The 72,089-nt window shown below is 37.2% G+C and overlaps 1 protein-coding gene across 2 annotated transcripts; it reads left to right on the top strand.

The window, feature by feature from the left end:
* Positions 1–38,163: 38,163 nt before the first annotated feature.
* Positions 38,164–52,145, top strand: LOC107761523 (uncharacterized). 2 transcript variants are annotated; one of them, XM_075231024.1, is made up of 18 exons: positions 38,164–38,488; positions 39,484–39,553; positions 39,665–40,240; positions 40,329–40,514; positions 40,968–41,081; positions 42,294–42,352; positions 46,271–46,337; positions 46,415–46,466; positions 46,565–46,657; positions 46,777–46,860; positions 46,967–47,391; positions 48,220–48,281; positions 48,466–48,535; positions 48,756–48,836; positions 48,909–49,010; positions 49,425–49,549; positions 51,192–51,274; positions 51,809–52,145. In XM_075231024.1, exons 1-17 carry the CDS (start codon positions 38,442–38,444, stop codon positions 51,262–51,264), a joined length of 2,286 nt encoding a protein of 761 aa, XP_075087125.1. In that variant the 5' UTR covers positions 38,164–38,441; the 3' UTR covers positions 51,265–51,274; positions 51,809–52,145. The 2 variants fall into 2 exon arrangements, with proteins under 2 accessions (XP_075087125.1, XP_016435231.1); XM_016579745.2 differs by having other exon boundaries at positions 51,187–51,274.
* The last annotated feature ends 19,944 nt before the right edge of the window (positions 52,146–72,089 follow it).

The following is a 72,089-nucleotide window of genomic DNA, read 5'->3' as shown; positions in this document are numbered from 1 at the left end:
TGCTACCATTAAATCTAGGGGTAATTTTAGCACTTGAAATAATGATGAGGATATTTTTGGACCAAAATATGGACAGACGATAATTTTAAACTATTTACCAAATAATAGGGTAATTTTAACCTTTTTCCATTAAGGCAATCAAGTTCCGTAGTCTTTGTGTTTGCTCCAACGTGGTACTAGGAAGTAGGGGTGTCAATGGATATTTAAAAACATACTAAACCGACAGAACTGTACCGAACTGAGCCGATTTTTAGGTTTCTTTTAATAAAACCATAAGTTTTTATATAACTCTATAATCGTACCGATAATTAGGGTGGGTTTTTTATTTTATGAAAATAAACTGAAAAATACCGAACCGTACTAAATAAATTTACATGGAAAAAATATATTTATGTATTAATATTAAAAATAATAAAGCATTAATTTTTTTCTTGGGCCTTGAAATTATAAAAACGGTTACAAGCCAACAATTAATTAAATTCAAAATTTTAATTTCCAAACCTATTATACTACTCCTATTGAAACTAAATTATTTTCAGCATATTCACTAGCAAGACACAAGGTAATCTAGCGATTATGAGTAGCAAACTACAATGTATTGAATTTTTCGTATGATTTAAATTTATATTTTTAAATATTTAATCTTCTATAGACTTTATTCTTGAGTCTCAGTTTGCTTAATATCTTTCTAAGCGTGTGATTTATATTTTCTTTGTGTTTGCATAGTCTCTTTTACACTGCTATAGAATAGTTGATGGATCTATACTCTGGTCATCTTTCATGGTTTCTTAGTTCATCGCCTTTTAAATAGTAAAATTGTCTAGAAAGTTTTGATAAGTCCTATCAAAGTAGGTATGTTATTGCATTATGCTTCTACTATTGACTTTTAAATTACATTTAAAATAATACCAAAAATTAACCGAATTGTACTGATACCGAAGAGAAACCGACATGATTGGTATAATTTTTAAAAGTCTAATTTTGGTTATACATCATAAAATATCCGAAAAATTGATATGGTACAAATTTTATAAAAAAATCGATCGAACCAAACCATTGACGTCCCTACTAGGAAGAATGAAAATAACTATATTTATAAGCAAACAAGTGACATAAAACGGCCAAATATATAAGCGGCCCCTTAAACTTGTTTTTTTATTTAGACACCTGAACCAAGGATAATACATATTGAACATTTCAACTCCAATCAAATTGTTCCTAGACACAAAACTAACAATCTCTCCCCGAAACACAGTGAGTGATTCACACACACTATGACATGGAAAGAAAGCAAATTACAAGATGACATTTGGCATTTAATACAAAAGAAGTTCTCCATATCATGCAATTGTTTCTTACCCTCCGCTTTGTATGCTTCGCTTCACTCAACACAGGACCCACCACCACAGTCCACCATTTTATTCATTTTCCAACCATTATTAACCTCTATAATCACAACAACCCTTCGCCATTTTCTTCATTTACCACCATAAGTCCACTACCCTATTTCATAAAAAGGTGTTATTTTGACATATTGCTGATTCACCACTAAAATCATTGTAGAAAAACTCATCAAATCGGGACAAAATTGTTCTTCAAGGGAAAATGCTGAATACCAAGAAAAAGATTAATTGTTCGATAATTCCATAGGCACATAGCTTGACCGAACCTGGTTGCAGAGCTAATTAAAAAACTGGTGCAATAACTTATGGTTGAACCTAAAACATTATTTTTCATAGGTATTGATTTTGTTGTATGTGTTTTGTATGTGATGAAAAAGAACAATGGAAAGAGAAGGAAAGGTGAAGAGGGCAAATGAGATCATGGCTGAAGACCGATGCTCTTTTCCTTTATTTTTTTTTCTCTATGTGGGTAATACTATTATTGTATGAACATGTTTACCCGAAAAACGGATAGAGTTAAATTTGTACGTAGTTATAAGGATATGTGATATAGCTTAATACAAATCGTAAGGATAGATAGAAATATCAAATATGGATTGCAAAGAATGCAAAATAAACAAGGTTGAAAAGAAGATGATTTTTAGGACTAAGCAATATGAATCAATTTATGAAGCTTAAAAGAATAACTCTTGAATATAGGAGAATATGGTGCTTGAATTATAATATAAGCAAAAAACTGTCCTTTACAGAAATGTAGCCATGCTCTTTATAGTGGAGAATCCTACTTTTAGATATAATTAAAAATACATAGTGGGAGACCAATGACAAATCAACTTTTCCATAATTCTTGCCAGGATTCTCTCCTCTAGTGGAATTGCAACGGCTCTTGTCTGTGAGCTCGATATTGACTCGATCTCTCGATCCTGATTCGAGCTCGATTCTGACTCGGACCCCTATATTGATTCGGGGTCAGTGTTTGGTCGGTCTCTGAATCATAAGCTAGATAACTTTATTTTGCATCATAGCTCGACTTGGGCTCGATCTTGATAATAATATTGAGCTCGACGTTCGTCCTTCGGGCTCGAAGCTTGGTGACTTGACTTCGGACCTCAACCTGATACTACGAAGACGCTTCTCCGATCCAATGTATTACCATTTAAACCAGTTCGTATGAAGGACTAACCGGTTTTTACTGCATATAGATAGTCCTCTCATTTCTCGAGAAGGATGTAGCGAGGAACGACATGATTTCACAACGGCTCGAACAAATATAAGTTGATGTTCACATTAGCTTCCCAAGGCATTTAATGCATGTCAGAAGGTGGTCGGCCACCGCTGATATTGAACCGCCATTGCTTCAATCTATAAATAGCCCTTCCTTTCACCACTTATCACTTTTACGTCTTCAATCTTCCAAATTTTCTAAGCTCCTTTTCTTCTCTTTTGAGTTCATTCGTAGATTTGTAATTCTTTCCTTAAAAACCACCAAATCTTTATCACCTTCTTTAAATCCAAAAATGGTGAAGACATCAAAAACAGTCCCCCAAAAAGAAAAAGCTTCTTCTTTCCAATTTGCCGCCGATAAAACACCGGTGGATCCACGGCCTGAGGAGTGCATTCCGGCGGCATGTGTTCTTACTTCCAATTTCAAACTCGATAAAGGTTTGCCGGTTCCCGGCTGATGTGAGCCCGTATCGAGATATATTTGTTCGATAACCGGGGGGTATATCGAGCAGATAAAAAAAGATTGTAACTGGCGGAACAAAGAAGTGGTAGTACCGTCTCCCAAAGAGGATATTACTACTCACGTGAAAGGGTTTTTTAAGTGTGTATACTTACCCTTTCACGTTAGGTCCCCTCGACCCTGTTATCATAGATTTTTGTCGTAAATACCTAATAACCCTAGGACAGATTCATCCTTCTTTTTGGCGGATTATTATTTTGATCCGATACTTCGTGAACAAAATCGAGGGGATGTCTTTCACCCTCGATCATCTCATCCGATTATACCGTCCTCTCCTTTTTCGAGGAGGGTTAATAAATCTTCAACGTCGAGCTACCAAAGCTATGTTCTCGAGAATAGACGAGGATAGGGATCGAGGCTGGATGGGCAAGTTTGTCTGAGTAAGGACTTCGGACCTGATTCTGACTGAAAAGATGCCTTTTCCCGAGTAGTGAAACATGAAGCGTAAGTGTAATTCTACTGCTATCTCCTACTACTTTTCCTTTTCATTTATTTTCTCACCGATATCCCCCTTTTTGTGATGCAGCGGTTCCCTGGATGCCCGGTGCAGTTCCCGATCTCAAGAACTAGGTACGGGATCTGGCTTCGACCTCCACATATGCCGAGTGCTCATGGCGTGACTTGTCAAAGGGCCGATGGGAGGCCAAGAATTATGCTAAGCCCCTTTCTCGTATTTTTTGGTAGTTCGAACGAGATGTTTTCCATATACTTTTAATAAATTTTCCCGTATGTAGGTGTGGGAAAATATGCAGTTTTGAGGCCCTCGTCAGTCAAGGAAGAGGCTTCAACCTCTGTTCCAAAGCCGGTGAAAGAAAATAAGAGGAAAGGGGCCTCCATTCCCGAAGATCAAAAATCGAAGAAGAGGACGGCTCATAAGCCAAAGAAGAATACCATTCCTTTGACTGTAGAATCAGTTATGTGTCTAAGGGATGAAGACGAAGAAGAAGAAGAAGAAAATGACGAGTCCGTGCTGGCAGCCCGAAAGAAAAGCATTGGTGCCCCAGAGGCGGCTGAATCGATGGTGATTCACAAGGCTCTGCCTCAGACCAAGGATATATCGGAGGAAGGTTCAGGCAAAGTCCCCGAGTCATTAAAAATCGAGGATGCTTCCTACCGAAGTCAACAAACGGTGGTTACATCGAAAGGGGCCGGTCCTGAAGCTCTCCAAACTGAGGAGAACGCCCCAAGCGAGTCACCTGGGGCAATAGTAATCAGAGATTCGCCCACTCTCCCTTCCTTTTCCGAAAGGGCTATTCGAAAAGCCCAAGCTTTGGGGGGCCTCGAGATGAGCCGCTCTCACGAAAGGGAGGACCCTTTTCGTGATCTGTTTACGAGGGTCGATGACGTTGCTGGCCCTAGTGATGTGTCGGGCTTTCTCTGTGAAGTGCAGCTAGCTCTGGATCGGGTAAGCTCTCAACTCTCTTTATTTTTTATGTTTTACTACTCTTTCCTAACTTTTTTTCTTCTTTCTTCGCAGGCCGTGGTGGTTCATCGAGAAGCATGTTCTCGGTCTCGAGCTTAGCTGCATCAGTTCGAGACCGATCTTAAACGGGTCACGGAGGAGAGGAACTCCCTTAAAATCCTCTTAGGGTAAAGGGGAGAGGAAATCAAAGATCTTCAAGCTGAGTTGGCCAAGGCTCACCAAGATCAGATTGATCTGTCTGAGCAGGTAATGATACTTTTAAAAGCCTATGGGCTTGATACCAGAACGATGGCTAATTTTTTGGTCTCACAGCTGTAGTAAAAAATTGAGATGATCGGGAAACTCCGTGAGGAGGTCGATGTGATACAAGTGGAGTACTTGAAGTGGAAATATGGTATGGACTGCTTTGCTGCAGAGAAAGATGCTGCTCGAGCCCAATTATCATCGGTTGAAAACTAGCTTCAAAGTATGAAGGAGAAAAGCTCAGTTCAAGTAAGAAGAATAGAGGAGCTCGAGGCTCGGTTGGCCTCTGAACTTGCTAAGGCTGAATCTGACGCCGAAAAGTCAAAGGCCGGTGCGGATGCATTCGTGGTCATTTATCGGGCCGATGTTAAAGCTACCCAGATACAAGCAAAAGAGGCAGCTGAGATACTCAAGCGCATTGGGTTGCTGTGCTTGCTAAATGCCGATCTCGGAGGGAGACCCTCGAGGAGATCTATGCTCGAGGTTTCGACCTCACTGAAGAGATAAAAAGGGCTAAAGAGATCAAAGCCGATGCTGAAGCCTTGGTTTCCAATTATGATGATGATGATGACGATGATGGGAGTAAGAGCAGGTCCGAGAACGGGGAGGAGCTCGATGGAGAAGAGACTGCCCCCGGGGATAACCAAGAAACTTAGTCCCTTAGTTTCTATTTCGGATGTTGCAAATAATCATATAAATAATCTTGTAAATATATACAAATATCGTTTCTTTTCCCGTCTTGCCTCTGTTTTATTTTTTGTCTTGTGAAGATTTCGTTTTACTAATGCCTTATGAATGTTTTCATAAGGCTTTAGGCAATTTGATCAAATTCGGACTTTGTAGCCTTTATATCTGAGTAAGCATTTTCGAACTCGAAGTAATGTAGCCCAAAGGCTTAGTGATTTCGAACTTGAAATAATGTAGCTCGTAGGCTTAATAGTCAAGTGAGTGATTTCGAACTCGAAGTAATGTAGCCGTAGGCTTAATAGTAGAGTGAGATTTCGAACTCGAAGTAATGTAGCCTGTAGGATTAGTAGTCGAGTGAGTGATTTCGAACTCGAAGCAATGTAGCCCATAGACTTAATGATTGAGTGAGTGATTTCTCGAACTTAAGATAAGGTTAGCACGTAGGCTTAGTATTCGAGTGAGTGCCTCGCTCGAACTCGAAGTAACGTAGACCGTAGGCTTAATAGTCGAGTGGGTGATTTCGAACTCGAAGTAAAGTAGCCTGTAAGCTTAATAGTCTAGTGACGGATTTCGAACTCGAAGTAATATAGCCTTTAGGCTTAGTAGTCGAGTGAGTGATTTCGAACTCGAAGTAATGTAGCCCGTAGGCTTAATAGTCGAGTGAGTGATTTCGAACTCGAAATAATGTAGCTCGTAGGCTTAGTAGTCGAGTGAGTGATTTTGAACTTGACGTAATGTAGCCCATAGGCTTAATGATTGAGTGAGTGATTTCTCAAACTCAAGATAAGAGTAGCCCGTAGGCTTAATGATTGAGTAAGTGATTTCTCGAACTCAAGGTAAGAGTTGCCCGTAGGCTTAGTATTCGAGTGAGTGCCTTGCTTGAACTCGAAGTAATGTAGCCTGTAGGCCTAATAGTCGAATGAGTGATTTCAAACTCGAAGTAATGTAGCCCATAAGCTTAATAGTCGCGTGAGTGATTTCGAACTCGAAGTAATGTAGCCTGTAGGCTTAGTAGTCGAGTGAGTGATTTCGAACTCGAAGTAATATAACCCGTAGGCTTAATAGTCGAGTGAGTGATTTTGAACTAGAAGTAATGTAGCTCGTAGGCTTAGTAGTCGAGTGAGTGATTTCGATCTCGAAGTAATGTAGCTCGTAGGCTTAATGATTGAGTGAGTGATTTCACGATCTCAAGATAAGAGTAACCCATAGGCTTAGTATTTGAGTGAGTGCCTCGCTCGAACTCGAAGTAACGTAGCCCGTAGGCATAATGATTGAGTGAGTGATTTCTCGAACTCAAGATAAGAGTAGGTTGTAGGCTTAGTATTCTAGTGAGTGCCTTACTCGAACTCGAAGTAATGTATCCCATAGGCTTAATAGTTGAGTGAGTGATTTCGAACTCTAAGTAATGTAGCCCGTAGGCTTAATAGTCGAGTGAGTGATTTCGAACTCGAAGTAATGTAGCCCGTAGGCTTAATGGTTGAGTGAGTGATTTCTCGAACTCAAAATAAGAGTAGCCCATAGGCTTAGTAGTCGAGTGACTGAATCGAACTCGAAATGATGTAGCCCGTAGGCTTGATGGTCGAGTGAGTGCTTGCTTGAACTCGAAATAGGGTAGCCCTAGGGCTTTCGTAAATAGTCCCCGAGTGAGAATAGTTGTTTGAACTCGAGTTGGTATAGCCCTTGGGCTTCGTTGATTTTCGGTTGGCAGTCCCCGATTTAAGGGGTAATGGTCGGCCCTTAAGCCTGTTTGCATAATAAATCTCAAAATAGAGGAATTTTTCTTGGATATAAAATATCGGTAAAGAAGAAAGTTTTCTTTGTAAGTCATTATACATATGTTCGTGTTTTGTGTCAGGGCTTGGGCCAACTACATGAGCATGGTTCGTTTTGACCATTTGGCTCTTACAATTTTTCTAATTAGAACCCTGTTGTTATAAAGTAACTTTCTTGCATCGAACATGATATATTTGAGGGGTAATGCCCCTCCAGTATTCGAGGTCGAATGTGAAGAGGCCTCGGATACTGTTGAATTGTTCTAAGTTAGCACGATCAATGGTTGCCTCATTAAAAACCTTGCCGAAAAACCCATTTTGGATAAAACCGGTCTAAGGGAAAAAGATTGCAACGCGCGCTTTCAGACCTAGGGCTTCGTATTAAAGGATCCATCCTAGCTCCTGATCGGACTCCTGCAGGGATTAGTTTCGAAATATAAACGAATATGGGAGGGTCATACCTTAGAAGTAGTATCGTTTTAGGTGCGACACATTCCAATTGCTTGATAGTTGTTTGTCGTTTATAATACCGAGCTTCTATGATCCTTTTCCTACGTTTTTGAGAACCTGATACGGTCCTTCCTAGTTCGGTCCTAGTTTTCCTTCGTTTGGATTTCAGGTACTAAAGGTGACTTTCCTTAGAACTAAGTCCCCGAGTTTAAAATGGCGAAGCTTGGTTCTTCGATTATAGTATCTTTCGATTCGTTGCTTTTGGGCGGCCAATTGGACGAGAACAGCTTCTCGTTTTTCATCCGATAATTCGAGGCTAGTGTTCATAGCCTCGTTATTCGACTCTTCTGTTGTATATCGGAACCTGGCACTGGGTTCCCCGACTTCGACTGGAATCAAAGCTTTGGAGCCATATACTAAGGAGAACGGGGTTGTCCCCGTACTAGATTTTGATATTGTTCGATATGCCCAAAGAACTTCGGGTAGGATTTCTCTCCATTTTTCCTTAGCATCGTTCAGCCTCTTCTTTAGGTTTTGAATGATAGTTTTGTTCGTTGATTCGGCCTGTCCGTTCCCACTGGGGTGATACGGTATTGATACTATCCTTTTTATTTTGTAGTCTTCGAGGAATTTTGTCACTTTGCTGCCGACAAACTGTTTCCCATTGTCAAACACTATTTCGGCGGGTATCCCGAATCGACATACGATATGATCCCAGGTAAAGTCTATAACCTCTTTCTCTCTTATTTTCACGAACGCCTGTGCTTCAACCCATTTAGATAAATAGTCAGTCATAAATAAAATGAACTTAGCTTTACCTGGGGTCGATGGCAGAGGGCCGACGATATCCATTCCCCATTTCATGAATGGCCATGGGGATAGGACTGAGTGAAGTTCCTCTCCGGGCTGATGGATCATTGGTGCAAAACTTTGACATTTTTCATATTTTCGAACAAACTCCTTTGTGTCTTAGTCCATATTGATCCAGTAGTACCCTGCCCTGATTATTTTTCGGACTAATGAATCGGTACCGGAGTGATTTCCACAAGTGACCTTGTGCACCTCACGTAGGACGTAGTCAGTGTCTCCTGGACCTAAGCATACTGCCAATGGTCCATCGAATGTCCTTTGGTATAACGTTCCATCTGCAGTTAATGTGAATCGAGCAGCTTTGGTTCGTAGGGCCCTCGAAGTTTTAGTGTCCGATGGGAGCTTTCCATTCTTTAAGTATTCAATATACTTATTCCTCCAATCCTAGGTTAAGCTTGTAGAATTTATCTCGGCATGACCTTCTTCGATCACGGATCTCGAGAGTTGAACGACAGTCCCCGAGCTTATCTCGCCTTCCTCGACCGATGATCCCAAATTTGCAAGTGCATAAGCCTAACTGTTTTGCTCTCGTGGAACATGCTGTAAAGTCCATTCTTCGAAATGGTGCAAAGTGACCTGCAGTTTGTCCAAATACCTTTGCATTCTATCTTCTCGAACTTCGAAAGTTTTATTTACTTGATTTACCACCAGCAAAGAGTCACACTTGGCTTCAATGACTTCTGCTTCCAAGCCTTTAGCTACCTCGAGACCTGCAATCATGGACTCACAATCGGCCTCGTTGTTAGTCAACCTAGTAGTTTTGATAGATTGTCTGATAGTGTTACCCGTGGGTGGCTTTAAAACGATGCCTAGCCCGGACCCTTTCACGTTTGAAGCACCATCCGTAAAAAGGGTCCATACCCTCGATGATGTACCCGATTTCCATAAGAGTTCTTTTTCAACTTCGGGTACGAGGGTCGGCGTGAAATCGGCCACGAAGTTCGCTAAAATTTGAGACTTGATGGCCGTACGGGGTTGATATTTGATATCGTACCCACTGAGTTCGAAGGCCCATTTGGCCAATTGGCCTGATAATTCGGGCTTATGCAAAATATTACGGAGTGGGTAAGTGGTCAATACACATATGGGGTGACAATGAAAGTACAGTCTTAACTTTCTAGAGGCGCTTATCAGTGCAAGTGCCAATTTTTCTAAGTGTGGATATCTAGTTTCTGCTTCTCCTAAGGTTCGACTTATATAATAAACAGGAAATTGCATACCTTGCTCCTCTCGAACTAGGACACCACTTACCGCGATTTCCGATACCGCCAAGTACAAGCAAAGTTTTTCGTCTGTTTTTGGAGTATGAAGCAGTGGTGGGATCGATAGATATCATTTTAATTCCTCTAATGCATGTTGGCATTCCGGGGTCCAAGCAAAATCGTTCTTCTTTCTGAGTAGAGAGAAAAATTTGTGACTTCGATCTGACGACCTTGAAATGAATCGGCCTAAGGCAGCAATCCGTCCCGTTAGCCTCTGCACGGCTTTTACGCTGTCCACAATGGCGATGTCTTCTATGGCCTTGATTTTATCGGGGTTAATCTCGATTCCCCTATTTGATACCATGAAGCCGAGTAACTTGCCCGAACCAACCTCGAAAGCACATTTCTCGGGGTAGAGCTTCATGTTGTATTTCCTTAAAATCTCGAATGTTTCCTGCAAATGAGTCAAATGGTCCTCTGCAGGCAGGGACTTAACTAGCATGTCATCAATATAAACTTCCATTGATTTACCTATTTGTTCCTCGAACATTTTATTTACTAGGTGTTGGTAAGTGGCTCCTGCATTTTTTAGCCCGAAGGGCATCACATTATAACAATATGTTCCATACTTGGTGACAAATGAAGTCTTTTCCTGGTCTTCCGGGTTCATTTAGATTTGATTATACCCGGAATAGGCATCGAGAAAAGTAAGGAACTCATGGTCGGTCGTGGCATCGATCATGCGATCGATGTTAGGCAGTGGAAAAGAGTCTTTGGGGCATGCCTTGTTTAAATCCATATAATCTACACACATTCTAAGTTTGTTCCCTTTTTTAGGGACTACAACTATATTGGCTAGCCATTCGGGATATTTTACCTCCCTAATGGACCCTATTTTGAGAAGTTTAGTTACCCCATCCTTTATGAATGCGTGTTTTACCTCGGGCTGAGGTCTTCTCTTTTGCTTCACCGGTTTGAACTTAATGTTCAGGCTTAGCCGATGCGTCTTTATATCCGGTGGGATCCCTATTATATCTAAATGGGACCAAGCAAAACAGTCTATGTTATCGATAAGAAATTGAATAAGCCTTTTCCTGAGTTCGGGAGTTAATCGCGTTCCCAGGTATACCTTTCATTCGGGCAAATGCTCGATTAGTACGACTTACTCCAATTCTTCAATCGGTGATTGGGTAGCGTCGGAATCATCGGGAACCACGAAGGATCGAGGGATCCTTTGATCATCATCTACCTCGATCTTCTGATTTTCTGGTTGGGTTGAAGTTGACGTCTGTGATTGCTATTTGGCATCTTGTTCCCCTTTTGAGTCTGATCCCTTTGTTGACGAGGGTGAGGATATCGGAATTGCTTCTTCGACGGCAAATATTTCTCTCGCGGACGGTTGTTCTCCGTACACTATTTTGACTCCCCCTGATGTTGGGAATTTAAGAACCTGGTGTTAGGTCGAAGGTACAACCCTCATGTTGTGGATCCATGGCCTTCCAAAAAGGGCGTTGTACCTCATGTTGCCTTCGATTACGTGGAACTTTGTTTCCTGGATGGTACCGGCCACGTTTATTGGCAGAACTATCTCGCCTTTGGTAGTTTCACATGCCATATTGAATCTGTTTAGAACCAGGGTTACGGGTACGACCTGGTCCTGTAGACCGAGCTGTTCTACAACCTTCGATCTAATGATATTGGCCGAGCTACTTGGATTAATTAACACACGCTTAACTTTAGTTTTATTCATAAGTACGAATATTACCAGTGCATCGTTATGAGGTTGTATGACTCCTTCTGCATCTTCATCATTGAAGGACAAAGCTCTTATGGGTGCGTAATCCTGAGTTCGAGATCGCTTTTCCCTCACAATCGATGTCTTAGTGCGTTTAAGCACCGGCCCTTGAGGGGTATCGACGCCGCCGATGATCATGTGGATGATGTGTTGTGGTTCTTCTGGTTTGTTTTGTTTGCCTAAATCCCTATTTTTGAAATGGTTCTTCTCCATGTCGCTTAAACATTCTCGAAGGTGCCCTTTATTGAATAACCGGGCTACCTCTTCTCTTAGTTTCCTGCAATCTTCTGTTCTGTGGCCATGGGTGCCATGATATTCGCACATTTGATTGGGATTCCTTTGGGCAGGATCGGTCTGCATGGGTCCAGGCCATTTAGTGTCTTTGATGCGTCCGATAGCCGACACGATGGCGGATGCATCAATACTGAAGTTATACTCTGATAACCGTGGTGCTTCCTTAGATCTGGTAGGCCTGTCGAACCCACTTCTTTTCATCAGCCCCCAAGACCCTTGACCTCGATCATTTCTTTTGTTACTTTGTCCGTAGTTACGTCTCGATTCATTGATTCTGTGGTTTCCACTATACGGTCGGTATCGGTCCCTGATCGGACCTTGTTCTCGATTGATATTCCTTCGAGCAGCGGGTTCAGACCCCAACTGATCATTTTCTACTCTAATTTTTGATTGGTACTGATTGTGCACGTCGGCCCAAGTGATAGCTGGGTACTCGATCAGGTTATGCTTCAACCGCCATGAAGTCGTCGAACTTCATTCGTTCAAACCTTGAGTGAAATCCTGAATAGCCCAATCGTCTATGACTGGTGCAGATCCATTCGTTCCATTTAAAAACGAGATACAAACTCCCTTAGCATCTCGTTATCCTTTTGTCTTACCTTGAATAGGTCCGACTACCTGGTCTCGACTTTTATGGCCCCGGTGTGTACTTTTACGAAGGAATCTGCAAGCATAGCAAAAGAATCGATAGAATTAGATGGTAAATTATGATACCATATCATTGCTCCCTTTGATAGGGTTTCACCTAATTTCTTCAATAATACAGATTCGATTTCATCATCCTCTAGGTCGTTCCCTTTGATGTCACATGTGTATTAGGTGACGTGTTCATTGGGGTCGGTAGTTCCGTTATATTTAGGAATCTCGGGCATGCGGAATTTCTTTGGGATCGGTTTAGGAGCCGCACTTGGGGGGAAAGGCTTTTGTACGAATTTTTTGGAATCTAAGCCCTTCAATATTGGTGATGCCCCCGGGATCTGATCAACCCTAGAGTTGTATGTTTCCATTTTTTTGTCATTTGCTTCGATCCTCCTTTCTCCCGATTCTATTCGTTTGGTCAGTTCTTCGAACATCTTAGAAATTTTGGGATTAGTCCCCGACTCCTGCTCATTTGATTTCACTATAACTGGTTCCGTTGTATGGGCAATTTTTCGGGGTTGACTGGGCTCCGGTCTACTTGGTATCTGGGTTTGACTCTGCAACAGAGCTATTGCTGCCTGTTGAGCTTGCAACATTTCGAAACTCATACACAAGTTGGCACTGTTTTCCTCGACATTATGGGTATCTCGAGCTGCAGACCAAGAGCTACCATGAATGCTATTTTCAGGTTCAAAATGTAGGTTCGCTTTAATGGCCACATGCGAATTGATGTCTATAGGCATTTCGATTCGAGTTCCAACGGTGTTGACAAGTGGTCTTTCGGTACTGGGTGTCAAGTTGTTGTTCTCATCTTGAAGACCAGCTTCGTTATCGATAGGTAAGGCCATTTGATCAATAGTTGGTCATTGTTAATCCGAAATTCAAGATACTTTTGGAAACAAGCGCAAAACGATATGTTTCTACAGATTCGTATCAAATAACCACTGTTATCCTTAGCCCCACAGTGGGCGCCAAACTGTTTATCCGAAAAATAGATAGAGTTGAATTTGTACGTAGTTATAAGGATATGTGATATAGCTTAGTACAAATCGTAAGGATAGATAGAAATATCAAATATGGATTGCAAAGAATTCAAAATAAACAAGGTTGGAAAGAAGATAATTTTTAGGACTAAGCAAGATGAATCAATTTATTAATTTTAAAAGAATAACTCTTGAATATAGGAGAATATGGTGCTTGAATTACAATATAAGCAAAAAACTGTCCTTTACAGAAATGTAGCCATGCTCTTTATAGTGGAGGATCCTACTTTTAGATATAATTAAAAATACATAGTGGGAGACCCATGACAAATCAGTTTTTCCATAATTCCTGCTAGGATTCTCTCCTCTAGTGGGATTGCAACGGCTCTTGTCTGTGAGCTCGATCTGTGAGCTCGATATTGACTCGAGCTCTCGATCCTGATTCGAGCTCGATTCTGACTCGGACCCCTGTATTGATTCGGGGTTAGTGTTTGGTAGATCTTTGAATCATAAGCTAGATAACTTTATTTTGCATCATAGCTCGACTTGGGCTCGATCTTGATAATAACATTGAGCTCGACATTGGTCCTTCGGGCTCGAAGCTTGGTGACCTGACTTCGGACCTCAACCTGATACTATGAAGACGCTTATCTGATCTAATGTATTACCATTTAAACCAGTTCGTACGAAGGACTAACTGGTTTTTACCACATACAGAACATGTAAACGCATCGTCAATATGCATATGGAATAGGGAATTGCATCACAAAGCCTTATAGCAACCACAAAGGGTCTCTGCAATTTACTATTTTCACATAGGTCTCTCAAATGGTGTCTGAATATCGTAATATGAGCCCATGGCAAGTCACCCCACTGTCATAATGTACTTTGATATTGTTTTTCCATAAGAATTGTCTTCTTCATTCAATTGCTCAATTTTCTCTCTGAATCATCTGTAAAGAAATCGAGAATAATAATAGTAGTTGTTAAGCCTTTTATGAATTTTTCAACACACTTGTAGGGAAGAAACTTTGTGTTATAGTTCCATGTATAAGTATAAATTATCAAGAAAAAAATGATTATCCTACATTCATATTCACATGCTCATAAGTAGTCCTAATAAAATTTGAAAAAAGCTATGCATTGTTCTTTTAAACTGCAAAAATTTCCTAAAATTAACTTATCTCCTCTTTAAAAACTGATGCTATCTGAGTATCAATATCTCTACAAAAAATTAAAATATCATAAAGTGAAACAAAAATAGAACCAATAAAATGCTCCTCTAAGGGTTTCCCCGCGATCACAAGCAAAAATCTGGAAAATAATAGAAAAATTATAATGTTCATATGTTGTTAACATTGTTTAGACAAATACATCACACATACACCACTTGCAAAAAATATTTAACCATTATTCAAAATTTAAAACATATCATTATGTTATTTCCTATGAGTACTCTAGCTAACAGTTCAGACCATTTTCTGTAGAAAGTTAGCATTGTAGTAATTTAGCAAATGCTCTAGCACCAAATGACATAATTAAAAACTTTTTACGGCAGACTATTTTATTCTATTTCTCAGGCTGTTTTTTTCTTTTGTTTTTTTCTTAGTTGGATATTCAGCACCAATTCTGTAGAAGTTACTCATCAAGAAATGAACATCAAACATCAAATTACAGTTCTAACTCAACCCCTATACTTTATGCAATATTTTTGTATCTTCTCACAATTAATGAGGACAAAAAAAATTCTGAATAATTAAATTAAACAATTACCTGAGCGTGGCGAACGACACGGTTTAGTTCCTCTTTCCTGAATCGTTGCAATCCAAAAAAGCCAGTTGTTAACAACTAATTGAACTTCTCCAATACTATGCAGCTTAGACCAGAGTAGTAAATTATAGTTAAGATGGATGGTCCCACCAACCGAGTTTTCAATTGGAAGTACAACTTTATTTCAATACCATATTTCAAGTGCCTGAGAAATGAGAAGTAATGATATAAAGGTGTGACAAATAGCAAAGCTTCTTCAGGAACAACTCAACTGCTTAAGAAATAAAAAGTAATATCAATGTAATTCGCACTCTGCAAAAATTGACTACAATTATAACTATTGAGGAATAGGAGGAGAATGTATAAAAATAGAAGCAAGCTTTGCCGAATCATGGAGGAGATCAAGTCTGTCTTCTGTCACCATATGTAGTGGTTAAAATAGCACGGAGATATTACTGACTGTTTCTATGGACCGGCGCAACCATACAGAAATAAATGTTCAAACACAATCAAATTATAGCTACAAAGTAATAGTATTTTAATTTATTAGTTATCTATAACAGAACATATATATCACAGGCTATTAAGTCTTTGAAACGTACGTTGATATGGAAATCTTAACTTCACTAACATATTTCTTCAATTAGTTAGCAGTCTATGAACTTATAGCACATTGTTATTATATTATTTCTTAAGTCGATTCCCCATCAACTAACAATTTAATCAATCAAGCAAGAAAAACTACACAGGTCAGCACCAACCATTAAGTATTGCAATAATATTCTCAAAACTTACTAAAAACGTTTTATTAAAAAATTAAATTTCCACATTGTTGCAATAATCCTTCTAGTCAAGATTAGCAACAAAAACTAACTTCATAAGGTCTGAAAATATGTTACAATCTTAGTACAAAATCAACAATACCAAAATAGTTAATTTGAAGTTAATAAAATATACGCAATAGATATGAACCTCATCATGGCTTGTAGCGATGATTTCTTTCATCCATGAAACCTCTGAAAATGAAAAATGTTAGTATTGACAAATTACTTACATTAATGGGATTGATCTTCGCTTTGGGGCTAGCAGACGTAACTATCTCATCATGAGTAGATGATTTGTACGCAAGATCCATCATATTAGTAGCCTTACTAAAGAAAATTTTGAAAACATTGAATGCCTCCTTTGTTAATCATTCTTAAAGGTGAAGCAAAGACTCAAGGGATTACCTCATTATAGGGAAACCATCAATCACTGGAAAATTAACTTTCAATTGAATAACTTTGGCATTGGATACTTTTTATCATCCGCAATTCCATGATATGTGTAACGACCCGGTCGGTCGTTTTGAGAGTACTAGCCCCGATCCCTTATTTATTGCTCCCTATATCTTATTTTGTAGTTACTTGACTTGTCAGGGTGCTTGGTGTCGGGTTCGGAAGAGTTTTGGAGTGGAATGGGACACATAGTCCCTAAATTGAAAGTTAAAGTTATAGGAGTTAACCGTAGTTGGACTTGTGTGAAGACGACTCTGGAATAGAGTTTCGTCGGTTCCAATAGCTCCGTATGGTGATTTTGATCTTAGAAGCGTGTCCAGATGTTGATTTGGAGATCCGTAGGCCATTTCAGCGTTAGTTGGCGAAAGTTGGAAAGTTGGAAGATTTTTGAAAAGTTTGACCGAGAGTGAACTTTTTGATATCGGGGTCGGATCGCGATTCCGAAAGTTGGAGTAGGTTAGTAATGTCAATTATTAATTGTGTGTAAAATTTGAGGTCAATCGGACTTGATTTGATAGGTTTTGGTATCGGATGTGAAAGTTAGAAGTTCAAAGGTTCATTAGGCTTGAATCGATGCGCAATTCATGATTTTAGCGTTGTTTTATGTGATTTAAAGGCTCGGCTAAGTATGATATTTTAGGACTTATTGGTATAATTGGCTGAGGTCCCGAGGGCCTCAGGTGTGATTCGGATCATATTCGGTGCATTTCGGAACTTGGGAGATTGCAGATTTTGCTGGTGCTGGTGTTGTTATACGCGATCGCGAGGGTGGGGCCGTGTTCGCGAAGTGTTCTTGGTTGCAGCTAGAACTTAGTGCTACTCGTTTGCGAGACTGGGTTGGCGACCACGTTAGTTGGTGCAGCAGTGAAACGCGACCGTATGGGTAAGACCGTGTTCACGTAGAGGAAGTGAAGGCTGGGGATTCACATGCGATTGTTCATCGCGATTGCGTGAGGTCATTCGCGATCGTAGGTATAAGGGACCAGTGCACTGCGTTCGCGTATGTCTTTCTGCGATCGCGTAAGAGGAAAAGTGGGGCAGTAACATTTTGTATTTCGCGAACGCGGGGCTAATTCCGCGTTCGCGAAGAAGAAAAACTAGGTATCAGAACTTAAAATTTCATAATGGAGGATTTGTTTTCATGTTCACTTTGGGACTTTAAGAGCTCGGATTGAGGCGAGATTTTGAGGGATTTTCAGAGAAAACATTTTGGGTAAGGATTCTTGATATTGTTTTTGATAAATTTCCACTAATCCATCTTAGATTTCTTCATCTAATTAAGGATTTGGGGTGGAAAAATTGGGGGGAAAGTGTAAAAGTTCTTAGACCAAATTCTTGGGTTTTGAAAGGGTTCTTTAATGAGGTCAGATTTGGATAATTCTTGTATGGTTGGACTCGATATCGAATGAGTATTTGATTTTTGTAATTTTGGTCGGGTTCCGAGTCGTGAGCCTGGGTCAACTTTTTGGGGCGATTTTTTTAATTCTTGCTAAAATCATAATTTCATTATCTAGATTAGTTTCCTATAGTTATATTTATAGTATGTAATTATTTTTGGATAGATTTGAGCTGTTCGGAGTCGGAAAATTGAGGGAAAGACCTTGTAATTGTTTTTGGCTATATTTGAACCATTCGGAATCAGAAAATTGAGAGAAAGACCTTCTTATTGATTGAGTGAGTGAGGTTTGAGGTAAGTGACTTGTCTAACCTTGTGGGGGGAATTTCCCTTAGAATTTGGTATTGTTGTGACAATTTGTAATATGTGAGGGCCGTGTATGCGAGGTGACGAGTGCATACACGGGCTAAATATTAAAATTTCAGTTTTAGCTAAGTTGTTTCTTTTTATGCCTTAACTAAGTTACTTTAGCATGTATATTCATCATGTTTAGCCTAATTTCACCTGTCTACTTGTCTTGTCTCTTATTTGCAACTTGTACTACATGCTTAGTTGAATTACCTGCTTTCTTGATTCCATATTCATTATTTAACTGTGGGATTCTTTACTTGAAATTGCTATCCTTGAAATATCATTGTTTCAGTTGTTATATTTTGGTTTTCGTGATTATTGTTGAGACAATTATTTGGTTGTTGCACGAGGTTTATGTCGTGCGGTTGTTATTATTGATACGTATGCGGTGGTAAAAGGTCTGGGTGTTGAAACGCATATGGTGAGATAAGGTGGGATTGTTACGTGTGGCTAGTAGGGGAACTACTAGAAGTCATGCGGTGTGATAATGTTGGCTAAAATGCGGGATGCTATTTCGAAAAAATAATTTTCAAAACAAAATATGAAGGCTCCCGCGATGATATAAGGAAAGATTGTGAGATATTTACTTTTGGGACTACGAGACGGTACCTCGCGAGTGCCCCTGTTGATTTCATCTATTTGTTGTATTGTTGTTGTTGTTGTTGTTGTTCCTTAACTTGTAAGATTTTTGCTTTCCTTTCATGTTGTATTTGTCCTTCTTTGATTTCGTGTTATTACCTTCCGTAAATTCTCATTGTTTCATTTTTCTGTCATTTCATTAAATTATGATATCTTCTATCTTGTTTCTTATTATTTTTAGTAGGGCTCTGATCTAACCTCGTCACAACTCTCCTGATATTAGTCTTGGCACTTACTGGGTACCGTTGTGGTGTACTCATACTACGCTTCTGCACATCTTTTGTGCAGATACAGGTACTGCCTATCAAACCAGGTATCAGTGAGCTAGTCTGTACGTGGAGACTTCAAGGTACATCTGCCAGCATCTGCAGACCTCGGAGTCCCCCTCTATTTTTATTATGTTGTTTCCTTATCCTCATTAGACTCTGATGTATAGGGATATTTAGTATTTCTCTTTAGAGCTTGTGACTTATATCTATCGGATTTTGGGAGTTGTTTATACTTGAGTGGTAATTTTTATTTATTACAGTTGTTGACGTTTGAGTTTTAGCTTACTATTTCAGTTATTCTGCATACTTGTTAGGCTTACCTAGTCTTGGAGATTAGGTGCCGTCACGACATCCTACTGAGAGAAATTGGGGTCGTGACAATATAGAATCTCCTGATATTTCAAGTGCACCATAGTAGCTTGATAGTAAACTCAAGATGTAACTCTATAGAAGTGCGAGCGAAAGAAAATAGAAGCGTTAAAATAAAAAAAATACTTCGCTATCAAAAAGAGACGATGCACCAGCAATATAATTTTTACTGTCAGAAAGCGCAATGTTGTTAAAAGCACAATGATAGAAAATCAAAATTGAGTTCAAAAGAATATCTGTATGAATTTACAAAGAATCTTAACCTAATTTTTTATATATAATGTAGTTGAAGAAGTCCTCTTTCCAACAGCATAAGTGGATCATGGTTTCGACGTGCCTGCAGCGAGATGTATTATTATTTTGTCAAGACGCGCAAATTTGTAAATTTATAATGACAAAATTTAAAACTGAGATCAAAAGACTATTTGTATAAATATTCAAAGATTGTGGACCTATTTTTAGTATATATTGTAGCTCCAGAAGTTTTAACTCCAACGGCACAAGCAGATCATAGTTTTGACGTGTCTGCAGAAAGATATGATTTTATTAGTGAAGACACGTAAAGATGTGAAAATCAGAATACTAATATTTCAGAAATAAATTCAAAAGTATATCTTTATAAATATACAAAGAAAGAGCTGATTTTTGTATATGTTTTAGTTCTAGAAGTGTTTTTTTTTACGGCACAAGCGAATCATAGTTTTGAGGCTTCTACAGAGAGTTATAACTTTTTTAGTCAAGACGCGATGTTTCCAGAAAATTTCATCATTCATGGGTAGAATTAATTGAAGAAAGAAGGAATGGAAAGAAATGAAGTGCAAAAAACAGAGAAGCGGTGTGTACCTCTTCTGTGACCTAACTTCATGGGGTTGATTTAACTGTGTATATATATATATATATACAAAAGTTATTACCTCCTAAAAAACTATGGTCAGAAAGTAACCACCAGAAACCTAAAGGGGGAGTTATAGACTGTAAAGCAATAGAAATAAAAACAAAGGCTTGTCTTGCCTGTCTGCGTAAGGTTTTACTCTCCAACACAGCCCTCTCCTCCTGGATATGCATCATCCAAAAAGAAACATGAGAAAAGCTCATCCTATACTTCTAATCTTTTCTTTCTAGAATAAAAAATATAAATATTTCAACTTTCTGATGTGGTTTACCTGCCTCCTTGAGTTCTCTAGTTGTTGTATCAGCAATTCTTCCTAGAATGTAGAATATTATGGCTCGGATTTCAAGATTCAACAAAATAGATATATTTTGGAAAAATCTAAATACATCTTGTGGCACTTATAACTGAATAATCAAAGCAATCTTCACACTTTTCTGTCCTTTATGGCTAATAGTCCTTCATTTAGTTGATGTTCAAGCAGTCATAGTTTATTCAAACCCAAACCATTAAGGTCCTTGCCGAACAACCGCCTGAAATAACAGTCAATCACATATGTAAATTTAAACCATGTTCAAGTACTAAATATCTTTAAACAATGATTTGCATAATCAACATAGACATACAACTGTTTTATGTTGAGCCTTAAGAGTCCGTCTTTAAGACTATCTACCTCTTTATGTTCCTGCTTCTGCACGTGTGTCTGCAGCTGCGCCTGTGGCTGTGGCTGTGGCTGTTGGTTATCCTTGTTCAAGAAAAAAGCAAAATAAAACAAACTCAAAAACCTCTACTAATAGGACCATATCAATAGATAAGGGACTGATTAAACACGATTAAGTATTCACACTATCACCACACCCAACCCTCCACCATAATACAAACAAATAGAAGCATATATATATGAGCCAAGTTTCATTATGTTCGTCCTAACAAACTTAATAACAAACTTGCCGATAATAGTTTAACCGAGGCGAGCATAGCTGAAATCTGGCAGAGATTTATTTTGAACACAATGGAAGTTAAACCGTACAAAGATTCAGTATAGATGAATTATAATAGTTTTTCCAGTGAGTTCCATATCAATTAAAGAACATTTTATACAGAATTTGAATTACTGGCGATTTTCTTAGACAATTGAGAAACACAATTGTGAATACAATTTTAACAAACAGATAGCGAAATAATCATACTACACATAATCGTTTCATATATAAGCAAAATTTCCGTATGTTCATCCTAAAGAAAGTAATAATAAACTTTCTAATGATAAACTTTCAGAAACAGAAACAGAATACTTGTTCTATGCATAATCATTTAATTAGTAAAGTTTATTGCGGAAATTTTATCTGTTAAACCAGAAAAGAAGAGAAAGCTGAATAAGCAAAATTGTCGTAAGTTCGTCCTAAAGAAATTAATAACAAACTTTACGATGATAAATTTTCAGAAACAAAAACAGAATATTAGTTGTAGGAATATAAATTTTATTAAAATTAAATTCATAAAATAATTTGGATTATATTTTAAATTCAAGATATATTGGTCCAAAAAAAATTATGGGCTAATATAATTGAATTAATTATATAAGTCCAATATATATGGATTAAATAAATAAGTATTAATTCATAGGGCTAGCCCATTTAATTGAGCTAAGATAATGAGCCCACTTCATTAAGCCCAAGATGTCATCTTCTTAGAGGCACAGTTTGGTGCCACGTGTCAAATGATGTGGCGTGCCAAGTCAAATGGAAGAGCCAATAGGATCATGCCACGCGTCAAAATGACAAGGCATGCCAAGTCAAATTAAAAGGCCAATAAAATTGCGCCACATGTGCAAGTGTCATGTTCTGGCCAATCAAATGCGGCCTTGTCACTCTTCAATTTGATTGATCAGAAAAGTTTGTTCTTATCGTAACTCTTCCCTTCCACAACTATAAATAGGGGTCTTCATAACCCAGAAAATACACCAGAAGTTATAACAAGAAGCAAGAGAGAGCTTGTGGATCAAACGCTGCAGATTTCTCTAAAAGCTTCAAGCATTCAAGTGTTTTAAGGATTAAAAGATCAAGACAAAGATTCAAGAATAAGCTGCAAGCCCTTGGATTAAAATACGTCAAGATTAAAATCAAGATCAGACCTCAAACGCTTGGATTAAAATAAAATAAAATTAAAAATTAAGCTTGAAGGCTCTTTTATTTACTGTTGAAAAGTAGAATGAGAGGATTCATAGAGATTGTGCACTCATATTGTTTGAAATAAAATATTACGATTGTTGCAATAATTTTCGGTCTTGATTTTATTTTCTTGACGCAACTTATTGTCTACAAATTCTGGCATGCCCAGTGAGATAATCTCTACCTTTCATCTCAACTTTTTAATCACCAAAGTTCAAGAATGTCGAAATGGCTTCAAAGAAAATCAACTCCAGATCAACATCCATCAAGGCTGCTAACTCCAGGTTCTATGCTGATGTGGAAAGCATCCTCGATGTTACCTTTGGAAGCTTCAGACCAGTTACGAGGAGCAAAGCAAGCTCTAGGACAACAAGCACTCCAAGTGACGTCCGTATCAACCTCTGTTTTTGGATCTTCATCCTCAAAAGGAGCAAGATTCTCTACGAATGTATCCGAAGGAGGAAGCGATATTGTTGAAAAGATCAAGAAAACTCTAGCTCTGCTTGACCTCTCCGGATCTAGGAACTTTGTTATGAAGGAAGATGATGATAGTTCAAGTAATGGGTCTTCCCTACTTACGCCGCATAGCGTGAGCCATTCGAGAATCAATCTGTGTGACAATCCATGCTATTCCCCATCATCCATAACAATCATGCAAGCCATGGTGACAAACACTTCATCTATGGAAGAGCAATTGGAAAACTTGACGTAAGCAATCACTGGCTTGACCAAGTGCATGCAAAATCAAGATGCTATAATTGACAAGCTAACAGACAGGGTGGGAATCTTGATGGAAGAAGAATCCACCCATGCACCTGGCAAGCTCCCGGATACTACTTCCCCAAGACAAGTAGCATCCGATAAGGCAATCCTTGTCTCATCTGAAGGGATGATTCCAATCGATCAACTGAAGGAGTTCATTTAAGGAACTATTAAAAACAAGTACGAAGTTGCTACCAAGTCCTCTCTTACATACGCAAAGTCATATACTGCGAGGATCGATATATTGAAGATGCCTGCTGGCTATCAACCTCCAAAGTTTTAATAGTTTGATGGGAAAGTCAATCCAAAGCAACACGTGGCACACTTCGTTGAGACATGCAACAACGCTGGGACTTATGGAGATTACCGCGTCAAGAAGTTTGTTCGCTCGCTAAAAGGAAATGCTTTTGATTGGTATATAGACCTCGAGGCGGGATCTATTGATAGGTGGGATCAACTATAGCAAGTGTTCCTCAAACTTTTTTATAGCACAAAACGCATTGTGAGCATGGTGGAACTTACAAATACTCGTCAACGGAAGGGAGAACCAGTTATCGACTTTATCAATCGTTGGAGGAATACAAGCCTCAAATACAAATACATGCTTAGTGAAGCTTCTAGCATAGAAATGTGCATCCAAGGCATGCATTGGGGACTGCGCTACAACTTGCAAGGTATCAAGCCTAGCACATTTGAAGAACTTCCAACTCGTTCCCATGACATGGAATTGAGCATGGCCTCCGCTGGAAATGAAAGGTTGCCGATCTATGAGCCTCACAAAGGGAACGACAAGCAAGAAGTCAGGAAATGGAGCAAGTTTGTACCCAAGTCTGAAAATAAAGAAGCTATGAGTGTCAATACATCACCTGCGAAGTTCACGACAAAGGTGAGCAAGAAGCAGAGTGTGAAGTCCACTTTTTCCCAAGATAAGCCAAGTGGAAAGTTGATTCTAAAATAAATGCAAGAGAAGGAGTACCCATTTATGGATTCTGATGTGCCCGTAATTTTTGAAGAGCTCCTCGAATTAAATCTCATTGAGCTTCTGGAAATGAAGTGGCCAAATGAAGCTGGGAAAATGAATGACCCAAATTACTGCAAATACCATCGACTTGTGAGCCCTCTCTGGAGAAGTTCTTTGTCTTCAAGGACAAAGTTATGGACTTGGCTTGTGAAAAGAAGATCGTTCTTGAAGATGAGAAAACAAGCGTAAACCAAGTCTTTATCACCTTTGGCTCATTCAGTCCAGATGAATTATGTAGTTTTAAAAACAGTAAAGATGAAGAATTACTGGAGGACAACAAAGTTGAAGTTGATCAACCTGATGATGATGAAGGTTGGACGTTGGTGACTCGTCGTAGGTGCTACAAAATGAGCCCACATAAAAAATCGATAGAACACCTAACAAGGAAAATGATGGTAAAAACCCCAAGGAAACGGAATCCCTTTAAGCATCTGAATAAGGCAAAAGTGGAGGTGCACCACCCTCAAAATCCACGACATCTAGTGACCTTGGAAGAGTTCTTGACAAGTTGGTTCCGCATGAAGATTTCCCGTGATGGTATTGAGGCCTCTTGTTGCAATGCTGATAAAGGGGAAGAAAAAAGTGATTACCTACCATTGGCACCATCTTCAAAAAAGCTCATCGAGTCTATTCCTCAAGAAGTTAATGCTTGCGAGAAAAATGTTACGTTCACAAATGACGATCTTCTATTAGATGACACTACTCATAATCGCCTGTTGTACCTGGTTGGCTATATGCGCGATGAAAGGGTAAATCGAATTTTGGTTGATGGAGGATCCTCAGTGAACATCTTGCAATTCGTACTAGGAAAGAACTTGGTATTCCCATGATCGAACTTTCGGAAAGTCGTGTCATGATTCAAGGATTCAACCAAGGGGCCAAAGAGCCATAGGTGCAATCAGGCTGGGAATCACCATTGAAGATATGCAATCAAGTGCATAGCTGCATATGATCGATGTAAAGACTTCATACAACATATTGCTTGGAAGGCCTTGGATACATGAGAATAAAGTGGTCCTATCTACCTACTATCAATGTTTAAAGTACTACGAGGGAGGAGTCGAGAAGAGGATAGTTGCTAATGATGAGCCATTCACCGAGACTGAACCACACTTCGCCGATGCAAAGTTCTACCTTAAGAACCGCATTGTGAAGGAGCTAAAAGCTGATGATGTCATGAATGGCAAGAATGTGAGTCCACGACTAAGAGAGCTGAGGTGGTTGCCGACAAAACCAAAGATATTGCTGAGGAGGTGCACCCTAGCTCAAATAAATCTCATAAAGGGAACATTGTGTCTCACGGCAAGAAAGTAACTTTGTGCTTCACTATGTCCCTAAAAAGAAGAAAGATGATGGAGAATCGACCAAACCCCAAACCAATATGCTAAGGGAGTTAAATCTTCCGATAAAACGAATTGAGGCAGTAAAGTTTCCCTCGACACTACTTGCAGGGTTTGTGGCCCAAAATCATTCCCATAATGTGGCACTCCGTACGAAGCGTACAGATGAAGGCTTTGATCCTAATGCTTACAGGCTATTTGCAAAAGCTGGATACAATCCCAATGAGCTATCAAAATTAGGGAAGCTCCCATCAGAAGTCGTTACAAGGCAACCATGTAAAGGTTTGGGGTACAAGCAACCATCATCAGTTAGCATCTCCATAAGAAGGACACGCAATAATTATATCACTGTAGAAGATGAATCTGTCGTTTCTAACAGACCTTCAGTCTTTGATCGGCTTGGAAAATCAACTGTGAGGACTTTTGTATTTGAGAGATTGGGTCCATTAAAGAAAGGTAACAAGTTCTAGAAAAATTATCAAAGCATAAGAACATCCGCTTCATCCAGAATCCAAAAGATCTCTAAGGATTTCCAAAGTTTGGTTCCTTCTATAATGAGGCGACAAACAAAACTTGTGGTTTCATGTAAAGAAGTACTGAAGGTAAAGCCATATACTGTGGTCTTCACTAAGGAACGTGACGAAGATGAAGAAAGTGTGGGTTCTTCCTATCATGTTACTGTACAAGTCGAGAATGGTGTTCCATCTCTAATGGAGGATGATGCAGAAGTGGAGGATGTTACACCGTGTAATCATATATTCTTCAATGATGGGGACCCTCAAGAAGATGAAGATGCAAAGGATTCTCCGCCTGAACTTGAAGAAGGGGTAAAGACAACAATGGATGCTTTGAAGGAAGTAAACCTTGGCATTAATGAAGAACCGCCACTTATCTAAGGGTTTTACTAGCAGCCAATGAACAAAGCACTTATATGGAGTTACTCAAGGGGTTTAAAGATGTATTTACTTGAAGTTACAAAGAGATGCCTGGCTTGGACCCTAAAATAGCAGTCCATCACTTTGTAGTCAAGAATGGAGCTTGTCCTGTTAAGCAAGCTCAAAGGTGCTTTAGGCCGGATTTGGTTCCCTTGATTGAAAGTGAAGTTAATAAACTCATTGAAGTTGGCTTTATTCTTGAAGTTAAATACCCAACATGGGTCTCAAGTATTGTCCTTGTAAGGAAGAAGAATGGCCAGATTCAAGTGTGCGTTGACTTCATGGACCTCAACAATGCGTGTCCCAAAGATAAATTCTCGTTTCCTATTCCAGAGGTGATGATCGATGTTACTACTGGTTATGAGGCAATGTTTTTCATGGATGTTTCGCTGGGCTATAACCAAATTTGCATGGCACCAAAAGATGAAGAGCTTACTGCATTCCGCACCCCCAAGGGTATTTATTGCTACAAGGTAATGCCTTTTGGCTTAAAGAATGTTGATGCTACTTACCAAAGGGCTATGCAGAATATCTTTGATGACTTTCTCCACAAGAATGTTGAATGCTATGTTGACGACTTAGTGGTAAAATCGAGAAAGAGGAGCGACCACTTGAAAGACTTGAGAATGGTATTTGAGTTGCTTCGGAGGTACCAACTTCGGATGAATCCATTGAAATGTGCATTTGGAGTTACTTCTGAAAAATTCCTGGATTTCATTGTTTGGCATCGAGGGATCAAAATTGATCAAGCTGAAGTTGATGCAATTTTTAAAATGCCTGAGCCTCGAGATATTCATGAATTGAAAAGCTTGCAAGGAAAGCTAGCTTATTTTAGGATATTCATATCGAATCTATTTGGGAGATGCCAACCATTCAGTCGCCTTACGAAGAAAGGTGTCCCTTTCAAGTGGGACCAAGTGTGTAGCAATTCCTTTGAGAGCATTAAATCCTACTTGATGAAGCCTCCGGTTTTAGCAGCCCATATACCTGGAAAGTCATTGATACTATACATTGCGGCACAAAAAAAGTCTATTGGAGCACTGTTGGCCCAAGAAAATAGTGAGGGGAAAGAGAACTCTCTTTACTACTTGAGCAAGATGATGACATCAAACATGCTGAATTATTCACCAATTGAAAAGTTGTGTTTAGCGTTAGTTTTCTCAATTCAAAAGTTGAAGCACTACTTTCAAGCTCATGTTGTTCGTCTTGTTTCTAAACCAAATCACATCAAGTTTGTGATGTCAAAACATGTTCTTAGTGATTGACTAGCGACATGGTACCTCCAATTTCAACAATTCGCGATTGTGTACGTCCCTCAAAAGGCTGTAAAAGGACAAGCATTGGCAGATCATCCGATACCTGATAACTGGGAACTAACTGCTGAACTACCTGACGAAGACGCAATAGTCGTTGAAGTACTACCTCCATGGAATATGTACTTTGATGGTGTTGCACATCACGAAGGGGATGGTGCTGGCGTAGTATTTGTCACCTCTCAAGGCGAAGTTCTGCCCTACTCTTTTATGTTGACACACAACTCTACTCTAACAACGTTGCTGAGTATCAAGCATTAATACTTGGGCTTGAAATGGCTGTCGAAATGAAGCGGTTGCAAATTGCAAGTATTTGGTAACTCTCAATTAGTGATTAACCAGCTTTTAGGTAGTTACGAGGTCAAAAAACCTGAACTACGCCCATATCATGATTACGCAAAAAAATTAATGAGGTAGCTCAGTGACGTAACTATTCAACATGTGCCTAGGAAGGAAAACAAGATGTGCCTAGGAAGGAAAACATGTGACTTAACAAGATGTTTAAGGTAATGAGCCCACTTCATTAAGCCCAAGATGTCATCTTCCTAAAGGCTCAGTTTGGTGTCACTTGTCAAATGATGTGGCGCGCCAAGTCAAACGGAAGAGCCAATAGGATCATGCCACGCGTCAAAATGATAAGGGATGCTAAGTCAAATTAAAAGGCCAATAAAATCGTGCCACATGTGCAAGTGACATGTTCTAGCTAATCAAATGCGACCTTGTCACTCTTCAATTTGATTGGTCAGAAAAGTTTGTTCTTATCGTAACTCTTCCCTTCCACAGCTATAAATAGGGGTCTTCATAATCTAGAAAAGACACCAGAAGTTATAATAAGAAGCAAGAGAGAGCTCGTGAATCAAACGCTGCAGATTTCTCTAAAAGCTTCAAGCATTCAAGTGTTTTAAGAATTAAAAGATCAAAACGAAGATTCAAGAATAAGCTGCAAGCCCTTGGATTAAAATACGTCAAGATTAAAATCAAGATCAGACCTCAAATGCTTGGATTAAAATAAAATAAAATTAAAGATTAAGCTTGAAGGCTCTTTTATTTACTATTGAAAAGTAGAATGAGAGGATTCATAGAGATTGTGCACTCATATTGTTTGAAATAAAATATTACGATTGTTACAATATTTTTCGATTTTGATTTTATTTTCTTGACGCAATTTATTGTCTACACTGGTACTACACATAATCGTTTAATTAGTATAGTTTATTGTGAAAAATTTATCCATAAAAGCATAAAAGAAAGAAACTTTAGAACTATGTAATGTTGAATATATTACATTTGCATCTTGTAAAATCAACTCAATGGAATATGGTATTTCAGGCTTCAAACGATCCACGATTTTCCACATTCGAACGACTCTAACTTTGAGATTCAATTGCATCGAGTTGCTTGAAATTTGACTAATTTCATGAAGTGTTGTAGTCATATTTGCAAAGTTCTGTATTTTGAGCAGAGAAAAAAGGGAATGTAAAAGAAAATAAAAGAAGGAGCAGACCGTTTGAGACATTATTAACGTAGGAGACAGTTTCTAAGTTATGGAGTTAGGTTTTGATGTCCATGTTTGGGAAGAGGATCGTGGAGTGTTTTTCTTTTTCCTTTCTTCCTATTTCTATGTAAAATTATTTGTAAAGAACTTTTATAGTCGAATATTTACGTTTATAATAAATTAAATTAAAAAACTAATGAAGAAACGTGGGGGTCCATTTTTTTTAATAGACGATCGTGGAGTATTTTTTTTTCCTTTATTAATATTTTTATGTAAAATTCTCTGTTAAAAAAAATATCGTGAGTAATTATATTTTTTTAATTTTCAGGTTTAAAAAAGATCTGCCCAAAAAACTTGGGACTCATGGTGTGAATAGATCTGCCCAATCGTGGGATGTGAATAACTGGCCAAATTAATGGTTTAAAATTTTGTAAGTTTTTTCTATTTTTAAATTTTTTTGAATCTCCAAATTTATTGAAATTTTATCTTAAAAACATGACACGTATTGATATTTTGTTTTGACACTTGGCACAATATCATGGATTTGCCTCTCCTTTTCTATAATAATAGATAATAGATTTTTTGGAAAAAAATCGGGTTATTGACTGTAATTCAGTGGCTTATATAGTCGATGAGGCACAATGAAGAGATGCTTGTTTGGGGTGATTTCCACTGTGATGGGAGTGAGGTGGATACAGTGCTATGGTGGGCAATGAGGTGGGGTAAGAGAGAGAATGAAGAAGACGAAGGTAAGAATATGTGGAGTCTTCTCACGCGCTCAAAATAAGTGTAATACACACAATATACCACTCCAGCAATTTGTGTCTGATAGGCATATTTTAACTTAAATTCAAGTGTTTAATAAGTACAACCCTTAGTTTAAGTGTTTAAATCAAAAATTATGATTGGCCGACATAAAACTAACATGTGGTCTTTTGAAAAGGACAATATCAAAAGTTTAACATATATCACATCATAGTACAACCAAAATAAGTGCAGATCATTCTCATAATAAAACACTTCAACTACCACCTAGTAGGGGTGGAGGAGAAATATTGTATCAAACTAAAAGAAAAAGGACATAAATTGTTAAAACCAATATTGTTCTTTAATTTGATATTAAATTTAGAATAAACCCAATTATATTTCATTTACTTGAATATTAAAGAATAAGTCGAAATTCAACCGTAATACACAATATATACACTACATTGTAATTTTATATATATCAATATATGCGTTAATCATAGTGAAGTTTATCTTTTCCACCTTTGGGCTTTGAATTTTATTTAGAATTTGGGTTCTAACCTTGTGATCTAGGGGCAAGTGCACAAATGACCATTTTCAGGAATGCTATTTAGGGATTAACTAGTATTTATTTTGGTCCTGAAATTTTAAACTAAAAATTTTAACTTCGGGACAACTCATGATATTTTTGTCCTAAAAAATTAAACTGAAAAACTGAAATTCATGACGCACTGGCTAATTCTTAAATAGCAGTTCTTTAGAGTGGCTACTTGGTGTCATTTCTACTATAATCTAGTCTATCAGTCAAGTAATTCTTTTTTTTCATTTTCATTTTCGTCGTTCTTATTTTTTTCGCAATATTTGGGTGCACCATGCATTTATAGCTTGTTTGGACGTTTGTTACCAGTAGTTGTATTGTATTATATTGTATTGTTACTTTAAATACAATATTTATTTTGATTGTTACTTAAATTTTATTGTATCGTATCGTTAAATGCGTCGTTACGTAATGACAAAAAGCACACTTTATGGAACGACCAATTTGGTATGGTCGTGTCGTTACCTTATTTTTTTCCTCTCATCTTGCCCTTCCTTATTATTATATAATCATATTTTATCATCTACCCTATCGTTTTATATAATAATTCTACCTCGTATCTTATTTTTTCTTGATAATATTATAAATTTATTCTTCATATTGTTGGTGTATGACATCATGAAACGACAACAAACAATACAATCTACTATACAAATATTGTACACATCAAAACGAGACAATACAATATAGTACTATACAATATATTATGAAATGATACATAACAACCATCCAAACAAGCTGTTATAGTCTTCAGATACATATATTTCGCAATTATATTCAAACGATGAAAAATGTATTTGGTAGAATAACAGGTAAAAATAGAAAAGTGTTATAAATATATTATATTATGGATGTTCATTTAGTACTCCGTTGTATCCATATGAGACTCCGCCGTAAATATGTTTATCTATTTAGTACTCTATTAGAAATAAGCCTCCTGAAGAAGCTTATCCTTTCGGTACTCCGTTATGGATAAATATTACCCATGGTAGAAGATTATCTATATCTGGCACAACAGCTTAGAGTAGCAGCTTACAAGGAGCTTACACAGCAGCTTGCAGTAGCAGCTTACACAGCAGCTTCCTTTCTTCTATAAATAGAGGAGAATTCAGTTCATTATGTACAAAAGTTTGAAGTTTGAATAATATATCAGTTTCTCTCTATACTTGTCTTTACTTTACTGTCTTTATTTTATAACACGTTATCAGCACGAGACTCTGCCATCTCGAGAAAATACTTTAAAAGTATCAGAGGTACGAACTTTCTTTTTCTAAATAATGTCAAATCTTTCTAAACTTGAGTTTGTAGCCTTGGATATGTCGGGCAAAAGCTACATGTCTTGGGTGCTTGATGCCGAAATTCATCTTGATGCGATGGATCTGGCAGACACCATCAAAGATAAAAATCAGGCATCAAACCAAGATCGTGCCAAAGCAATGATATTCATACGCCATCACCTTGATGAGGGCCTGAAAATGGAATATCTTACTATTAAAGATCCAGTCATACTGTAGAATGATTTGAAAGATAGATATGACCACCTGAAGATGGTCGTTCTTTCACATGCACGTTATGATTGGACTCATCTAAGGCTACAAGATTTTAAATCTATCAGTGAGTATAATTCTGCTATGTTCAGAATTATTTTCCAATTGAAACTATATGGTGATAATATTACTGATCATGATATGTTGGAGAAAACTTTTACCATTTTTCATGCCTCGAATATGCTCCTGCAGCAGCAATATCGAGAGATGAGATTTAAAAAGTATTCTGAACTTATCTCACATCTTCTTGTAGCCAAGCAACATAATGGGCTATTAATGAAAAAATATGAAAGCCAACCTACTGGTTCTTGTCCATTCTCTGAAGTGAATGAGACGAACTTCCACCAAGCTAAGCGTGGAAAAGGACGTGGCCCCAGCCGTGGTCATGGCCGTGGTCGGGGAGAAAACTCTAATCGTGGTAATAACAATGCACTAAAGAACCCTCCTCACCACCAGCAGTGGAAAAGGAAGGAATAAAAGCATGAAGCGGTGCAAGCAGCAAAGCCAGAAAATGCATGCTATAGATGTAAAGGAAAATGTCACTGGTCACGTACATGCCGTACGCCAAAGCACCTGGTTAAGCTGTATCAAGCCTCCCTGAAGAAGACAGAAAAATGCTGAAGCAAATTTTATTTCTGAAGATAATTTAGACTTCATGCATTTGGATGTAGCTGATTACTTTGCACTCCCAGAAGGAGAAACAAGTCATGTGATCGGTAGTGAATCTGTAGTAATATAAATATTTTAATTTTTGTTGTTTGCAGTAGATAGTATGGTTATGTAATTTTTGTACATAAATAAAAGTTTTGCTTTGAAAATGATGTTTACTATCATATTTATTTTGTTTATACATTTTGAAGAATATGGATAATCCTCAAATTATGCTTAGATCAAAGACCAATCATGAAGATATTTGTGTAATTGATAGTGGAACAACTCATGCCATATTCAAAGATTAGTACAGTTGAAGCACACTCTATCGTAAATCAGAAGTTTACTGATTTAAATACTTTTGTGCTTTGGCATGGCCGTTTGGGCCATCCTGGATCAATAATGATGAGACAAATTATTGAAAATTCGAGCGGGCATCCATTAAAGAACCTGAAGATTCTTACAAATGATGAATTTTCTTGTGATGCTTGTTATCAAGGCAAAATAATCGCTAGACCATCACCAATGAAGGTTGGCATTGAGTCCCTTGCCTTTTTAGAACTTATACATGAGGATATATATGGACCTATTCACCCACCAAGTGGGTTGTTTAGATATTTTATGGTCCTAATAGATGCATCTTCAAGATGGTCTCATATGTCCATACTATCATCTCGCAAACTGACGTTTGCAAAGTTATTAGCCCAAATAATTCGATTAAGGGCACAATTTCCAGATTATCCTATAAAGGCTATTCGCCTTGATAATGCTGGAGAATTCTCATCTCAAGCTTTTGATGATTATTGTCTATCAGTTGGGATAAAAGTTGAACATCCGGTAGCTTATGTTCATACTCAAAATGGCCTTGCAGAGTCATTTATTAAACGACTGCAATTGATAGCAAGACCACTACTTATGAAAACAAAATTGCCCACTACTGTTTGGGGCCATGCTATCTTGCACGCAGCATCACTTATCCGTCTCAGACCAACACATTATAATAAATATCCTCCGTCACAATTAGTTTTTGGTCATGAACTAAATATTGCCCATCTATGAAATTTTGGATGTGTTGTATATGTGCCAGTAGCACCACCACAGCGCAGTAAGATGGGCCCCCAAAGAAGGTTAGGAATATATATTGGGTTTGAATCACCCTATATTATTCGCTATCTTGAACCATTGATGGGAGATTTATTTACTGCTCGATTTGCAGATTGTCGATTTGATGAAATAAATTTCCCACAATTAGGGGGAGAGAAAAAGGAAATCAAAAGAGAAATTATGTGGAAAGTTTAATCATTATCTCACTTTGATCCACGTACCCCTAATATGTAATCAGGAAGTCCAGAGGATCATTCATTTACAGAATATAGCAAATCAAATGCCAGACGCATTTACTGATTTGAAAAGGATAATTAAGTCGCATATCCCCTGCAGAGAATGTGCCTATCCGAATTGATGTCCCAGCAGGACCATCTACTAGCATGAGAGCTAGTGAACCTAAAGCACGCCTGAAGCGTGGTAGACCTTTGGGTTCTAAGGATCGAAATCCTAGAAAAAGAAAATCGACAAAAGATCAAAATGATATTATGAAGGGATCTCCCGAAGAGATCCAAGATCTGATTAGTTCTGATATTTCTGAAGAAATCAATGAACCCGAGACTCAAGTGAGTGAGGAACTTTTAATAAGTTCTACTGGTGATGGGATTAATTTAAATCGATCTGAAATAGTGGTGGATAATATTTTTGCATATAATGTTGCACTTAACATTATGCAAGATAGTGAGAATCTTGAACCCCGATCTATCGAAGAATGTCGACAAAGATCTGATTGGCCAAAATGACAAGAGTCAATTCAAGCGGAATTGAAGTCACTTGCTAAAAGAGAGGTCTTTGGACCAGTAGTCCAAACACCTGCTGGTATAAAGCCAGTTGGTCATAAATGGGTTTTTGTGCGAAAAAGGAATGATAAAAATAAAGTTGAAAGATACAAGGCTCTCCTTGTTGCACAAGGATTCTCACAACGACCTGGAGTCGATTATGAAGAAACATATTCACCAGTTATGGATGCCATAACATTTCGATATCTCATCAGTTTAGGCTTACGTGAAAAGCTTGAAATACATCTAATGGATGTGGTTACAGCTTATCTGTACGGGTCACTTGATAATGAAATTTACATGAAAATACCTGAAGGATTTAAAATGCCTGAAGCATATTCAAAATCTCGGGAAATATATTCAATCAGATTACAAAGATCTTTGTACGGTTTAAAACAATTTGGGCGCATATGGTATAATCGGCTAAGTGAATATTTGCTGAAAGAGGGTTACATAAATGATGTTATTTGTCCATGTATTTTTATAAAGAAAATGACTTCAGAATTTGTTATACTTGCTGTTTATGTTGATGACATAAATCTTGTTGGAACTTCAGAAGAGCTCCAAAAGGCAATTGAATATCTTAAAAAAAAATTGAGATGAAAGATCTTGGAAAGACAAAACTTTGCCTTGGTATGCAAATTGAACATTTAGCAGACGGAATCTTTATCCATCAATCTGCCTATACATAAAGGGTCTTAAAACGCTTTTACATGGACAAAGCGTACCCATTGAGTACACCAATGGTTGTTCGATCACTTGAAGTGAATAAAGATTTGTTCCGACTTCCAGAAGAGGATGAGGAACTCCTTGGTCCCGAAGTACCCTATCTCAGTGCAATTGGTACACTAATGTATCTTGCTAATGCTACAAGGCATGACATATCATTTTCTGTTAATTTACTAGCAAAATATAGTTTTTCTCCTACACGGAGACATTGGGACGAGATTAAGCATATATTGCGATATTTAAAGAGAACTCTTGACATGAGTTTGTTTTATGCTAACAAAGATAGTGCAAATCTTGTTGGTTATGCAGATGCAGGTTATTTATCTGATCTTCATAAATCTAGATCTCAAATCGGGTACATTTTTACATGTGGAGGTACTATCATATCATGGCGCTCCACAAAGCATTCTATTGTTGCTACTTCTTCAAATCATGCTGAAATAATAGTTATTCATGAAGCAAGTAGGGAATACGTATGGTTGAGACCAATAATTCATTTTATTCGAGAAAAATAGAATTTGGAATGTGAGAAAAGACCCACAATTTTATACGAAGACAATGCTGCATGCATAGCCCAATTGAAGGGATGCTTTATAAAAGGAGATAGAACGAAGCACATTTCACCAAAATTATTCTACACACACGATCTTCAGAAAAATGATGACATTGATGTGCAACAAATCCGTTCAAGTGACAATCCGGCAGATTTATTCACTAAATCTTTACCAACTTCAACTTTTGAGAAGATGATATACAAGATTGAAATGCGGAGACTTAAATATTTGAAACAAGGTTTTCATCAGGGGGAGTAAAATACGCGATGTACTTTTTTTTCCTTACTAAGGTTTTTTCCTACAGGGTTTTCCTTATAAAGTTTTTAATGAGGCAGCTAGCAATGCGTATTACTAAATATGTGTACTCTTTTTCCTTCACTAGGATTTTTTCCCACAGGATTTTTTCCTAGTAAGGTTTTAACGATGCACAATACCTTTTAATGAACATCCAAGGGGGAGTGTTATAAATATATTATATCATGGATGTTTATTTAGTATTCCGTTGTAAATAAGCTTCCTGAAGAGCATCCATATGAGACTCCGCCGTAAATATGTTTATCTATTTAGTACTCTATTGAAAATAAGCCTCTTGGAGAAGCTTATCCTTTCGGTACTCCGTTATGGATAAATATTACCTATGGTAGAAGATTATCTATATCTGGCACAACAGCTTAGAATAGCAACTTACAAGCAGCTTACACAACAGCTTACAAGCAGCTTACACAGCAGCTTGCAGTAGCAGCTTACGCAGCAGCTTGCAGTAGCAGCTTACACAATACCTTCCTTTCTTCTATAAATAGAGGAGAATTTAGTTCATTATTTACAAAAGTTTGAAATTTGAATAATATATCAGTTTCTCTCTATACTTGTCTTTACTTTACTGTCTTTATTTTATAACAAAAAGATAATAATAGTAAAAAAATCAATAATAATCAATACAAACCAAAATAATTCATATATGGTATAGTTTAGCTAATATGCTTAAGAATTTGATTTAATTACTTGTTTTTTTGCAAAAAATGAAATTTCAATTCATATTTTAACTGAGACTAAAAAAGAGTAAGTGATATCATCTATGTATGGTAGTACGTAGACATCCAATGAAATAGATGTTACGCGCTCATGCTCGAATACCACTATTAAAAAATAGTTTTTTTTTCATGATTATTCAGGAGACATAAAATATATACTATTCGGTACCTATTTACAAATTTTGCCTCTTTTAGAATGCTACACAATAAAACTTATGTACGTTGTATATTTTCGAAGTATACACTTCACATTCATATTGATACAAATAGTTGAATCAACACAAAATATCAATTTATACCCCAAGGTATATAAACCGTAATCTCTCTTTCTTTCCCTTTTTAATAAAATAAGAAAAACATTCCGTTACCCTTATAATTAGGGCGGTGCATAATTTGGTAAATACCGAATTACCATATCGAAATCGAAAATTTTGATATTTGATATCCGATTCTTTGGTATTTGATTTAAATTTTATACAAAAATTGGTGTTAGGTATGGTATTCGGTATTCAAAAATAAAATACCGAAATACTAATATCGTACACATATTATTGATTATAATATAAATATTTAAGTTCTAAATTTTACTTTTCGTTATTTTTATAGTTCTCTTTAACCTTTTACCCCATTTATTTTCAACTGTCTTTTCCTCTTTTTTTTTGGTTACATACTTACGTTTCGACCTTTCTCCCGTTTAGGTTTATTATTTTTGGTTTTCATCTTTTTTTTCCCTACTATATTATAATATTTTATTTTATATTTGTGAATACCTTTCTTAAGAATATTATAGTTTATGACTTTATGCATTCGTTAATATTCGAGTCGAACAAATTGAATTTACCGAACCGAACAGATATGAAAGGAAAAAAGCCAAACTATATTTAACTAAATTAAATATGATATTTGGTGGAGTAATATTTTATTTTAAGAAAGGGAGTAACTCCCTGTTTATAACCCACTGATCCCTACCTTAAAACCCACTGATCCCCCAAAAGGAGTTTCAGTTTACATTTCAACCCCCGCATATATTACAATTACAATTACAATTACAATTACAGTACAGAGAAAAGAAACAGAGAGCGAAGCCAAAGGAGAAGATTAAGGAGAAACTGTTGAATTCCGATATGAAAAAGTAGCCATTCGATCATCCGAAAAACCCTAGATTCCCACTTCTCCATTGATCCAAAGCTCCTCCAAAAATGACGGTTAAAAGCTCTCCTTTTTTCCCCAATTTTGAACCAAAAAGGTACATTTTTTTTAAAATTTTCTTTCCACATAAAATAAGCTCAAATTTATCCACATTTAGGATTTTATCTGCATCGAGTGTAATCTAACACGTAACAATATGTCTAATTTTCAGAAAATGGGAATTTATAATTATTTTCAATGTATATGTGTATTTGAGCTGCACAGGTGTAACTAAGGCCGACATTCAAGAAATGTTTATGCATGGAAAATTTACACTTGGCTATTAGATTATAATATAGGGAAAAAGCCAATTTTTAGTTTTTCTGATGAAATGGTTAGCGAGTTAACTCATTTGATTGATTGATGACTCATTTGTTGATCACTTATTGATTCAGAATAAAGAACCTTTTTTTAAAAAAAGATCGGTGAAATTGTAGCTATTTGTATATACCTCTTTTAGTTGTGAGTTAAGGGATAGAGATAGATTCAAGATTTTGGCTGAATTATTAGATTTTGTTTTTTATTGGATAAGAAGTAGAATTAGGTTTCGGGCGCATTTGATTATATATGTATTAGAATTTGGGGAAGAATTTCTCGAATCCGAGAACTTGGTGGAAAGAGGGAATGTGTTAGTGGGAGGAATGTCTTTCATGTCAATTGGTCTATGTGTTTTTTTTATCTGAGTTTGCGTGAGGTGAAAAAAGAGCGACATGGGCTGTAGGGTCGGAGGCTTTGATGAAGTATGTTGTTATCCTTCTTGAGTAAGCGTTCTTTGGATGTTGATGCCAGGTATAAGTGTTTTGGCAATTGATTTGGCCCTTCACAAATTAATTTGGTTAAATTGCTCAATTGAAGTGCATGTTTGTACAATTTAGCAGGATTCGACTGTTTTTGCGTTTTTTTTTGTGCACCACCTTCATGCTACTTTTCACCCACAAAAGCTATGATTAAACTTTTGGTTTTCTGTACTTGGCGATTAAACTTCTGTTGAGATGTGTATCTGAAAGTAAAATTAGTTGAAATGTAAAGCATAATCTTTTGTTGTTTTGACAGGGATGCGTATGGATTTACTGTGAGGCCACAACATCTTCAAAGATACAGAGAGTACGCTACTATATATAGGGTAATTGCTAGGTGTTTGGCTGTGCTGTGCTCTGATAGAAATGCATGAATCATCTGAATCTTTACTGGAGTAATCCTAAGTCCTAACACAGTTTAATATGTATGTTTTTAGGAAGAGGAAGAAGAAAGATCAGAGAAGTGGAAGAGCTTTCTTGATAACCAAGAAGAATCAAGTCAGCCACATGCTTCAGAGAAGTTGGACGTCCAGACTGTGGATTTTGAAGTTAGGAACGAGCAGCAAACGGTTCCTGTGCACGTGTCTCAAGAAGAAGGTGATGGTTCAGCAGGAGAGAAGCCAGTCTCAGACATTAAAACGGAAAGTGATCTTAAAGGCGAGTTGCCAGCTTATCTACCAGCAAAATCCTGTCAGGCTTATACTTGGGCCGAAATCAGAGCATCCTTGAGTCGCATTGATCATCTGATGAGCTTTCGTGTGAAGAAGACACCAAATGTGAAAGCTGAACTGTCAACTGGTATTCACAATCATCTTGCAACTATTAAAGAGCCAGAGGAGTCAGAAGAAGAAAATGGGGAAGAATGTTCTGTCAATGAAGAATTGGGTGATGCTACCAATACCTCTGCAGAAGTAGGTACTGCCGGCAGTGTAGTTTCTCCTGATCTTTCCTTTCCTTGGAAAGAGCTAGAATTCCTTGTTCGTGGAGGAGTTCCAAGGGATCTTAGGGGAGAGGTATTTCCTGGCATTTCTACCAGTTTAATGGTTTTCTGAAACCTAACATCAAAAACAATCTTGTAGCTAAGGCCAATTGATTGTCCAGGTATGGCAAGCTTTTGTTGGAGTTAAAGCACGTCGGCTGGAGAGATATTACGTGAATTTGCTTGATCCAGAAAGTGAGACTGGTGATGGTCAGGAGCATGACGAATCGTCATTGGCTGAAGAGAATAAGCAACGGAGTAAAGAAAGCGCTCACGTGCCAGAGAAATTGAGAAAGCAGATTGAGAAGGTCATTAGATGCATGGGCCCTGGACTTTATCGTTCAGTCTTTTCAATTCGTAGGTGCTACTTCTTTTTAGGGTCCATTCTGGTTGGTCATTCAACAATGTGTTTGTAACAGATACTTCTGAAATAATCTTTGTCATCTTCAGCCTTTCTTGAGTTTCTCTTTTCCACTTGTCCAAAATCAAGTTCTACCAATTTTTGCTTATTTTGAGCATCCTCCTCACTAATGCATTTCCAGCTGCCAATGGATGTTCATCCTCTTTGACTAGTGTATAATATCCACTTTCATACATTTTATTCTTCTCTTTGCTTTTTCTTTTCTCTCTTGCTCTTTCATTGACATATAACTGGCCGCACATATCTGTATGTACATTATCACTTTCATTTCATATTTGATTGCATTTTCTTTGCATGCAGCAGAGGTTACTCTCCAGGCTAATGCTTTGGATATTTACAGGATCTTCCTCGAACCTTTCCTGGACATCCTGCACTAGATGAGAATGGTCGAAATTCCTTAAGGCGTGTACTTATAGCATATGCTCGACACAATCCAGATGTAGGGTATTGCCAGGTGTGACATTTTTGCAGAAGTGTTCCTTTACCATTTCTTTCGTTTCCTCAATGTTGGTTTCAAAAATCCTGCTTTTAGTTATGAGGAAGGAGACTATAAGTTGTGTCGAGTTGACATGCTAGATGAGGATATCTTCCAAGAGTATAAATGCTAATGTAGCACCTTGAAAATTCGTACAGAAATGGAGAGAACCGACAAATGTGGAAACAATGAGTTGTGGAAATAAAACTGTTGATTGAATATAGTACTAAGTACTAACTATATGGGTATTAATATATGAATACCGTCCCACTATGTGTTTCAATTTATGTGGCCCATTTTCGTTAATAGCAATTAATTTACCTGGCTCTTTTTCTTTACTAGCGTAAGTGTTCTACATTAAAAGATTCCAACTATAACAATCTAATCTTAATATGGTCTTAATATGGGATCTCCTTTCTGTTTTTTTACCATCTATGGTATGTGGTCTTGATTTGACCTCTTTTCTAGAAGCAATCTAATTTTGTATGTACTTTAATTTGTTTTGAACACATCTATGACTTGTTTGGTAACAGCCTAGGACTCAATTCTCATCTTATTCAATTCGTTCTGTTCTAATCTTTCTGCCGATGTGTTCGTTTGACATGGAGGGAGTACTTGTTAGCTAAGTAAACAAACTATTACACATTCCATATTATGGTTGAAGGTTGTGTTCCTGATAAAAAAAGGTCTAAGATTGTGCATTGTGGGACTTGTTTGAGATCGAGGCAGAAGAGAAACGTTTGGCAATGTTTTACAACCCCATCACATGGGGGTGGGATGAATAAATAGAGAATTTTGAGTCTGATATAGGCTCATTTGCGTATGGCAGGGGGTAATTTTAAGCTAGATGAGAGGTGCTTACTCGAAAAGGATCTGTAGTCTTATGAAAACTACACGTGTGCCTTCAATTTTTCATAAAATAATGAATGGAAGAGAAATCCATGAAATTCCAAAATAAAAAAGGGAAATAAAATGAGAGGAATTGTTGCAATGATTTTTAAAAATTCGAGGTTGCCTTGTCTAAGCATGATGTATTTTCCTTAACAGCTACAAGATTAGATGGAAGCAATTACCATTTGGGGTGGTACTTATTCTTTTCATTTTTCCATTGACGTGCATGGAGTTTTATTTTCTGATTGTTCCTCCTGCATTCTAAGCCATATGTCCTTATTTTCTGTTATCTTCTTGCAGGCAATGAATTTTTTTGCTGGTATCTTACTTCTAATGATGCCAGAAGAAAATGCATTTTGGTAAGTTCTCAGTGAAACTTCTTATATCTTCTTTTCACATGGAATGCTCGTTTTATACCCCGGGAGAGAATGTTACTCGAATGCAATTGGAGCTTATATTTTTCTCTTTAATTATTTAATTCCGTAGTAATTTTTTTTTTATGTAAGTCCAAAGTTTGTAACAATTACAGTCTTTTGGAAAAGTATTCTATCAAACATTTGTTTAATTATATTCACTAGGAATGGTTCATCTATTATGTGAGTTGGAGAGTAGGGTGAATAACTCCACCAACAAGTTTAGGGAAGTTCAGTTGCTCATTAGTTCTTGAGTATTGTGTTGGTTTTCAACAGATGAATGATCAAGAGCTAGTCAACAATAAGTGTGGTGCAAGCTCACAGATTCATAGCACTAAGGAGAACAATTGTTAGCATATACCTATCAAAAACCAATTGTTAGAATATCAAGTAAATATATGTCTAGGTTTATACACGTCTAGATTCATCGTATTTTAGTTAGGAAAATCTTCCAAGATATTCTATAGGATACCTTAGTATATTCTATTTTATTTAAAGAATATTTGGTTATTATGGATTAATTATCTATTAAATATATATAACCTAAGGCTCTTATATAAGGAGCATCTTTTGTACATTGTTCAACAAGTCAATGAGAAGCTTTTCTAGTTTGAGATGACCATCTCATCTAAAGATTATACTTTTTCAACATGGTATCAGAGCATCTATGTTCTTGTTAAGACTCAAATTACTTTCATTACTGGCTAGATGTCCTGCCGTTTGTCTGATCAGTGTTTTGTGAAGGACTACTAAAATTAATTATGTGAAAATAGAGTAGCTTCTTATTGACTTGATTAATAATGTAAAAGAGGTGCTCCTTATTTGTCTTAAGTTATGTATAATATGATAGGTAATGAATCCCTATGCTAATAAGGTAGGTGAATATTCTAAATTAAATACAGGATATTCTGTCCGATATAATATTCAATAAGATTTTTCTTATTCAAGTACAATGAATCTAGACGTGCATGAATCTAGATACATTTACTTGATATTCTGACATGCTCCCTCAAACTCTAAGTGGGGAATCCAACTTGAGTTTGCTTATTTTGAAAACATAGAAAATTATTGCCAAAATCTCGTCAGGAATAGTGTACAGTCACCAAAAAGAAAAGAAAAGTGGTGTTGGAATTCTCTCATGTAGGAAGTCGTTAGTAATTGCACACCATAAGAAAATGTGTCACACACTTCACATGGAAAGGAGTTTATTCTCAATTAACAAAAAGAGATATGGTGTTGAAAATCTCCCGAATAGTATCAACATGATTTGAATTGGCAGAATAATGGGGAGCCATAGAGATGAACGGTGCTTGACCGATCCTAGAGAGACAGAATGACACCTGAATAGTCTTATGAAGAGTAGCACATGTTGAAGTGTGCAACCATCTCATCTAAAAGTTTAAGCTGTTAAAGTGAACACACCTTTATATACTTATATCTTTAACGTACCCCCCACGTGCGAACCTGATTCCTTTTTTCATGGACCAAGAACGTGGAAATTCTTTTCGAAAATGGGTGGCGGTGATATTCGAACCTTGAACATGATACCATGTTAAAGTGTATGACCATCTCAACAAAGTTTAAGCTGTCAGAGAGAGCATACTTTTATTTATCCAATTATGTCTTCAACAACACTATCGATTGTTGGAGAGAGGAGCAACATTGAACATAGGAAGGAAGACGAAAAAGAAAAAAGAAAACATTGGTACCCAAGGGTATAGCCTAGTGGTCAATGAAGTGATTGTGAACCATGAGGTCTCAGGTTCAAATCCCAGCAGAGTCAAAAACACTAGGTTATTTCTTCCCATCTGTCCAAGCCTCCAAGCCTTGGTGGATAGAGTTACGTGATACTTGTTGCTAGTGGGAGGTAGCAGGTATCCCGTGGATTAGTCGAGATACGAGCAAGTTGGCCCGGACACCATGGTTATAAACAAAAACATTAGTTAGACGGGCAACACACATTTGCCTGCACCACCCAGTGGTAGTGAGACTATTTGAGTCTCTACCAAGATTGTAAATGCCCTGATACCATATTAAAGTAGCTTAAGTTGTTAGATGATTTGATGGTGGAGGATGTGATTACAACAATAGTATGAGCTGCGACACCTCGAATGTAAAGTGAACTATGATACTAGGAATATAGGTGGAATAGCAAGGATGATAAACAACAAAAGATGATAGCATTCTGAAGCTTTCATCTTCATTTTGATATCGATAGGACTAAATTTTCAGACCAAAACTAGATATGTTTTGACTAAGACAAGTGTGACTTCATGTTACACATCGATTTAAACATCTGAATTAGATTGCTCATGTGTCAATTTTGTATTCCGTTTCGGTGTCATGAGAAGTTAAACCTAGTTGCCTTTGGCTCAAGACCGTTTCAATTCCAATGATTGCAGTAGTGTTAATTCCTATATCAGCAATGGAGCAGTTACTTTTTTTTTTCAACAATTATTTATTTCACTTTGTTGACAATGGCTAAATTCATTGTTCATCTTGCCATGATTTTGGCATTTTAAAACTATTCTCTCACAGACTTCAAAACAACCCCATTATTTGTCTCAATTTATTGCTAAAAGTTTTTAACCCCATTATTTGTCTCAATTTATTGCTAGAAGTTTTCCACCCTACTTTGGCATTTCTTCAGAAAGTGAGAAAGTGATTTTATGTGTTGTGAATTTCATAAAAATATTTGCATCCTGAATGAAGTACATGATTAAAAAATCAGATCATTTTAAGGTTGTGCAAGTCAAGCATGACCATTAATAGTCAATTTAATTTTTTTTGGGGGAGGGGGGGTGAGGAAGATAGGGATACATGTACCTGGGCTTAACTTAGAAAGATCTTTTTCTTGGTGACAACTAGCTTTAGTGTAGAGCAAATGCCAGTCTCGCTTTGCTAATGGTAATTTTAAGCTTTACCTTTTTTATTTGAATCTTCTAAATTGTGGAGGGTTCTATTTAGCAAACATTTTGAGACAAGATAAAGAACTAAAAAATAAACAGGTGATACACCTGTTTCCAACCTCCACCCGACACCCTTCAGAAAAGAAAGAGCAAAGCTACAGAATTTTGTGAACTCCCCCTTCTCTACCTCCCTTTTATGCATTCGTATATGAGTTGTGGCTCTTGGATGGTATTCTACAATTGCTTTGGGCTTTTCTAACTCATTCTTTTAAACCTATTAAAACTTTCATTAATCAGTATACTACAGCCTTTAGCTTTTTCATATCATCCATAAAGAATGATTTGCATCTGCACAAAATATGCTTGTGACTTGTATAATATCGCTTAGTGCACTGCAAACTTCTTTTCCTTGTAGATCTCTCAGATTTTTCTCTTTTTTTTTTCACACTTCACTAAAATGACAGAAGATTCAATTCAATATCAGATTCTATAGGGTTGATTATACCATTTCTATTCTTACGCTTTTTATTCATGCGTTATAATGTTTACTTGTTTAAGTAGGATTACTCTTTATCAACTTCGTCCCTTGTGGATTTCTTTCAATTGGGCATTGTTAAGTTTGTCAAAATTGCAACTAGAAGACTGCTTATGCAAGGTTGATATTATGGTGGAACATCAGAAGCGACTAGAGCTGTTACGTCTCTACTAGGGACAATCTAGAATATTGGCTTTCTTCCATGTGACTTGTAAATATACATGTATATTTTTTTATGTACAGTAGTGGTTATTGCCGAAGTATTTTATACATTTCTTGAGGTTGAGTTTGTTTATTGGCAGTATCTGGTGACCTTCATTCATGCTATTTTAGTAACTAAACAACGGTGTTTATTTTTTATATTTATTTTCATTAATGCAACTAAACTAACGTTATAGGCGGGTTGTTTTGAATCTCCAGGGCATTGGTGGGTATTATCGATGAATACTTTGACGGCTGTTACTCGCAAGAGATGATAGAATCCCAGGTTTGCATAACCATACACCTGATTCTGGCTATGCAGGATGATCATTACTCATACAAATGATCTTTTTTTCCCATTAGGTGGATCAACTGGTGTTTGAGGAGTTAGTGCGTGAAAGGTTTCCGAAACTTGGTCTGTCCATTGCTTTTATCTGTTTTATCTTGGTTGTCTGCTTTCCACATCAAAACACTCCTATTGCTGTTTCTTATTAGATGATCCTTTTGCTGCAGTCAATCATCTGGATTACTTGGGAATGCAAGTGGCATGGATTTCCGGACCTTGGTTTCTTTCAATTTTCGTAAATGTGCTTCCCTGGGAAAGTGGTAAGGTTCTTGTTCTGATGTGGAAATTTCATTAAACGTATAGCTGGTTTTAACAGTTCATGTTCTTGTTGAAAGCTATTTGATTAGTTTTTAGTCTTGATGGTTTATTTTGCTTTCAGTTCTTCGAGTTTGGGATGTGCTTCTCTTTGAGGGAAATCGTGTCATGCTCTTTCGAACAGCACTTGCTTTGATGGAGTTGTATGGTAGTACATTTCATTGTGATTACTCTTCATTACATGCCAAACTCGTTTAGCTGGAGCAACTGAGGCTATCTTAGACAATTATTACGATCATAACAAAATCTTGCAGGTCCTGCTGTAGTTACAACTAAGGACGCTGGGGATGCAATCACCTTATTTCAATCCCTTACTGGCTCAACTTTTGATAGTAGCCAACTTGTGTTGACAGCTTGTATGGGTTTCTTAAATGTCACTGAAGATAGATTGCTAGCACTGAGAGAAAAACATCGGCCAGCTGTTCTTGCAGTTACTGAGGAGAGATCACAAGGAGGGCCTGTTAGGAAAGACCCAAAAGGTCTTGCCTCCAAGCTGTATAGTTTTAAGCATGATCCTGAATCATTTATAAAAGAAACAAAGCCGGAGGAACGGCAAGGTGATAAGAAAATAGGCAATAAAACATCAGACTCAAATTCCAACTCCGCAAGTCTGGATGAATATTTCAACAACCTGAATATAGATTCACATGTGGATTCCCTTCCAGATCTTCAAGAACAGGTTACTTGTTCAGTCCTCCTAGCATATCCAATAAAGAAGTCGCTTTTGGGCTTCTTCACCTTATTTTGCCTGGCTTTCAGCCGAGGCTGACATTTTGATTTGTGTACTTCCATTTGTACATTCAGTGTTAACACTTTGAGAAAAATAATGTTTGTCAACTTTACATTGTCCCTGATATTAAAAAACCTGTGGTTTTTTGATGTCCTACATCTCGAGAGAATCTCCAAGGATATATTCTTTCGTCTTTTTGGTGTTGACCTATCTCATAGTTCAAGGAACCACATGTGGATACATTCTTTGTTTATCTTATGTGTATGGGCAAAATGAATGCTGAGAGGGAATTCCTTTGTCATCTGCTAAATACCCAACTGAATCTCCAACTTCTCCTTGCATTGTTGGCAGGGACTTTCATGCCCAACCAATTTCTAATGAAAGTTGAATTTGCTGCATTTTTTTTTTGGGTCAGTCTTGTTACTGTCTTCGTTTGTAGAACTCCGTGCATACTGCATTGGGGTTTCTATTAGATGTGTTTAGTGCATGAAGAAAAATTTGGCATATAGGTAGATTATTGAAATATATTACCCCCAGGGCTTTGATCCAACGGTAAAGGAAGTAAAATGATGTGTAGAGGCATGAGTTCGAACCTTGCTGAGGACTAAATCCTGACATATAAGTGGGAGGAGGGTAGAGGTCCAGGGCAGTACTCCTCCGAGTTCTGTGGCAATTGTTAGTGTTCTGTGATTAAGAAAATTACTTGTCTGTTTTAGTAACTAAAGTAATTAACCACTATCTCTTTTTAAAGTGCAATTATTAACAGCTCTTGTGCAGGTTGTTTGGTTGAAGGTTAAGCTCTGTAGGATGCTGGAAGAGAAGAGAGCAGCTACCCTGAGGTTTGCATTTTTATTTCAAAAGTCCAACTTTTGGTTCATTTTGATGCGGAATCTCCTGTAGTAATTTTTGTTCTGTGATTAAATCATGAAGATTGTGTCCACAAATTTCGATATTGACAATGCTAAACTATGAAAAAGGAAGGTTTTAACCTAAACATATAAAAATGGTAATTTTCTTTTCCAGAGCTGAAGAGTTGGAGACGGCGCTTATGGAGATGGTCAAAGAAGATAACCGACGACAATTAAGTGCAAGAGTATATGTTCTTACATATGTTTAATTTTAGTACTCGTGTTTCTGGTTGATTATAAGTTATATGCGCTTTAAACATGGATGAAAATTTCACTTGGAAACAGACTTTTCTAGTAAATTTTTATTATCTCTATTCATAAAATCTTAGTTTATTCTGGACTTCCCAAAACAAAGAAAATTCTGTTGTCAACATATTATTCTGATGCTTTGTCGACAATCTGCAGGTTGAGCAATTGGAGCAGGAAGTGGCTGAACTGCGACAAGCCCTTGATGATAAGAAAGAGCAAGAGCAAGCAATGCTTCAGGTAGTTAAACGAAGTATATCCTGTAAATCTGCTCTTAAAGCTATATTTACATGCTTAAGATATAACCTGTAGGTTTTGATGCGGGTTGAGCAAGAACAGAAGGTCACGGAAGACGCTAGGATTGCTGCCGAGCAGGATGTGGCTGCTCAAAAGTATGCAGTACATGTTCTTCAGGTTTGATATCCATTACCAATGAACAATTTAACTTGTTTATGTGAAGCAACTATTACAATTCTTTGATGCGTAAGCACATTTACCAAGGTGAGTGCTCAAAACTCCACTACTAGCCAATTGCAGCTTGGGAAGGTATCCAGTGGTTCAATGGCTAATTCTTTTATTTGATAAGTAGTAAGACTTCATTAATATAATTGGCCCAGCACCAAGACAGTGCTTGTCAGTCCATCACTACTACTAATCATTCTTGTGTCATTTAATGCATTGAGTTTTTGAGAAGAAGTAATGAAATAGCTAAGTTTTGCAATTAAAAGCTCTCTTGTGAAGCCAACAGTAGTGGCATTTAGCTTACAGTTTCAGCATAATATATTCATAACGCGATACTTAAATTTCCTGAACAACCTTTCCATGCAGGAAAAGTATGAAAAGGCTATGGCTTCTGTTGCTCAGATGGAGAAGAGAGTTGTCATGGCTGAATCAATGCTTGAAGCTACCTTGCAGTATGAATCTGGTCAAGTCAAAGCTCTATCTTCCCCACGGTGTGTGAGAGTCCTGAGTTATTCCCTAAATTTTACATCATCTCTTTTTCTTATGAATGGTCCTTGTGCATCCAAGGTAGGTGTAGAACATGGCAATTTTCCTTTTCTGACGTCTGGTGAACTATGCGAACATTAATAGCTTTCGTGTTCCTTTCCAGATGCACCAAAATAATCAATTGGGTAACATTTGTAAAAATTTCTTAGTCCTCCCAACATGACTCTCTCCCCAAGCCGGCAAAAATCCCTTGACTGTACATGGCGTTGCCCATGATACCCCTCCACTGTCAACGAAACTCCAACAGCTAAGAGCGCTTTCAGAAGATGGACTAGGGATGTACAAAAGTAGTCATCTGATTTTCTGGGAGACTTGAAAGAGATTTCTTAAAATCCAATCTGCCCCTTCTAGGAAAATATTGTTTTGTTCAAGCAGCTAACTTCGATTCACCTCAATAGTTCCATGACTACACTTTCTTATAATTAGTGAAATACGCCAATGTATTTATTTCGCATAGACCAATGCAGCAACCCAGACAGTCTGCTAAGGGGTTGTTAGTTGGCAACGAACCTGCGGAAGAACCACTCTGATTCACCAACACTTACTCAATTTAACTTTTATCCAGGACGCAGCTTGAAAGAGGAGAATAACCTATTTAATGTAACAAATATGCTCTTACTCTGACTTAGAAAGAAGCAGGGAACCATCACCAAACAACATAGGTTGAATGTGGATTGGGTAAATGACTATTAGCCAGCTGCACAACTCTATTGCAAATAAAAAAAAATTAATTGATGAAGTAAGCATATAAGACAATTCTTAAATCTAGATACGTACATTATGAAAGCATACATAGGATTATGAGGTGGTCAATGAAGGGTGGAAAGCATCACAAAATAGAAGTTCAATGGCTGTGGTTGTGGCTGGGTAGGAAGATGTTACTGGAAAAGGAAGGTGGTAGTTTGGTAGTTTTAAACACACCTGGGATGCAAAAATAGATTCATTTGACAAGCTGCTATCTAATTTCTGTTACAAGGAAAAGTTCCTGCACAAAAATGATTAAGCAATCATCTAATTTTTTTAAACTGAAAAGACCTAGCCCAAGTGTCAGCAGACAGTGTATGGTGACGCTTGTTGCCCCAGGTGTTGGAAAATAAAAGAATTATATTTACTTATGATTTGTTTCCCTCAGCCGATCCCTTATTTTTTGGCGATATGATACTTTTAGCATTTGGTATTTGGTGAAAGAAAAAGTTAAAACTACTTGCACGAGCATTTTACTTAGTCTTAGAGCATCTCAGCATCCGTACTCTCTCCTGTGTCTATCATAACAAGTCTAAGCTTTAGTCGTTAAGCTGTTAAGAGTTTGAGATCCGTTCTTTCAATAATATTCATAAAGTTGAACAACGTCTTGGTAATGTGTTGGTTGGTATTCTGTCTTTGACAGAGATTTTGAAGAGTAGATTAATTTAAGAACCTTTCATCGTTACTGAAAGAATCACTGTATAAGCCATGAGATTGTTGTGTAATAAAATATGGTGAATGTACGTGTTAAGGAGTTTCTCATTCAAAATCACTTTAAGTGTTTTGTTTCTTGTTATTTTGGTGTATAGATGAATTAAAGTTACCATGTATTTGTCAGGTCAGTAAGACCGGATTCTCCGCAAGGTGTACCAGCAAAAAGGACAGGTCTACTATCATTCGGCCTTGGTTGGCGTGATAGGAACAAGGTATTGTTGACATTCCCCTCACTTATAGGGTAATATCTGTTATTAGTACAAATGATAAATAAGAGCATCTGTTCTTGGCAATGATAAATATAAGCAGAATATTTTTATAGGAGGCTTAACTAGTGAAGATGCATTAATTAGTGGTGTGAAATTACATTGCTTTAGTGGTATCTTTTAGTCAAAAGCTTACCATTGTGGTTGGGGGTTAGTACCCTACGCATAAATTATATCCAATACGAACATACAAGAAGGGGGACATAAATGCCTAACCTTCACAAAACAAGTATGGCGCACTAGACATGCCTTATCATGTACAAAAGGTGATGACATTACCAATATGAATTGGAAGTGTGTCATAAAGATGAAACTTTACATTTTGCATGAAGATCCATCTCTTTTACAGCATGATTGTTTTAGTGGTTATTATGGCCCTTCTTCCTAAGGGCCAGCCTTAACTTTCTGTATCAACTTAGACCTAAGAACGAAAGAGAAAACATAGACCTAAGAATGATCAATATGTGAATTATTTGACAGGGGAAGCCGAACAATCTTCCATCACCAAATGAAACTAAACCTGCAGACGAAGGACCAGAAATGAGCAGTACAAAGACTGAAGCTAACGGACAGCAAGGATAGGGAAGACGTTGCTAAGTGAAAGGTGTATACTGAAAGTTTGATCATTAAGAGGTGGTGACTGCATCCTCAATTGGTAGCATGTGTAGCAGGTCCTTTAGACGTCTTGTTGAAGTATAATTTGTATCTCCCAACTCAATTTTGTATGAACAGTTATTTGATTATTTTGTACAGTTATGTAAAGAAATTTGACATCTTTTTGTAGCCGTTATGAAATGTGAGCTTTCATTTTACTCAATTGTGAACCCCCCGTCCCCTTCGAAAAGATCAGAAGAAAATACTTCATTTGGCTCAATGAGCAAATAGAAAAGAACAGAAGGAGTGAGGTTTGCAACATGCCAATCTTTTTCTATTCTACGCACGCAAAGTATTCTTCATTTAACCTTTTATTCGTCATCAACCTATGGTAATCCTCATCTTTTATCTAAATTTGGACTGACTATGTTTTTGCCAAACTCACACGTAGGGGTGGGCGTTTTGGACTGAATATGAAATTGCGGTTTTGATTTTTGGTTTTCGGATTGAAGAAATTACAATTCAAATCCAATCCAAATAATTTCGGATTGGATCGGATTATTTAAGTTCGGTTTCGAATTAATCGGATTGGATTTTTCGAATTTTCGGTTCTGACTTTTAAGCCTAAAAGTTATAGATCACTTAAATGTTTATAGAAAACATTTGACACAGAAATAATCATTTAAATGAACTAGAAAGATGGTAATCAAAAGATACTTTAGTTTTTGATATCTTCTTGACTCTATATAATGCCTCTTAAAGAAAAAAGGTCTTGAATATGTAATAGATCACACTGATTCAAATTATACTATTATAAATTAAAAGATTAACTGGGAAAGGTGACCTCAAAATTCAATCTTTAGTAAACTTCAGCCTTACTCTTCAGTGTTCACAAACGCATGCACGGTGTGGTTGTGTGGGTGAGGCGTGAGAGAAAAGAAAACCCAATATTATATTTGATTTAGTAGAAAATCCCATATTAAACTTAGTAATTTGTACTGAATATACAGGCTAATGTTTAATGAGCATGATACTATTGGAGATTTAGACTTATCAGTATTAGGTATGTATATGGGTAATGCCTTAATGGGCTAATGTCTAACCGGTAAGGCTAAATATAAGGTGCAAAAATTTCAGATTTTCGGAGATACGAAATTTTGAAGTCCCAAATCCAAAATCCAAAATTTTTAAAAATAAAATCCGAACTCCAATCCATAATCCAAAAATTCAAAAAATTTGAATTTCGGTTCGGATTTCGGGTTTGCCCAAACTATGCCCACCCCTACTCACATGGGCATAGTTAGAGATCAACAAACAGTAACAAGGCAAAAAATGCTTATCAAGTATAATCTTAGGAGTCGTTTGATACAATGGAGGGATAAATAAGGATATCTCATGGGATTAGCTATCTCGCTTTTTATATAGAATAACTAATTCCACCATCTTAGTATAAAATTCATCCCATGATTAACTAATATCTACAATCAAATATGGGATATATACAATTCCAAATTGTATTCCGGGATTATTATCCTTATCTTTTATATCAAACGTAAGAGAAAGACAAAATGTGAATTTGCATTCATATACACAAGAATTACACAACAAGAAAAATCTTTTGTTTTTTCTTTTTCGGAATTAGTTTTTTTTTGTCCCTTGGCTCCAATGTTCTAGCTTGAGCTTATCTTCTTTTAATAACGATTCATTTAGCTTTGCATGACACGTCTTTCCTCTACAAAAACAACTTTAACATGCTTTGAATAAAATAGACTTAATGTTTGAACATTGTTTACATGACACAAGTCTAATACCTTTTGTTTAGGTATGGCTACTTTCTTCAGCATATTATATAATTGAAAATGTGCATCCAAAAGTAGTACTAGTTTACTTAACAACCAGATTTGATACGAGAAGAGAAATGACAAACTGTGTTGTCACAATCCAATGCAACACCACACTGAAGGAAACTTATGCAACCATTTAGTATTTTATATCTCATGTGGCTATATGTGACAAACTGTTCCATAACATGACACAACATGAAAAATTGTCTTCATGTTTCTACCAGAAGCAAATCCTCTTCTAAATAAACTTCTTGTTGTGTATTGACTAGAAAGCTCAGGCGTTCAAATAAGTACTTTTGCTAATATCATCCTCAGTTAAATCAACAGAACATCAATCTGGTTTAAAATATACATAACATTTGCAGGTGTAATAAATTAAGGGAAGAGATGAAGAGCACAATAATAGACATAAACATTTTAGTTTTTGACCTGTTTGGTAAAAAGTTGATGATAGGTCACTGTCTTGTTTCACTATGTTGCCCGGACTCTACGAAAATGATTCCGGGTGCATGTTGGATCCTGCATTTTTTGAGGATCAGACACAGCTGCAGCCAGTGGCGGAGGCAGGATTTCGGCGAAGGGAGTTTAAAAAGAAAAAAATTAAAAACAATTATAGCTAGTGGAAGTTGAACCAATGCCCTTACAAAAGTTTTGAACCCCCTTGACCACTAAGCTACACTTTTGGGTTGTGTCAAGAGGATTCAAAAGTTAATAAATAGAGGTAAAAAATAGATTTTGCCTTATATATACAATGTAATTTTTCGGCGAAGGGAGTTCGGGTGAACCCCTTCCGCCCCCTAAATCCACCCCTGGGTGCAGCAATATTTTGGAAAGTCCGCGCAACATAGTTGTTTCATAACATACCAATATGGTTGGTTGCATAACTGATGCAAGGTAGATCTAATCTATACAATAAACCAAAATGCCAATAGAATGAGATCAAATTTTATGTTAACAAAAGCTAAGCTCTAATTTGACGAAGGTTTGGGATCCACAAAGAGTTAAATCATGCACCACAGAATCAAGTTTTTAACAGTAAGATTCCAAACTCCAGACAAGATATAACATCAACCATTACAAACAACCAATTTCCAGGTTAACAAAAAGTAAGCTCTAATTTGATGAAGGTTTGGTATCCACAAAAGTTAAATTATGCACGACAAATTCAAGTTCTTAAACAGCAACATTGGAATTCTACAGATAATATATAACATCTACCATTAACAACCAATGTGCTTGAATGTAACCCTCATAGCCAATCCTGCTCTTGCTCTTGCAACTTCAAAGGCAAATACACTTGAGACAGAAACTGAAACCCCCGCGAGCTCAGTGCCTCAGTCTCGGCCTTTTGCTTACTCTTTAGCATTAAATTCTAACTCCTCAACCCACCCCGACTTCTTCTTTACAAAGTCCTCATCCAACAACTCTTTCAGTGTCTTGATATCCTGTTTAGACAGAGGAAACCTACATTCCTCTCGTATCTTATATTTTCCAAATCGCCAGGCCTAATCCCCAGCCATTTGATATTCAAACTAGTCAGAATAGTCAGATTCATTAAAATACTTAAATCCACGTGGATCACTATCCACCAACGCCAAAATAGACAAATTCAGCTCCATCTTCATCTTCCTCAAAAACAATTGAGTTTCCACATCTAGTTTCCCCTCTACATTAACAAGTATACAAGGAAATCGTCTATAAAATCGATCTTCAGCCAACCTCTGATACACAAATATCAGCTGCAAGTAACGTGGACAGCTGATTAGGCGGCTGACTAGACGAATTCAAACGACAGCTAGGTTTTTTCTTTCAAATTTCAGTTTGGCTGGAAAGTTAGTTAAGAGAGTCACACTTTATGCATTTGTTATTTTTGAATTCCCCTAAATTGTCAATTAGTATAAATAAGAGCGATTGTAATAGAGACCTTATGCAATTATCATAATACAAATCTGATATCCTTTCTCTGGTTCTCTCCTCTTCTATTCTCTCTTTCTCTCTTATTTTCGAACCACTGTTCCATTGACTCAACTTGATACCATTTGGAATCAATTGGTATCAGAGCTTGCGTAAGCGATGGGTCCTCGTAAGGCAGTAGATGTTGTCACTAAGAATCCAATTCCTGATTTACAAGAGCCGTATGAAGGCCTAGCAGCACAGCAGGTGGATTTGCGAGTATTAATTGATAAAAAAACACAGGATTTAAGGGATGATATGAAGCGCAGGCACACAGAGATGATTCAGATGGTCAGTGCACTCAAAAGCTCCTTTGATGGAGTGCAGTTACATCAACAATCTCGAGAGAGTGCATCTACTTCCAATAATAGAGATCAGGTAGCTCAAATGAGACAAGGTATCTTAGGTCCTAACCCTTATCGTACTAATTTCAATGGTCGTGGGCATAATCTGTTATTTCCTCGATTCAATGGGGAAAATCTAAAAACATGGTTGTATAGAGATGAACAATACTTCATTGTTGATAATACACTTGATAACCTAAAGGTCGACTTGGTTGCAATGAATTTGGATGATGAGGCATTAGGTTGGCACCAGTTATATCTAAAATGTAGAGACTCAGTACTTCCACTTAATTGGGATGAATATATGGTTAATTTGGTGGAAACATCCGGTGAAGAATTTGCAGATCCGATGTTAGAACTGAAACAATTAAGGCAAACTAGATCTGTGAGGGAATGCCAATTTTCTTTTGCACGTTTGCTTGCTCAATGTGATCTATCTGTCAGTCAAGCTATCTCCTGTTTTTTAGGAGGTTTGAAGGAAGAATTGGCGAACCCTGTAAAGTTGCATGAACCTCAAACACTCTCTAAAACCTATAGGTTAACTAGGTTGGCTGAGGCAACCTTAGCAGCTAATGCAGAGCTCACAAACACTATCCCTCAGCTGGCTCTTCTTTTCCTGTGAGGAAACCAACCTATGAACCACCTCTACAAAAACCTAGCCACCTTATCCCAGCACTTATGTCCAAACTAGCCTTACCAGCACCAAACTCTACCAACATTCCTAGAACTAGAAGGACCATATCTCCTGTTGAGATGCAAGCTAGGAGAGCTAAAGGCCTTTGCTATTTCTGTGATAAAAAGTATACTCCAGGTCATAAATATAATCTTCCCAAGCAAATGTTTGTTATGAATTAGGAATTCCCTAAGGAAGAACTGGTGGAGGAAGACTTGTCTAAATATGAGTGTGACTCACCTAAAGAAGAATGGTCCAATTCTAAAGGTGACACTCCTATGATTTCCTTGTGTGCTCTTAATGGGCTGCAGGGTGCTCAGACCATTCATGTGACTGGATACAGTGATAGGCGACCAATTCAGATTTTATTGGATGGTGGAAGTACCCACAACTTCATTGATGAAGAGTCTGCTAAGAGATTGGGCTGCACAGTTCACCCTACTAAGGTAGGATATGTGAGTCTGGGAAATAATACTTTGGAAGCTACCTTAAGAGTGGTGAGGAAATTTGAATGGATCCTGCAGGGTACTACATTCACTTCTGATTTGATTGTGTTTCCAGTAGGTAAGTATGACTTGGTATTGGGTGCTTTATGGATGAAGACCTTGGGGCCTGTCACTATGGACCACTCTAACCTCACTATGATATTCAACTACCAAGGCAAATTCCATTTATTGAAAGGTGTCACTGATGAATGTAAGGTGCTCAACTCTAAAGCAATAGGTAAACTGAAAGGCGAGGAGGTCCAACTCTTCATGCTACATGTGGTCACAGCTCAGCATACATCAACAAACAGTAGTCAACTTAATGCTATTCATTTGGCTATTGAGCATCATATTCCAGCTCCTATCGAGCACCTACTTAGAAGGCACTCTCAGATCTTTGCTGAGCCTACCTCACTACCACTATCAGGGCCCATTTGATCATCAGATATCCTTGCAACTACGAGCTAAAGTTGTTAACATTAGGCCCTACAAGTATTCAGCCAAGAAGAAGATATTATAGAAAATCTTGTTCAGGAAATGCTACAACAAGGGAGGGATCATTCAATACAGCAACAGTCCCTTTTCTTTCCCTATGGTCCTTGTAGGCAAAAAAGATGGGTCCTGGAGGCTATGTATAGACTACAAGGAGTTGAATCAGTGTATTATCAAAGATAAATTTCCTATACCAATCATAGATGACTTTCTAGATGAATTGGCAGCTGCCATAATTTTCTCTAAAATAGACTTGAGATCGGGCTATCACCAGATTAGAATGGTGAAGGATGGCATTCCAAAAACAGCTTTTAAAACACACATGGGCCACTATGAATACTTGGTAATGCCTTTTGGGCTAACCAATGCTCCCTCTACTTTACAGTGCTTAATGAATCACCTGTTTCAGCATTTCTTAAGGAAATTTGTCCTGGTGTTCTTTGATGATATTCTGATATACAGTGGCAACTTGCAAGATCATGTTATGCATCTCCAACAAGTCTTTGATACCATGGTGCAACACAGCTTGTTGGCTAAACAATCCAAGTGTGCTTTTGGAGTTTCTAGGGTGGAATACTTAGGTCATTTCATCTCTGTTGAGGGTGTTTCCACTGATCCTAAAAAGATTGGTGCAGTGCAACAATGACCTACTCCTACCAATGTTAAACAATTGAGAGGTTTTCTGGGGTTGGCTGGCTACTACAGGAAGTTTATTAAAGGTTATGGACTCATCAGTAGACCTTTAACTGAGCTGCTCAAAAAGGATAATTTCCATTGGTCTGAAGCTGCAGAACATGCTTTCAAGGAACTGAAGATTGCTCTCACTTCTGCTCCTGTACTGGCTTTACCTGACTATGGCATTCCTTTTGTAGTAGAAACAAATACAAGTGGTACATGTATTGGGGTTGTCTTTATGCAGAATGATCATCTAATTGCCTTTATTAGTAAATGACTTGCTCCTAGGCATATCATTCTATCGGTTTATGAAAGAGAGTTGTTGGCCTTAGTCTTTGCAGTGACTAAGTGGTCATATTATCTCCTAGGACAGCATTTTATTGTAAGGACTAATCAAAAATCTCTCAAGTATCTCCTGGAGCAGAAGCTACATACTGATTCTCAAATCAGATGGCTTGTCAAACTCCTGCCATTTGACTTTGAAATCCAGTATAAAAAGGTTAAGGAAAATATGGTAGCTGATTCATTATCTAGGGTCCCAGGTGTTGATCTCATGACCTTGATGATATTTGCAGTTCATGAAAATTTATGAAAGGAAATTGAAGACAGCTGGAACACTGATCATGAGCTGCAAGCTCTCATCAGCACCTTGCAAACTACACCTCAAAAACATTACACTTGGCTTAATAACCAACTCAGGAGAAAGGGCAAGCTAGTTATTGGTAATGACAACACTTTGAGGACTAAGATCTTGACCTTATGGCACTCTACACCAGCTGGAGGACACTCAAGCATTGATGCTACCACCAGAAAGGTCCCATCTTACTTTCATTGGAAAGGAATCAGAAATGATATCCTTCATTGAAGGATTACCCAAGTCCAAGGGCAGAACTATTATTTGGGTCATTGTGGATAGTCTAACTAAATATGGTCATTTCATTGCCCTTACTCATCCTTACTCTGCACAATCCTTGGTGCCTATATTCCTAGATCACATCTATAAGCTTCATGGCTTTCCTGCCACAATTACCGGTGACAGAGATCCTATTTTCATCAGCTCCTTCTGGCAAGAATTCATGTCAGACCATGGTGTTGCATTGCATACTTCTACTGCTTATCATCCTCAAACTGATGGGCAAACAGAGGTTCTTAATAGATATTTGGAGACCTATCTAAGATGCTTATGTGATGACACTCCCTATGATTGGTCATCCTTCTTACGGTTAGCAGAATGGTGGTATAATTCTAGCACTCACTCTGCCATTCAAACTTCCCATTTTAAGTTGCTATATGGTTATCCTCCTCCATTACATCTGCCTTATCTTCCTGGGGATTCTTCCTTGGATTCTATTGAAGAAGTTGCCTTGATCAGGGAATTTAAATTACAACTAGCAAAGTTTCATTTGGCTAGAGAACAACAGGGGATGCAAAGCCAGGCCAATGCTCACATAACTGATAAACAATTTGTTGTTGGTGATTGGGTTGTTGTTAAGCTCCAACCCTACAGGTAGTCTACCTTGTCTACTTCTCCATACCATAAGCTTACTTCCAGATATTTTGGCCCCTATCCAAATGTGGAAAGAGTTGGCTCTGTTGCCTACAAACTGCTCTTACCTCCAGAAATCCAAATACACTTCACCTTCCATATTTCCCAACTTAAATTCTGCTATGAACTTTTTTCTGAAATCATTCACCCTCCTGTCATAATCTTTCCAATCCCTCATGTCCATCCCCTGAAGCTATACTTGCCAAAAGACTCATCAAGAATGGCAACAAGGTTGTTGCTCAATGCTTAGTCAAGTGAAAGGATCTGGACAATTCATATGCAACATGGGAAGTTGATGCTGCTTTGAAGACCAAATTTCCTTCATTCACTCTTGAGGACAAGGGCATTGCTCATTTGGGGGGGGGGGGGGGGGGTTAATACACTAATATCAACTGCAAGTGGCGTGGACAACTGATTAGACGAATTCAAACGACAGCTAGGCCTTTTCTTTCAAATTTCAGTTTGGCGGGAAAGTTAGTTAAGCGAGTCACACTTTATGCATTTGTTATTTTTGAATTCCCCTCAATTGTCAATTAGTATAAGAGTGATTGTAATAGTGAACTTATTCAATTATCATAATACAAATCTGATCTCTTTTCTCTGGTTCTCTCCTCTTCTATTCTCTCTTATTTTCGAATCATTGTTCCATTGATTCAACTTGATACCAATTTGGTATCAATCTCACATAAGCAGCATACTTTTCAACCAACAAAATGAATAATGCATAACTCTGCATATTACTAACCCTATCATTAATCCAAGGAACACGTGCTCCTAAAATTCCATTTTTCGCACAATTAATCGGATCACCATATGCGGTATAAGTTTAACAACCAACAACCATCTCTTTCAATTGAGGGGAAGGGATGGTGGAGAGGCCATCATCGGCGAGGTTTAGGGTTTCGGAAGTGGAGGCGGCAGTGGAGGCCTTGAAGATTTTTAAGGTTTCGAGGATGACGGAGTCGGGTTTGAGCTTCGATTCAATCAAGCCGAAAATGGAATCGCCGTCGGAATCGTGAGTTGCTCGTCGATCCGACGCCATTTGATGAGTAGAGAGAAAGCAGTGAAAGAAATCAGCAGAGGGAGAGGAGTTAAGTTTCTTTCAAGTTAAGTTTAATAGTGTATTTGCTTTGCACCGTTTAGGTTTTAGGGTTGGGACTAAAACATACACTTTTTGAATACATCATGGCCGTATGGTTGGGAAACAAGTTATCACATGATTAATTATCGGAGATTAGTTATTTTAGAATTAGTTATTTTTATCTTCTATGAGGATAAAAAAAATACTATAATCTTAATTCCGGAATTAATTATACCACAATTTTAGATTAATTATCAATTATTCTTCGTACCAAACGAGCCCTTGATATATAATAAGGACCAAAATAAAATCCTATACCATTTTTATTATTTCCTCCGCCAATGTGAGTAGAGAAGACAGTTACAAAGACTTTCTATTTACAAAATTTGATTCGCTTTTTTGTTTGAAAAAACAACCATCGGAAACAAAGTTTGAAACACTAAAAAGACGGCTAGAGAAGGTGATTGGCACTTCTCACCGATGAGGAAATGCATTTTTCTATTATCTCCTTTTTTTAGATTTTTTTTGCTCATTAATCATTTAGTATTATTTAAATAAAAAGGCATCTTTTCATCCTATTCAGTTACTTGTATTTAAGTTAAAATCAATAAACGCCGTTTCATAATCGATAAGCTAAAAGTTTCGTTTTTTTAGAGGTAAAGTCGGTATAAATCACCATTTCATACTCTAAACGAACTCTTACAGGCGTTCGGATGCATCTTCCCCAGCTTTGCCTACACCAACAAACCTTGATCTTTACCTCCAAGAAGATTCTATAATAACTTATTTCTATTTTGCTATTCACTTTCGAATATATATTACTCCTAATGATTTAGAGTTACGTTGTTTCTAATATATTCTTCGCTTCCATGTGTATCTAATTTGGGTAGTCTGACTGTAATGTCTTTCAGAAACAGGTAGTGTGGATTAATCAAAGGTTAACAACTTTGGACTTTGTATTAACCTATATGAGTTCACACAGAAGGTATGATATGATTTAAGTTGGGATTACACAAAAATAAGGTAATATTTTTCTTATATCTTTTGTACTGCACGTTATAAGGATAAGAATCACTCCATGCTGATTTGGAGTTATTTCACCATATCTCTTTATTGTGAATTCTTTGTCAGTGTGCTTTGCAATGAGAATAAGGTGGTATTTTTCTTATGTCTTTTATACTGCACGTTATAAGGATAAAGAATTGCTACATGTTGTTTCGAGTTATTTCACTATATCGGTCAAATGTGAATTCTTTGCCAGTGTACTTTGCAATATATTTGAAAAGTTGATTGGATTGGATTACATCTCATGTACTTTGAATGCTCGTATTGTAGGAAAAAGAGTTTAATATTTGGCATGTAAAATTTTATATTCATTTTGCTTTTGTTAAAAATATATAGATCTAAAAAGAGCCAAAAAAAGAAGAAAAAGAAGAAGAAGAAGAAGATGAAAGTAGCCGAAGATACACTCGAACGTCTCAGTAATTTAGTAGTTCATAGATTTCTTTATTTGTTTTTGCTCCAGTATTAAATATCGAGTGAATAATTATATAGGAATATAGCTTTTGTTTTAGGGCAAGTTTGAGTTATTGACATTCCTTGTAGCCTTGAGTGTGACGAAATATAATTTAACTTTCAAGAGGGTCAAGTCAAACTTTTCCAATATTTGTTACGGAAAAGGACCAAATATACCTTTGTACTACCATAAAAGGTTTAAATGTACCCTTTGTTATACTCTGAGTCCAAATATACCCATCCTGTTATATTTTGAGTCCAAATATACTCATATCGTTATACTATTGGCTCAAATATACTCTTTTTCCGTTAAGTTTGTCCGAAGTGAACATCCAATCCTACGTGGCACTGATATTTGATGAGGCGGATGCCACATGGCTTGCCACCTCAGCGCCCCTAACCCATTTTACCCCTCCTATTTGTTTTTCCACCACTAAAATTTTCTTCCCCCCAACAACTATTGCCACCATTACCGCTACCATAAAAAATATTATATTTCAAATTTTAATCTTTTATATATAGATTAGGGGGCGCTGAAGTGACATGTCATGTGGCATCCACCTCATCAAATATCAGTGCCACATAGGATTGGATGTCCACCACTACTAAAAATCACCTGTTTACCGACGGACGTCCCTCGGTAACAAGGTTGTACCGACGGAAGTTCGTCGGTAAGTGGTTGGTAGGTAAATCCTTCCTCGGTAAAATAATCAACAGAATCCATCGGTAATTACCGATGGACCCCATCGGAAAGCCATCGGTGCATTTCTGACAGTAGTTGGTCAAATAATTTTACTTACCGATGGATATCCGTCAAATAATTTAATAATTTAAAAATTAAAAATATGAATAAATTCATATTCTGATGGATATATTTTCAACAAAATTTGAAAATTTGATTCAGGTATACCGACGGACTCCGTCGCTAATTAAGAATTCTGGATTGAAAATAAATAATTGTTCCGACTGACTCTGTCGGTAAGTCCCTCGGTAAATCTGGTACATTTTTGCCAGGGAGTGCATATTTTTTGCTGCACCACCTGCCAGCTAGAATATTACAATAGACCTGCCAGCCAGGACATTACAATAGAAACAAAAATGCAACCACAATAAAACTCAACCTAACAACAACAAAACTTTATAAACTATCCAAACATCCAAATTATCCCATCAAACATCAAAACTATCCAACCAAACTTCAAAGTATAACATTCAAAGTTAACATCCAACTAAACAACAATCCAATCAAATATAAAATCACTCCTCGTCTTCGGATTTCCCCTCATCTTCTTCATCATTTATATTATTTCCATCACTTTCATCCTTTTCATGAATGTAGCTTTTTGGCGGAGAGCGGGCAGGCCGATTAAGTGGTTCACTTGAGCCTTGAGGGAGTCAATGTCATTCCTAAGTGCGTCTCTAATCTTCTCTTCATGCTTTCTTTTTTCTCGTTCATCCGCATAGTTCCTAGAAAGTTGTTGAATCGTTCGCCGCATCTTCTCAAGGTTCTCATTTTGTACGATGGTTGTAACATGAAATGCAACTCACGGTAAAGTCCCCGAAATGGCCGCGCCTCTACGCCGAAAGACGACCGGACATTTATGAACCTGCACAAAAAGTGCAGCAAGTGTAGTATGAGTACGTAAATCAATGCGTACCCAGTAAGTATCTAGCCTAACCCCAGAGAAGTAGTGACGAGGAGTTGACATCAACACTTATTAGTTAACAGAGCTGGTGCACTTCAGCCATTCACACAAGTCCAAATTGATCTGTTAACCATCCGAAAACCACCCAAGGCCCCCGGGACCTCGACCAAATATACCAACCAGTCCTAAAATATCATACGAACTTAGTCGAGCCTTTAAATAACATAAAACAACGCTAAAACATGAATCGTGCATCGATTCATCTTAATGAACTTTAAAACTTCATACTTCTACATCCGACGTCGAAACCTATCAAATCAAGTCCGATTGACCTCAAATTTTGTACAGAAGTCCTAATTGGCATTACGGACCTACTCCAACTTCTGGAATCGAACTCCGACCCCGAAATCAAAAAGTTCACTCCCGGTCAAACTTCCTAAAAATCATCCAATTTCCAATTTCCGCCAATTGACGTCGAAATAACCTACGGACCTCCAAATCAACATCCGGATAAGCTACTAAGACCAAAATCATCATACGAACTCGTTGGAACCTTCAAATCCCGATTCTAAGGTCGTTTACTCACAAGTCAAACCTTAGTCAATTCTTCCAACTTAAAGCTTTCGAAATTAGAATTTTCTTTCCAAATCAATCCTGAACTTCCCGAAATTCAATTCCGACCACACGTACAAGTCATATTACATGAAGTGAAGCTACTCAAGGCCTCAAACCACCGAATGATGTGCTAGAGATCAAATCGACCGGTCGGGTCGTTAAATTCTTCCCCACTTAAATATACGTTTGTCTTCGAACGTGCTAAGGACTGCTCCGGAGTTGTCCAAAATCATTGTACAACAGCTTGTGCAGCTACTCGTGCCACCACATTCCAGTTGTACACATTAGCTCAATCCAGACTGAAAATTTTCCCTATAACCTTAGCTAACAAGCTTTAAAACCAAGTTCCAACTTTCGAATTTCTTTACAAGGCCTGATTCTAACACACGAACACCGTACCAATCACCAAGCATTGTACCAAAACATGATCATGCACCTATGTTGTAATCACACCATGCACCACATAAGTCGATTGCCCATAATAACATCCTCTGACCATAATAGCTAAAAATTTACTTATCTGGTGCCCACAATACATCTCATGTCGCATATAACTCCTGTTCCAAATCTCGCAATACTGCCACGACGAAAAAGACGTGTAGAAACTCATAATAACGTACCCATGGCGGCGTGCCACCCGATCCACTCACAATAATAAATAAGGACATACCCCTCAAGCCATAATGCCTCTACCTACGGAATACCGAATATCGGCCACAATCACGCCGAGTGCAAAATTACAACTCTGGGGAGACGGGTAGCGCAATATGCCACAAAACCCAAGCACGACTAAGGTGCGATAAATGACCTGCATCTCGAGAGAAATCCTGCTCATATAACACCACAAGCTACATGGGACCTCAACACACGTGCGAATAATCAAGCTGTCTCAATCCGGCACAACACCCCACAGTTCATAACCAAAGGAATAGAGCGCATTCCATGCGTAAACCCTCACATTAACGATATTACCAAAAATCTCCATACTTGGTTTCGATCTTTAACCATCAAGTGACTAGCATGTCACACTCATACAATTTCTTTGTGGGGTACGCTCCCACGACCTTCCACCCAGGTAGCCAAATGCGCACATCCATACCACCAACTGTACTAATTTTGTAAAGAAGATCAAGAATCAGCAAATCAATACACAATGCTCCTTCCACAGGACACAATTCCCAGGCGACACTAGGATACTGTCAGCTTACTCTGAACATCTAATTCTTTCCGGCTCATCTGAGCTCGTGACATTCTTGTTAACACCGAACTGCAACCTTGGTCCTCAACTTTCAAATTCCCATGCCGCTCACTGCACCTATCATGTCGATACACGAGAATACACAAATTCATCATAACCCCTGAACTACCAGTAGAATAACACTTCATAGGCTAGAAACCTTTCACTTAGCTTATTTTCGAAGAGCCCATGCGGCACGCAACTGAATTCCCAAACCGCAGAAAACACAACCTCAAATTGTGATCTAAACCGTCATAACTCTTCCGGAATCCATTTACACAATAAAGCCATTTGAATCAAATACATCCCAAATCAATCAGGTCATGATGGCTGTCAAGCCCCCCGTACAACCACAAACCATATATATAACTTCACACAACGAAGGAACTGATCCTTGCCACAATTATGCTGATTCATCCATTACTAACCGACCCAACTTCTTTCAATTTACCCTTTACCTGACTTGGAAATATGATAGCTCCGTTCACAACATAACGAACTCAATCCGCACTCACCTCTGTGAGCACCTAATTTTTGACTATATGTGAATTTTTATCACCTTCTACTATGTAAATATTTTCAAAATTTAATATATATTTTTTTTAGCTTTGTTACACTATATATATATATATATATATATATATATATATATATATATATATATATATATATATATATATATATATATATATATAGAGAGAGAGAGAGAGAGAGAGAGAGAGAGAGAGAGTATTAATAATTTAAAAGGTCAATTATTACTATTAGTTTTATTTTTATTATTATTTTTATCTTTATTTTTAAATAAAATGAATTAAAAACCGAAAATAAACAAAAATTAATTATTATTATATTAATTTTTTTAAAAACAAATTTCGGATGAGAATTAAAAAATAGGAAAAGTAGAAATATAAAATTAAAAAGTAAAAGTAAAAGTAGGTAGAAATTATTTAATAAAAAAAAGTAAAAGAAAGTGGAAAATTAAAAAAAAAGAGTAAAAGAATGTGGAAATTAAAAAAAAATGAAAAGTAAAATAAGGAATTAAAAAATAAAAGTAAGGGTATTTGATTTTTTTTTTAAAAAGGTAAAAGTAAGTGGGAAATAAAAAAAAAAGTAAAATAAGTGGGAAATAAAAAAAGAAAAGTAAAAAGTGGAATTTTAATATATTAAAAGTAAAAAAAGTGAGAAATTAAAAAATAAAAGTAAAGGAAAGTGGGGAATTATTTTTTAAAAAAATAAGAAAAATGGGAAGTGGAAATTCTTTTTAATTAAAAGAAAAATCTGAAAATTTCGAATTTTTTTCTATAAATAGAAGAGAAATATGAGGGAAAAAAGGGAGAGAGAGAGAAGAAAAAATAGGGAGAAAGGAATTGAGAAAAAATTATTTTCTTCTTCTAGGACAAGAAAATTTCTACTCGTGTCATTCTTTCTTCGGCTTTCTTTCGAAAAATCCAGCAGCTTCACCACCTCAAAACCACCAGCCCTTGACAACTTTTGAGCTATCATTAACCCCTCCCTCCCCCCCCCCCCCCCACACAAAAAACAAAGCTCCAAAAATAGCTACTAAATCGTCAGTTTTGCAAGGTCGATTGAGGTTGCAAGTTGAGATTTGCCGCTCGAGTTTTCCGTGGTCCGAAGGGTCCAGTTGAGAGCTATCCGATCATTGAGTGGTTGTAATTTAAATCCACAATCATCAATACAAAGGTTCATTTCTCTTTCTATTTTGTTTTTTGTTCTCATTAATGTTTTGGGTCACTCTGTTTTAATTTAACTTTGAGTATGATATGATCGAGTTTGCATCTAAGTGTGCTAAGATTAATTTGTTCTCATGTTGAGTTTTTGTTAAGATTAATTTATTGTCCTTTTTAGTAGTTCATATGGTTAATTTTATTGATGAATATGTATTAATTCGTTACTTTTCTTGTTTATTCAATGAAGTAATGGCTTTCCATTTTAGCTTGCTTTAGTTTCATTTTGATCTCCTATCTTAGTGACTAAATTGATCCTGCCTGTATCTATCTTTTGCTGCCATAAATTTAGTTTAATTTTAAATATTGGTTAGCAGTAAAATTATAAGAGATTAGGTTGGGCCATGATTAGTGTAAGACTTTAATTGAACTTTCCTAGCATATTTATGGGCTAATTGTTACACATGACCAAAAACAAATAAACATTCACAAGCTAGCCAACTTTTTCCATAATTAATTTACTTCATTTCCTCCATAACAATATACATATCTCATGACCTTATAATAATGTCAAAACTAGTAATTGAATAATATTCGAACACCGTAGCTTGATTTAGGCGCGATTAATAATAAATCATCGTGACTATGGGTACGGTTCCTGTGGCATAGTCATGATACGTAAACCCAATTCAAGTGCGCGTTTCGCGCGGCTTGACCATAACTTTAAATAATAATAATAATAAATATGTTGTAAATCGCGGGTGCGTTTCACGTGGTGCGGTTTGCAATGGGTACCAAAACGACAAGTGTGCGACATCGCGACTTGTTCAAATAAATTCCATAAATATTAAAAAGCGATAAAAGACAAAAATGCACAATGGGTTTAAAATATGTAATAAATCAGATAATTACGCCAAGTATTAATTGTTAAGCGACCGTGCTAAAACCACGGAACTCGGGAGTGCCTCGCACCTTCTCCCAGGTTAACAGAATTCCTTACCCGATCTTCTGTATTCGCAGACCAAAAATAAGAGTCAAATTTCCTCGATTTGGGATTCTAAAATAAATCGGTGACTTGGGACACCATAAATTATTCCAAGTGGCGACTTTGAATAAATAAATAATCTCATTTCGAATAACATCACTTTAATTGGAAAAACTCTCCTACCCCTACCCCCTCGGGAAAAAGGAGGTGTGACAGCTCTGACGACTCTGCTGGGGACCAAAACCCAGAATCTATGGTCCAGGGTTCAGAATTCGAGCTTAGAGTAACTGTTATACTTCCGTTTTGTTTATTATATGATTTTTACATGTTTGAGCCTAATGTGCTAAATGCTGCTTTTTATCGCTTTGATATTATTTGAACTGTATATAAACTGTACGAAACCCTCTTCTCTCTGAGTCTTATGAATCTTCTGGGAAGCGTGCGTTTCGTGTGGCTTCTTTTCTGTTAGAGTCATATCCCAATTTTAGAACGAGGTTCGGACAAGTTGCAAAGCTGGTGAAGCTTCTGTATTCCCGGTATGCTGCCCCCCCCCCCCCCCCCGAGCTCGAGTTGTCCGCTCGGATAAGCCAGGTCGAGAACAATACACCCAGGATTTAAACTTAGAATGACATAACCTCATGTCGGATCCCTAGTAGGTACGTTTGTTTGCATCACTTGCATTTGACTTTGGGGACTCAACACAGGGATTGGGTCCGTCTAGAACAGGTGTACCCAAATCAAAAGACCATCTTGATGCATTGTTACGTGCTACTTGTACATTTATTTGTTTCGGCTTGCATGTTGACTGACTTCTAGAATAGGAAACGAAAATCAAGAAAAACCAAGAGTGAGGCAAGAGAGAGAAATTTACCCGATTTCTGAAAATTCAGGTATTTGAAAATCCCAAAACTCTGTCGACATTTTGAAAAAAAAAAATTCAAAAAACGCCAAATATTTTCAAAGAAAAAGGTCATGCTTTTCTGACCGATACGCGGGTCTGATTCTCACCGGATATGAGATACGTAGGCAAACCTCATCGGTTCCGGCCCCAATTTTCAAAAATTCAAAAATATTTTCCTTTGATTCCTTCTTTATAAGTTTTTCTTTGACACATAAAATCCAAAACTTTTCCTTCTTTTGTAGAAGTTTTTCTTTTGGAAATTAAAAAAAAAGAGTCAAAATCCAAAAATATTTTTCTTTAATTCATTCTTTAGAAGTTTTTCCTTAGAAAATCCCGAATAAAAAAAATTTAAAACTAAAAAAAAAAAAATCTTTATAGAAGTCTTTCATTTGAAAAAAGAAACAAATAAATTCAAAATCCAAAAAAAAATTCTACCTTTTTTAGAAGTCTTTCTCCCAAAATATTAAAAAGAAAATCCAAAATAATATTTTCTTTCTTTTCAAAAATTCTCAAAAAAAAAGAAAAGAAATCGAAATAAAAAAAATCTTTCTTTTTTATAATTCTTTCGAAAATTAAAAAAAAATCAAAATCCAGAAGAAAAAAAAAGAGTTAGTTTATTTACTTTATTCCTAATCTTTCTGAACTACGCAAGATCTTATTCATGCGGCGTCATGATACGTAGGCAATCCCCATCGGATTCGATCTTTGACATCAAATAAGCTGAGTGAAAAAAAAAAGAGAAGAAAGAAAAAGAAAGAAAAGAGTGACAAAAATAACCAAAAAAAAAAGCGAAAAAAAAAAATAAAGAGCGAAAAAAAAAACTAAAAAAAAAAAGAAAGAAAAAAAGCAAGAGTGAAAAATCCAAAAAGAGAACTCTATGTCCAGATTGACAAAGAAAACTGCGGAATGTTTTTGTGAATATGCTGTCATATGGCGCGAGCAAGCCGCCAAGGGAAAGCCTCCAATGGACGAAACATAAATGGTTACGGTCTTCCTACAGGCCAAAGAGGCGAACTACTTCCAGAACATGATGTCTGCAATGGGTAATCCGTTCGCCGAGGCTATCAAAATTGGGGAGATGGTCGAAAATGGTTTAAAAACGGGCCAAATCTTGAGTCATGTTGTCTTTAAGGCCACATCACATGCCATTCAGAGTGGTTCAGAGGGTTTGATTAACAGAAATTGGAGAAATGAGGAATTTGATATGGCACTGAAGGCCCTTACAGCCCTTGCCGAGACAGAGGAAAAGTCAAAAACGATCGCCAAGCCTGAAAGTTCCCTATCAAACGGGAGTCTCAGTAGCTAGTCTTGCTATCCTTTGCATCTGAATTATCTCAGAGTGTGATTCAGATGTTTTACTTTATTGTATTACTTTTCAGTGTAAACCCATCTATCTTTAAAATTCAAAAAAAAAAATCAATCGAAATCAAAAAAAAAAAAAGAACAAAATCAAATGAAATTAATAATTCATTGTCCAGGAATGTCACTTTTCTTAATTTTGTCACTTCTCTTATTCTTTTTTCAGTTTTGTTAAATGCATATTTTAATAACCTGGCATGCTTGCGGACTTCATGCCCCGATCCTAAAACGCTGTCAGACTTCGAAATAATGAATCTAGAATCAGAATACAATGAAGATAGGTTTAAGGAAATAAAATAAAGAATCGGAACAGCTAAAGAAAAATTGGCTTTAGGTTGGAAAGGTCCATATATTGCACAAGAGTACTTCCAAAAGAGAGCGGTGTACTTGGGACACATCGAAGAAAATGTCCCTGAAACAACTGTCCATGCAGGTGCAGTCAAAAGGTACTATGTTGGGTCCTCTATATAGCATTAATGTTTTCCGGTTGGGATGAAGAAGGCTTTATTTCTCACTATCCAAATATTTAACCCTTTGCAAACCCTTTTGAACCGGCTCCCATTCTTTGATTACCCTCATTGGAACCCGAAAGTCATTATTGAAAAATAAAATGAATGAAAAAAAAATGAAAAGAGAAGAAAAAGAAATATACAAAAAAAAAGGAAGAAAAGACAAAGAAAATGAAATGAAAAATGAAAAAGAAAAGAGAAAAAAGGTAAGGAAAAAGAAAGAGAAGAAACCAAAACAGAAAAGAAAACCAAAACAAAAGAGAATGAAAATCAAAGTTCTCGTCCTTGAACTACGTTTGACTTGATTCCGAAAGGATACGTAGGCAGCCTCTCTCTGGGTTCAGTCACACCAAAACAAAAACCCAAATTCCCTCAAAAGTGAAACTGGGGCAGATGTTATAATGGTTTGGCGATTGTTTTGTCTGAAAGGTTCCAAAGTTATAATTCAATCCAAATTCTTTTTACCCAAATCCTTTTCAAGTCCTTCCGATCAATCGGCAAAGAGATTCAAAATGGGAGGATACAGTTACTCGGATCTGATACAACAAAATGAGAGAAATAAAATGAGAGAGTCTTATTGGTGAAAACCTCACGGGCACCATAATGCGATGGTAAGCAGAGA

The sequence above is a fragment of the Nicotiana tabacum genome, chromosome 2 (genome assembly GCF_000715075.1).
Source record: "Nicotiana tabacum cultivar K326 chromosome 2, ASM71507v2, whole genome shotgun sequence".
Lineage (NCBI taxonomy): Eukaryota > Viridiplantae > Streptophyta > Magnoliopsida > Solanales > Solanaceae > Nicotiana > Nicotiana tabacum.
Note: the sequence above shows the minus strand (reverse complement) of the source record. Positions and strands in the feature narration are given on the sequence as shown.

What these genes read in the sequence shown, in the direction of transcription:
- LOC107761523 (XM_016579745.2), top strand. Translation starts at nt 38,442, where the DNA reads ATGACGGTTAAAAGCTCTCCTTTTTTCCCCAATTTTGAACCAAAAAG. An exon ending in TGAGAAAGCAGATTGAGAAG is followed by an intron (nt 40,515 to 40,967) that starts GTCATTAGATGC and finishes GGATATTTACAG; the next exon opens with GATCTTCCTCGAACCTTTCC. An exon ending in TGCTTTGATGGAGTTGTATG is followed by an intron (nt 46,861 to 46,966) that starts GTAGTACATTTC and finishes AAAATCTTGCAG; the next exon opens with GTCCTGCTGTAGTTACAACT.